At 42.5% G+C, this 60,948-nt stretch overlaps 10 protein-coding genes and 1 non-coding gene across 19 annotated transcripts; 4 read left to right on the top strand and 7 right to left on the bottom strand.

Moving 5' to 3' along the window:
- Window positions 1-2,924: 2,924 nt before the first annotated feature.
- On the bottom strand, window positions 2,925-4,485 carry Or22b (Odorant receptor 22b). Its single transcript, NM_058077.3, has 4 exons — window positions 4,352-4,485; window positions 3,653-4,291; window positions 3,155-3,512; window positions 2,925-3,091 (listed from the first exon to the last, which is right to left on the bottom strand). The coding sequence occupies exons 1-4, from the start codon at window positions 4,477-4,479 to the stop codon at window positions 3,023-3,025; spliced, it is 1,194 nt and encodes a 397-aa protein (NP_477425.1). The 5' UTR covers window positions 4,480-4,485; the 3' UTR covers window positions 2,925-3,022.
- A 540-nt stretch (window positions 4,486-5,025) lies between these two features.
- Or22a (Odorant receptor 22a) lies at window positions 5,026-6,691 on the bottom strand. Its single transcript, NM_078729.3, has 4 exons — window positions 6,442-6,691; window positions 5,743-6,381; window positions 5,266-5,623; window positions 5,026-5,199 (listed from the first exon to the last, which is right to left on the bottom strand). Exons 1-4 carry the CDS (start codon window positions 6,567-6,569, stop codon window positions 5,131-5,133), a joined length of 1,194 nt encoding a protein of 397 aa, NP_523453.1. The 5' UTR covers window positions 6,570-6,691; the 3' UTR covers window positions 5,026-5,130.
- Window positions 6,692-9,033: 2,342 nt separating this feature from the next.
- Window positions 9,034-9,649, top strand: halo. Its single transcript, NM_001144293.2, has one exon. The coding sequence runs from the start codon at window positions 9,121-9,123 to the stop codon at window positions 9,448-9,450; it is 330 nt and encodes a 109-aa protein (NP_001137765.1). The 5' UTR covers window positions 9,034-9,120; the 3' UTR covers window positions 9,451-9,649.
- Window positions 9,650-9,703: 54 nt separating this feature from the next.
- Window positions 9,704-10,387, top strand: CG18132 (uncharacterized protein). Its single transcript, NM_134759.3, has one exon. It carries the CDS (start codon window positions 9,744-9,746, stop codon window positions 10,320-10,322), a length of 579 nt encoding a protein of 192 aa, NP_608603.1. The 5' UTR covers window positions 9,704-9,743; the 3' UTR covers window positions 10,323-10,387.
- Window positions 10,388-22,977: 12,590 nt separating this feature from the next.
- On the bottom strand, window positions 22,978-26,352 carry asRNA:CR44064 (antisense RNA:CR44064). Its single transcript, NR_073687.1, has 3 exons — window positions 26,128-26,352; window positions 25,753-26,058; window positions 22,978-23,612 (listed from the first exon to the last, which is right to left on the bottom strand).
- CG7420 (uncharacterized protein) lies at window positions 24,278-26,398 on the top strand. 2 transcript variants are annotated; one of them, NM_001272942.2, is made up of 4 exons: window positions 24,278-24,571; window positions 24,998-25,249; window positions 25,310-26,083; window positions 26,146-26,398. In NM_001272942.2, exons 1-4 carry the CDS (start codon window positions 24,554-24,556, stop codon window positions 26,266-26,268), a joined length of 1,167 nt encoding a protein of 388 aa, NP_001259871.1. In that variant the 5' UTR covers window positions 24,278-24,553; the 3' UTR covers window positions 26,269-26,398. The 2 variants fall into 2 exon arrangements, with proteins under 2 accessions (NP_001259871.1, NP_608602.1); NM_134758.4 differs by having other exon boundaries at window positions 25,310-26,085; window positions 26,146-26,347.
- A 175-nt stretch (window positions 26,399-26,573) lies between these two features.
- Window positions 26,574-28,727, top strand: CG18131 (uncharacterized protein). Of its 6 annotated transcripts, none has more exons than NM_164421.3 (4): window positions 26,574-26,773; window positions 26,980-27,068; window positions 27,137-27,507; window positions 27,761-28,727. In NM_164421.3, the coding sequence occupies exons 2-4, from the start codon at window positions 26,990-26,992 to the stop codon at window positions 28,514-28,516; spliced, it is 1,206 nt and encodes a 401-aa protein (NP_722708.2). In that variant the 5' UTR covers window positions 26,574-26,773; window positions 26,980-26,989; the 3' UTR covers window positions 28,517-28,727. The 6 variants fall into 6 exon arrangements, with proteins under 6 accessions (NP_722708.2, NP_722709.2, NP_722711.1 ...); NM_164422.3 differs by having other exon boundaries at window positions 27,137-27,624; NM_164424.2 differs by having other exon boundaries at window positions 26,744-26,773; window positions 26,983-27,068.
- CG31661 (uncharacterized protein) lies at window positions 28,599-29,939 on the bottom strand. Its single transcript, NM_164420.2, has one exon. It carries the CDS (start codon window positions 29,926-29,928, stop codon window positions 28,747-28,749), a length of 1,182 nt encoding a protein of 393 aa, NP_722707.1. The 5' UTR covers window positions 29,929-29,939; the 3' UTR covers window positions 28,599-28,746.
- Window positions 29,940-30,110: 171 nt separating this feature from the next.
- On the bottom strand, window positions 30,111-31,722 carry CG31926 (uncharacterized protein). Of its 2 annotated transcripts, none has more exons than NM_001272941.1 (1): window positions 30,111-31,722. In NM_001272941.1, exon 1 carries the CDS (start codon window positions 31,433-31,435, stop codon window positions 30,203-30,205), a length of 1,233 nt encoding a protein of 410 aa, NP_001259870.1. In that variant the 5' UTR covers window positions 31,436-31,722; the 3' UTR covers window positions 30,111-30,202. The 2 variants fall into 2 exon arrangements, with proteins under 2 accessions (NP_001259870.1, NP_722706.1); NM_164419.2 differs by having other exon boundaries at window positions 30,111-31,453.
- Window positions 31,723-31,725: 3 nt separating this feature from the next.
- CG33128 (uncharacterized protein) lies at window positions 31,726-33,112 on the bottom strand. Its single transcript, NM_175947.3, has one exon. The coding sequence runs from the start codon at window positions 33,034-33,036 to the stop codon at window positions 31,819-31,821; it is 1,218 nt and encodes a 405-aa protein (NP_787961.1). The 5' UTR covers window positions 33,037-33,112; the 3' UTR covers window positions 31,726-31,818.
- A 210-nt stretch (window positions 33,113-33,322) lies between these two features.
- CG31928 (uncharacterized protein) lies at window positions 33,323-34,887 on the bottom strand. Of its 2 annotated transcripts, none has more exons than NM_001272940.1 (1): window positions 33,323-34,887. In NM_001272940.1, the coding sequence occupies exon 1, from the start codon at window positions 34,866-34,868 to the stop codon at window positions 33,612-33,614; it is 1,257 nt and encodes a 418-aa protein (NP_001259869.1). In that variant the 5' UTR covers window positions 34,869-34,887; the 3' UTR covers window positions 33,323-33,611. The 2 variants fall into 2 exon arrangements, with proteins under 2 accessions (NP_001259869.1, NP_722705.1); NM_164418.2 differs by having other exon boundaries at window positions 33,537-34,887.
- Window positions 34,888-60,948: the final 26,061 nt, after the last annotated feature.

Genomic DNA, 60,948 nt, shown 5'->3' with positions numbered 1-60,948 from the left:
CGAACGTATTATTTCGAAATCGAAAACTGATTAGCTGAGCACAAACTTTGTTTATCAATCTGGAAGTTTAATGAGAATCTGGTGAAGCAGCTAGAAGGGCAACTGCAACGGCGATGACAACAACAACAGCAGCGACGACAGTTTACACTGATGCTCGTTAGTTCTACGCCAAAAACTTTGCCTTTGGCCTTGGCTAGTGCCACGCCCCTCGAAGTCCTCTTCTCGATACTGGCTAACTGCAATTCACAAATTTCAGAATGGCCATGGGAAATGGAGAGAAGGGAAAGGACCTGCGGAGCCGGGGCAGCAGCTTTGTTGGACTTGTTGTCCTGCCATGTCCATGTCGTACTCGTTCTCGTTCACTTGATTTATGTCCCATGCGTCTGGCAAATGTTTTGGGGCATCCCGATTCCCAGCTCCACTTCCATTCCCATCCCATTCCATCCCCACGATTCCCGAGACTGCAGTCTTTGGACTTGGCTTTAATTAAAAAACTAAAATAGATGAGTGGCCGGGTAATTTGTCTAGATTGAAGCTCTCAAAAGCAATTTGATTACTACTCGTAACAAGCTATAAATTATGGCACAAAAATAAATTAGAGGTCCTTGCGGAAAGAACGAAAAGAAGTGCTTGTCGCTTTTGTCTATTTATGTAATTAATGACGACATTGTAAAGAAGTGTAATGGAGAAAAATTAAGTCACCAAGATTACAAAGCCACTAGATTTTCAGGCTAATCGTACGCAGCCAAAATATTCCTAAATTAGCATACGCTATGCGAACATAGGCTCTGTCACTACTAACCAAAAATACACCTTTAATATTTAGCTTTTTATTGGCTTGTATAACTTAAAAGTAAAAAAAAAACAAGCCCAGTTGATGGCGCACTTTCATGTGACTCGAGTTTTCAACCACCGATAGAGGGAGGGGCATAAAGTAGCTCTATAAAAATAACTCACAGATGCTTTCAATAAGTCCAAAGGGAGACATTGCATGCTGAACATGCCACACATGGCACACATTCATTCAGACATAGCGAACAAAAGAAAAGCGAAAGGTTAAAGGAAGCAACTTAAGAAAATAGCTCATACGCAGCGTGTGCCGCACGCCTCGAATGCCACAAATGCCGCTCGAATAAAGGATCAGGACTTGCTTGCCGGAAAGAGGTGCAAAGTCAGTGTAGAAGAGGCAACCACAGTCACGACTTCCTTTGGCAGCTGCCATGACTTGGCCACTTTCTGGCTGTGCACTTGCTTATTTTCCAATTTGTGCGTTTAGCGTTGTTTATCGGATTAGCAGCAATAATAAAAGAATACTATGGGAAAATATGTCTGCGAGCCATGTGATGGACTTACCATTTAATAATTAAAATTGGCGAATAAAATATGTTGAGCCAGTGCAAGTCACTTGGGAAAAGTCACGGATGTCAACTGAAATTTAACATTCATTTTCAAGGATCTCGAAGCCTGAGTAAGATACTTTCACTTAAATATGTAGAAATTCAATACAAATTAAATAGAAATTGTGCAATATAAATTACCATATAAACATGTTAAATTCCATATTCTTTAAGCTGACTCAAATGTTGTTTCCTGCATAGTGCATAGTAAAAGATACGTTACCTGCGCGATTCATAATGTTATTCCGATGAAAGAATTTATTGAATATTTTATGCGAATTCCTCGAAACACACTTAAGGGCTGCAGATCAAAGGAAACACATGAGCCACGCAGAATCCTTAAGCAGCAGACCGCGTTGCGACCTCCAGGCCACTAAACACTTGATTTGAATATGCGCACCTGATGTCGGCTACCTGGCCTCCCCACTGATTGAGTTTACCTGGTTTTCGCGGGCCGGGAGCAGGGCCCGAACTTCCTTCAATCGAATTGGCCGGGTTAGGGAGAAGATGACGATGATGTCGATGCGGTTTTTCGGCTTCGCACTGCTGGCCAAAATCCATCATCGAGGTCCTCAAATGCAAACGCTGTTCGAAGGGAGTGCGATGTAGTACATTGTACATATATCGGTCTTGTTGCCGCCGCTCCTCTTGCAGCTGACTGAAACCACAAATTGCAATTAGCGTCAGCATTTCACCCCATTGACCTCGGCTGGAGCTGCTAGCCCACCATTGATTGATGATGAGCGCTAATTTGTGAACTTTTTTCACTAGACGACCGACCTTGGAAGGTTTAGTCGAAATATAGCAGCTAAATTTGCATAGTACAAGAGGTCTAATGCTAAATGACATTAGTCAAATGATAGATGAGACTGAAAGAACACGGAACTCAAAAGCAGTGATCTCAATGATTTGTTGAAGTGAAAAAGGGTCTGAATGTCCTTTACTGTGTGTGTGTGTTACTCAGGATGCTAGATTAAGAGTGCAATAAAACAGCTCCCAAAATGTCTCTTGCTGTTGACCCATCTCCAATCTCACCCAGGCCTTCCTTTACTGTCCCTCTTTTGCACCATTGTATTAATTTCCTTAGTTAAATTTTTTATTCGCGCTGCACAATTTTTTCGCGCTTGTCCTTCTCGTTATATGGTGTTTTTGCTGCTTTTATATGTTTTGTGTGTTCTGCTTCGTTACCTTGGTTATAACGCAAATCCTTTGTTGTCTCCTACCCCAGACCACGCCTCTTTTTGGTCCAACCCGCATCCGCATCCTTTTCGAACAATAGCTGTGAAATAATCACTTGCCTGTTTGCACTTTATTAAATGGACAGTGGCGGGCAAGAGAAAGCACGCCCTGGGCGCCTTCTCGTGCGAAAGAGACAACTGCAGTAGATTTACTGACCCAACTTTAAGTCCTTTTATGGTGGAGCTTGTCTGGTTTTCTTTTGCCGACAAATAATTTTCTTTTGCTTTACGAAAATGAGTCCATAATCACTTATAAAATTACCACACTAATATTTCGCAAGAGATACTTCCGGGGGCGCCACAAGCAGTAAGTACTGAAGGTTTATTAATGTGAAGAAATATTTTCTCGAGTGTAGGTTTATAATAGCAGAGCTTGCATATCTTAACTTATTGAAACTTTTCTGCCAAGTTAAATTGTTTCACTATTGTAACCACAGTAAAGGCCAGCTTCACCATCTATAAAAGAATAGTAATTTTAATCTCATACATACATTATAGCTCATATTGATTGATACTCACATTTAAATTTGTTTGCATGGAAATAGGAAAGACTCCACCAGCCGTAAGAATAATGGGCTGCTGAAGATTGTGAAGAAAGTATACCAAAGTGGATTTGTAGCGACGATCGGCAGATGTCCAGTCCGATTGAAAAAGGGAGTCGGCCATCTCTTGGCAGTCATCCATAATCATGTTACACAAATAGCAAAAGGGGAACGTCTGCATAGATACGCAGGACATAAAAAGGACAACGGCGACACCAGTCGAAAGTGTTGAGAAAAACATTATATTTATCATTGACAGACCCAGTACAATACCGATCAAGAGGAACTGCACAAAAATTGTCCCCGAAAAGACGGATCGCAATGCGTCGACATAGCTGAAAAAGTAAGGTAAATAAAAAAATTTGTCAAAACAAATTGTAAATTACAGTAAGTGCAACAAATTTCATTGATAGAAAACAACCCGGTAGTATTTATATTTAAGATTGATGACGGTAAGTCCTTTTAAACAGCTTACTCCAATATCAAGCGGTGATCTCGAACGCAGTCGGCGAGCTCCTTCAAGTACTCATCTTCCGTCCTTCCTGGTTCCGATCGTAGATTTCGCAGGCGCTGTTTCAGAAGGGTGATGTGGCATCGTGCTATTACCATGGAGATCAAAGGACACACATCCGTGCAGAGATCCATGAAGACGGCCCATCCCCTAAGAATGACTTCGGCGATGCTAGAGATGTAAAATTGCTTTTCGGGGTCGACGTAGGGAAAGTACATGCGCCAGGCATGGATTCTCTTCATTATAAATGACAAAAAGTTTGAAATCAAAAAGCTAGTGTACGCAATGTGATAGAAAATATAGCAAAAGTTTCCCAGGGCGACATGTCGATGTACAATGGTCCTCTCCTCATCACAAACGCATCTCTTGTCCAGCTCATCCAGTGACATCTTAGCCTCCTGTCTCTTCTTATATCCCATCATGGTCAAATAACTTTTAAAGCTGCTTCCGTACATGTTAACGCCAATCTGGATTGAGCTAAGAAACTCACCCGCCGAGAAGGTCTTGAACCGCTGAATATACTCAACGCTTACCGATATCGGCAGAAGGATAAATATCAACAATGTCACGAAAGTTGACCACAGTTTGTAATGTAGATCCCACCTTATCGTGAAATTATGGTTGCTTTAATACTTATATATGTGCTTAGATCGATTTCATTACCTTTTGTTTTCAGGCACTGTCCAGCCAAAGGACCACATCACCCGATCTAAGTAAACGAAGGCATCTCGGGACTTAACCCGCTCGCTCAATGGCTTTTCTTTAATGTGGGGAAAGAACTGGCTTAACATTTCGTCCGTGGCTCTTTTTGATTATTTGCTTGAGCTGGAAAACAGTGCTTTTTATAGGCCGCCTCACTGTTGCAAATGGTCTCACATGACTTGGCGATTTCAAGAACTTAAGCTTTGTTTCGTATTTGCTAAAAGTTTTCCGGGAATGTCACCGGGGAAAACGTTAACAAATGTATGGTTCCATTCGACCACAATCACCTACAAACTACACCTTCACACCTAAAAGGAAAATATAAGTAAAAAAAAAAGTTTAAAATCGATCAATTAACCAAGAAACTCTTCTTAAAGAGTTTGTATGAATTATACATTTCCCTTGTATTCTCTCACATATTTTGTTTTTGTAGCTTTTATATGTTTCGGTTTTTTTTTTTGTAAGTAACTACATTAGTTATTTGGCAATAATGCATTTTATTAAGTGGACAGTTGTGGTGTATCCGACCCATGCACCTTCCTTTGCGAAAAACTGCAGTATTCCAGTTTGTCTGGCTTTCAAAACTCTTCCACCCGAGGGCGCCACAAAGTTTGATATATATGAAAAACAGTGATATTACTAAATATTTATTAGGGTACAGCAATATATAATATAAAATAATATATATATAATATAATATAATATATAATATAATAGTAGCAGAGCTCGTCCCTCTCAACTTATTGAAACCTTTCGGCCAAGTTAAATTGCTTAATTACCGTAACCACAGAAAATGCCAGCTTCACCATCTATAATAACAAAGTAATTTAAAATAGGTGTAAAATCAATGATATATCTAAAATATTGACACCCACAGCCAAATTTGTTTGCATGGAAATAGGAAACACTCCACCAGCCGTGAGAGTAATGGGTTGCTGAAGATTGTGAAGAAAGTATACCAACGTGGATTTGTAGCGACGATCGGCAGAGGTCCAGTCCGATTGAAAGAGGCAATTGGACATTTCCTGGCAGTCATCGATAATCATGTTGCACAAATAGCAAAAGGGGAACGTCTCCATGGACACGTCGAACATAAAAAGGCAAGTGGCGACACCAGTCCAAAATGTCGAGAAGAACATTAGATTTATCATTGAGAGACCCAGTACAGTACCGATCAGGAGGAACTGCACAAAAATGGTTCCCGAAAAGACGGGTCGCAATGCGTCAACATAGCTAAGAAATAAAAAAAGGCCATTAATAAAAAGGAAAGGAATAGAAGAAAACTGTTTCAAATATTTCATTTTACTATGTCTTTGCGACACAGTGTTCTTGTAGCATTTGAAACACCTTACTCCAATAGCAATCGATGATCCCGAATGCACTCGGTGAGCTCCTCCAAGTACTCATCTTCGGTCCTTCCTGGCTTCGATCGGAGATTTCTCAGTCGCTGTTTCAGGAGGCTAATGTGGCATCGAGCCATAAGCATGGAGATCAAGGGACACACGTCCGTACAGAGATCCATGTAGATGGCCTCCGTCATCAGAAAACACTCGGCGATGCTGGAGATGTAAAACTGTTCGTCGGAATCGATATATGGAAAGTACATGCGCCAAGCATGGCGTCTCTCAAGCAGAAAATACGGGAAGTTCATTACCACGAAGGTGGAGTAAAAAATGTGATACAAAATATCGAAAAAGTTTCCCATGGCGACATAGCGATGAACAGTGGACCTCTCCTTATCGCTAAGGCATCTCTTGTCCAGCTGATCCAGTAAAACCTTAGCTTCCTGTCTTTTCTTGAATCCAATCAAGGTGAAGGCGCACTTAAAAGAGCTTCCGTACATGTTGACTCCAATCTCGAGGGAACTAAGGAACTCCCCCGCCGAGAAGGTTTTAAATCGGTGGAGGTACTCGATGCTTATCGAGATCGGCAGAAGGATGAGCATTACTATGTTCACGAACGCTAACCACAGTTTATAAGGAAGGATCCACCTTTACGGGAAATTATGGTAGCTTTAATACTTATATATGTGCTTACATTGATTTCATTACCTTTTGTTTTCAGGCTCTGTCCAGCCAAAGGACCACATCACCCGATCCAAGTAAATGAAGGCATCTCGGGACTTAACCCGCTCGCTCAATGGCTTTTCTTTTATGTGGGGAAAAAACTTGCTTAACATCTTGTCCGTGGCTTTGTTTGAATATTTGCTTGAGCTGGGAAACAGTGCTTTTTATAGGCTGCCTCACTGTTGCAAATGGTCTCACATGACTTGGCGGTTTTAAGAGCTTTAGTTCTGTTTCGTATTTGCTGTAAGTTTTTAAAGAATGTCAGTAGAAAATGTCATATGACATTTAATCGACCGCAGGTTACATTTCAGCTGAATGGAATTATGCTCGTTCAACGATCAGGAACTTAACAAGCAATTTACCGAGTAAAACACTACCAAAAATACATTAATTCGCCATACATCTTCATACGACCATACTGAACCGAATTCCCCTTTTCCCGCCCAATATCATTGCCTTTCGTCTGACATTGCGTTGACCATTGGCGGTGTTAATCAATGCCACCGCGATGGCATGCAACCGAAAAATGATTGCCGCCAAACACATTATCTGTATTATTAATGAGCTGCATGCCGCAGACTGCACTCGTGAAAAATATGCGGCTTAAATTTGATTTATAATTTCCGAAATATATTCTAAAAATGTATAAAAATGATGATGTGCTGAAGACCTTGAAAGGCACACAATGAATTAAATAGAAGAGATTAAACGTGTATCAATCATATTATAAATATATTTTATGTATTACAGCAAATCTTTAGACAACTTTACAGATCCCAAATGACTTTAAAACAATTTCAAAGATATAATATAAAGTTTGGACATCATTTAAGCTTTCGCTACGTGCATCGAGTGTCCTGTAAATTGGCATCATTGTTGATTGAGTTGATCGAGGGACCCGCTGCGGGTTTCCCCGACCAAACATCTCTCTTTAGAGCACTTTGCACAGCACATTGCATTCTCATTATAGCCTTGCTTTTCGGGTGTTTAATTAATTGAAAGCATTTTTGCCAGCGTTTGCGGCCGCTTTCCCTTTTGCCAATTTCACGGAGAGTGTGAAGCGTCGACCGTAATAATATTGACTCATTGGCGTTGAGGACGGACATCCAGACATACAAATGCACACAAAAGGACCTTCGTGAACATGCAAATTAAATGCATTCGGCGGAGACAACCCGTCCATGTGCCCGCCCTAGAATCTTTTGTCGGTTCTGGTAATTAATCGGAATATTTTACATTTTTTTTTTCCGGCTCATGGTAGAGAGACGAAATTTAAAATTCAATCAGCGTCTGCAGTGCGCAATCCAATTTAAGTTATAAAGATGGGTGGGTATTGGCAAATTATGATCCTTCCAGATCGTGCATTTTATTCCTAATGGGTATATTTTTGTGTAAACGATCGAAACGGGCTTTTTTGCATTTTTTAATTTTTAAGTTATCGCGAGTTTCACAAGCTATAATTAAATCATTGAAAAGTCAACTTAAGTAGAGGTTACACAGTTTACAAACTCATCTTTAAATCAACGATTCCTGGAAAATATACCATATGTGTGAATTCAGACTGATTCTCATCGTTGGTCATTGAAGTCTAGTCTAAATTGTGACCGAAACACCACAGAATATGGTACAAAAAAAGAAAACAACCGAACTATTACTATTATTTTTGGTTTTAATTGGCTATTCCTCTAACTAATTAAAACTGTGGCGACAGTAGCTATTATATGCTTGACTAATTTACAACATATTCCGGTTACAAACAACGTATACATAACATAAATTTATTGACGGCGATCTGATGACAAATGGATTGGTACGCACGCAAATATTTTGGAATTTAAGTGATTAAGTTTTTTAAGTGGTAATGTTTAAGGGTGAAAAATATATATATGAGAACATCGCTATTAAAGTAATGCATATACACGATAAATGTACTTTAACATATTTATTTTAGCTTGTTTTGGGTAAGTTCAACTAATTATATCAATATATGTGTAATTCCATACTATATTTTCTCGTAAACCTTTGGCCGCTCCACATGGCCATGCAGATTTTGGCAGTAGTCAATCCTTTGAGGGAATGCAATTTTTTTTAATTGCTGCAGGACAATGCTGGAAACATTCACTTTTTCTTTTTCCTTCACGGTCTGTTATTATAACTTCTTTAAAATTCTTTAATTTTATAATTTCTTAAGTTTGCCCTATAACTTACTGATATGAACTGCAACTTATTTCACCACACTTCGTAATATGAATTTGCTAAATAGGTACTCTTAATGATTTTGTATTTCGTATACTTTCTAGAAACATTAGTTTTCCTTGTGACACCTTTAGCGAAGTTAGACTGTACACGGACTTTGTGAAATTTTTGCGGGTTGAAGGAAATCCAGTCTAATCGCGTGCTCGCAAGAAAACATCTCTTGCAGCTGTCCCGGCAGGTAGCTAAACTGTCTAGCGCCAGCTGCCTTTTCCTCCGGGATTTCCCCAGAAGATCTTCCAGTGGCAGAGTGTCGGTGTTTTCTCAGTAAACAGCAGCAGGTAGCCGATGGGTGGGCTTAAATACCAGGACAACCCGACTTCAGGCAGCACTGCACTCTGGACACTCAAAGCGAACAGATCTCTGCGCAGCACTCATATTCCCAGTAAATCAGTTGGCATATATTCGATAATGGCCGAGCTACTTTTTCCACAACTGGAGCGTCCTTTGCCCTCGCTGCCATCGCTGCACTACACCCTGTTTGCCTACAGGGAGGAGTTGCGACGCCGCGATGCCCCGTTCATGAAGATGTCCACCATCAAGCTGCATCTCACGGACAACCTCATCCTGCAGACGATCAAGAACATCCGGCAGTATGACACCATCGAGATTATGAATCTCAACCAGGAGATAAACTTCAAGCGGCGGCTGACCAAACAAATGAGGAAGGTGCGCAAACTGGAGAAGCTCGGCTTGCACATCGATCCCCGGAAACTCAACGAGGACGGCAAATGGCACTGAAGTCCGATTAAATGGAACTCCAGAATCTAATCGCCCATCTAAACGCTATCGTATTCATATACACACCCCCCCAACTATACTTACATACTCTGAGCATGTGAAATTAGATCGTAAGCAATGTCTCCTCAAGTTTCTAAAACTCCATAAGCCATACTAACCATACTAAGTCTATCTGAAATAAAAACAAAAATTAAAAATTATTTGTGTCATTAAATGTAAAACTGGGAGCTAACAATCTACAGTGGAAATCACATTGCGATCAAAAAAAGTTTGTTATGTAAAAATTGCCAAAAATGTCTACCTTTCGGTGTATTTACTTTCTATTTTCACTATTGATCTGGAGTGCTCAATCGGATAAATCTCTATCGAAACAGTCCGGAAATGTAACCACAATTACAAATTTGAGTGTGAAGGCAAGATCCGCAGATCAGTGCACTCCTGGCACGATACTTAAGCTGAGAGTGGACAATTTCTTCGAAACCACCGAAGATGGGACGTTCTTCGTAAAGTTCTATGAGCCGAATTGCATGGGCTGCCACGATTTCGAAACTACCTGGACTGACATGGCCAAATCGTTCAAGTCGAAGGAAAACATTTGTTTTGCTGAGCTCAATTGCAAGTTCGCAAAAACCATATGCAACGACTATGAGCTTCGGTATGAACCAAACCTCATATGGCTGGAAAATGGGGAGGAAGTTCAGCAGTACGACGGGGACTTGACTTCCCCTGGCATTAAAATATTCGTTTGGGAAATGATTAGGCGGAATGAAACCAACAAATCCGCCGCCAAAAGGCCATATTTTCACACCAAGCCAATTATCCTCTTTGGATGGTTCCTCTATGCTGGGGATGTGATTTCGTATTTTGCATAAATATCTCTAAATTATAGTCGTATTAGAAGCAATCAGTGTAGTAGTCTAAAATGCAAAATAATTATAAAAAGCTGGTCTGTTGTTTCCATTAATATACGAATACGGCTCTCCTAATTGTTTTAAAGAACTTTTGTCAACCAAACGCACATTTTATGCGGGCAGCACACATGTGGGTGGTTAAAACAGAAAACCCAAAAACAAGAACGCACTTGCCGGATGCTGTGGCGGCCATAAAGAGTTTCCCCAACTGCAGCTGCGAATCACATGAAAAATGCCTGGGAAAGCGTAAATTGTATTCTCAGCAGTAAGTTGCACTTGTACCCTATAGTCTTTATGTGCAGGATACTGGCATCAGCTAAGCTAAGTCCTTGCTTTTGATCAGTAAGGCATTCAAAACCCAATACTCTTAGTTGTGTTCAGCATACTTGGTGCTCGGCTTAATACATGTACAATCAATCATCCACAATATAGTTTGTATATACAAGCCTTGGGTTGTTTGAATTATTATGTACTGGGTAGCGAATAGGCGGGACCTCTTAGTCGGAAGAAAATGCAAATTTGTGTGTTGTGTGGGCGTGTTTCAGTAATTTAGTGCGCCATTTAAAATGTCGGTCCTTCGGGTGTGGTTTGCTGTCCTTTGGAGGGAGGGGATCTGAAGATGGAGTATGTTAACTTGCAGAAACATTGCATACTTGCAGGGACTTTTGCGCCTTTTGGTTTCAAAAAATATCCAAAGAACTCAAATATAGGTAAACGACTAAAGAAATCTAAACTGGGCATCGTCGGCGTAAAAAAACAAAACTAAATAAAACTGAAGAATGCCGCTGTGTATTTTGATACTCTTGAGAGGAATTTTTCTTAGAAATTGCATTTCAAGTACGAAGGACTAACAGCAAATAAGTAACAAGGCAAAAAGACAGAAAACACCGAGGAATGCACTAAAAATGGAAACGGAAGACAGGCAAAGAAAATATTAATCCGAAGCAGCACCAAACAGAGGAAAAACTTCTCGCCGTCCCCAAAAGTTTTCCTCTTCGGGGGAAAGTTTTTATTTTTTTGGCTCGAAAGTTTCGGTTGCCACTCGAGCAAAATAGCTCAATGGCTGGAATGCAACTCTGTGCGAGTGTCAAAGTGCAGACGATGCTGACAGTCACTCACAGAAGTACACCCACACGTGAGGCCTGCATTCTGAAGCACTGTGGTTGCGCAGTGTTAAGTACCGGGAAAAGTTTTGCATTCGACTTGTTATTTACTTGGGTGAAGGCAGAACAATCAAGAGTGTTTTTCGTTGGCTTGGTGGTTATAAAAATGGTACTTTGCTTCTGCTACAGAGGAATATTTTATAGGCGAGGTTCTTAACCCAAATGTTTAGCATTGTTAAATGACTAGCTACAGGAATTAAGAATTAATGATAGTTTCAAGGACAAAACTTTCAAATATTTAAATTTCGAATCCACCTGACTAAAGTCGTTTCATCCGTTCTCCATCAAACACACATCAAATTCCAGCCACATTCCATCCTTCAACCCCGCTGGCATGGACATTTATTCCCAAGCCACTGTGGCAACCATACACAAAATCGCAAAATATTTTGTCCTGCAGACAAAGGAATCCCGAGGAAAGGAGACGATGAACCGGCAAGAAAAGGCCAAGCCCGAAAAGAGCAAAATTCCGGTCGATCCAGAGCGTACTCCACCACCCAATTCACCCATTTCACCCACTTCACCCACTTGGCCGCTGAAAACCCAGCTAAAATATGCACAAAAGAAATGGAATGAAGTGTAGCGAAACTAGTCGTGACACAATTTCTTATGCAAATTGCACAAGTCATAGGGAAAATATCAAATATCCCGGACAAATGAAAATGGTCAATTCATAAAATTCCTGCGCCAATAACATTATCGGCTCGTAAAAGTGGGCATCCAAAAGTGCTGGAAAATAAAAAGGATACACCCGTCTAACATTTCGGGAAAATGTCGCACACACACTTAAAATAGAGACATGAACCATTTGGCCAACAGATAAATGGGGCACTCGCACCGGGGATGTGGTTCCAACCCAACTCGTAATATGTGTTGGCCAAAACGAGCATAAAACGAAGCCCGATACAATCCCAATTGAATCAATTGAATTGAATCGCCAACCAAAGGTTTGGGTTTATCGATGTGCGGGAAACGGAGTGTGGGGAAAATGTTTTCCTACTTTGTTGTAACACCTAGCAGACGAAAAATGTCGAGTATTTCGCCACACATACTAGGAGATTTTAGCATTTTATTTTTATTAGTATTTTAACTTTGCAATTAATTTCAATTAAGTGAATTCAAAGAAGTTTCTCATGCTCTTACTTTTATTCTTTACAGAATAAATTTGCTAGATATAAATTGTAGAATATAGGGCACACATTCCATCGATTCCTTTTTTTCTGACCAATATATTTATTTTTTTTTCTAGAGCAACCCTTTCGGCGAAACCCCCAAACGTGGGCCACCAACAAGAGGAAAATAAAAGTAAATTGATGTGCTCAACTGTCGGAGAAGAAAGCAGAAACGTGTGTCACATGGAGTAGTTTCCCCAATTTTAGTGGCCGCTGTTGCTTCAGCAATTTGCCCAATGATGCAATGCGGTAGCTCGGAACTTATGATTCGATATTGAATGTCTGTAAAAACTATGGCTCACTTAAAGTTTAACTTACTTCCTGCAGACTTGCGAACTATCTGAATCACATCCTAACTTTTGGCTTTAGTGAGTTGGCTGCACATCCGCGAAACCCTACTGGAATTTTACCATAGAGACAAGCGAACTGAGAATCTGCAAAACTTTTGCAATCGAAGGCAGAGTGAAAGAACTGCGAAAGAAATTCTTGTGCACCCAGCTGAGTTCAGTTAAAGATGCGACTTTTCATCAGTATTTAAACGCCTGTAAGCTCGCCAAATACTTCCCCAGATCCCCCAAAACGGTTGTCATGTTCGCATTACTTATTGATTTGCTGGTATTGTACACTTAATGCGTATGTCAGTCATTTTTCCCCGGGTGTGCACAGTGCTTAACATATCTATAACGCCATCAAAGTTACTTCCGTTTGCGAAGCGAAGCAATACAAGAAAATGATTAGCAAACAAGAAAAATCACTCAGGATGTCGGTGATATGGTATTCCGAGCTCACTCCAAATGTGATATTTTATTTTCGTAGGCAAGTAAATGATATGGTATCTTAAATGTTAAAAGTTGTTAGTAGTATGCAGACATTTTCCACTTCACTTCTCCAGAAATATTTCCCACAAATAGCTTTTCGGACAAGTGTTGCTGCTGAAACTCTGCTAATTAATGAGAAATGTTTCATTTACGAAATGATTCAACTTTAAAATACTTGCATCCCATATCGGTATCAGCATGTGCAACGTCCAGGGTGAAACTAAAAAAGTGCAGGGAGCTTGGGAAATGGGTTCAAATCATGACGTATACGTACAACAAGTTGCCTCAACTTTTCATTACAAAAGCCAGTGCAGCAGCCGCAGTCTGTTCACATTACTGTGCCACGAAAAATGCGAAGGCGCCAGGGAAATGGGAATGGAAATAGAAATGTTGGGGCAAGGAGGAGCAGCAGGAGCAGAAGGAGCAAGTCCTGAAAGGAACAGGACTCCTGGCTGATGGCCCGGAACGATGCTTTGATGGTTCTGGCCACATGCGGCTGCAAAATAGGAATTGCTGCAGCCAAACAGTTGAAAACTAATGAACTACTCGTTCTGGTTTGCTGCTCTAACAAAAATAAACAGCAAAAAACTTGAAACAGTAAAATAAATATGAAAAAAGCATGAAAAACGTTGACAAAATGGCAAAAAGTTGGCCATTCTGCTTCCACGGTGTCCCTGCATCCTGCGGCATAAGCACTCCATGTAAATATGAGAAATATGAATTTAAATGTTCGAGCGACGGAGATAAAGATGTGGCAAAATGGGCTCCCAACTTTCCTGTGCCCTTTTCAATGGCATGAAACATTGGGCATTAAGTGCCACAAGTGAAGGTAAGTCATGTGAAATCATGTTGTTTACAGCCATGAATGTAAACTTTGTTTAATGAAAGTAAAGCTGGTCTTGAATGATGTGCACACATAAAAAAAGAGTTCAATATTAAAATATGAATGGGTGAAGTGAGGCGAGAAACATGTGTATTTCAATTGAGTTGGCTTGGCAAACATTAAAGTATGAAATGAATAGTTTTTTACATCTCCAAATCTTTTTGCTGCTCAATTTGGGATACCATTAGATAACGGCTATAGTACAACATTCTTTTCCACCACAGGATTATACATTTATATGTGTCCTTTAAGTACTTTTTAGCTTGTTGTCGTTTAACGAACTAAACTGCTTGATTATTATATATTTTATTATTATTTTTTTTTCTAAGCAAACGTTCAGTGAGCTCTCCGCAGATTTGGCTTGCTTTAGTTGAGTGCACTTGGGGGAATGTTCTGTGGCCCTCTACTCGCTCCCCCCTTGAGTTTATTCACTATTCACTTCAGAAGGTATTCGGTTCATCCCATTCAAAACAAAACAAAGTTAAAAAAATAAATAAACTAAAAAGGAAAACGTTCTCGTTCATTCATGCTCATTATCCTGTAGATTATTTGGTACTTTACAGCGCTCAATGCGATAATAACGATGTTGTGTTGCGAGCCAAGGGCATCGATGCACTGGGAAAATCTAAAAGAAGAATCGTAGCTTTAAAAGATCATTTTTTAGTTTATCTTTTCAATGTATAATCTAATAAATAATTCAATAATTCCAGCTTTTTTTTGTTCTTAGACTTCTTTAACTTTTTTTATCCGTGATGTTTTTTGGTGTATTTGTCTAGTTTTGAAGCTGCTCGATTTCGAAGCACGGGCCAAGTTAATGCAGTTTTGGCCTCGTCCTTGGCCCGACCACTCCAAGCTGTCCTGTCCTTTAGCTCCTTGATGACGATGACGACCATGATGATGCACTTGATATTTGCCGTATGAATGCGAATGGGGGGCTGGTGGGTGGGGAAAACGCAGAAATCTCTTTGCCATTTAAAGCAGATTAAGGCTTTGGCCCCTTGGTCCGTATATATTTCGGACTCTTTGCGGGATTCGGAGCAGCTGGGACCGGGTCTTGCCGGTGGACATTCAAGAGTCCTGGCTTTTGTTGTCGCTAGCTCCCGACTTTCACTACACATTGTGTTTCGTGGCTGTCGTTTCGGCTTTTGTGGATTACTTGGCATTTACTGGGTGGCAAGTTCCTACACTTCACTCACCTCATACAACACCAAACTTTTCCACCCACATTCAGTCTAAGTTAATTTCTGCCTATTTAAATGTTAAATATCTTGTGGGGATTTGTTTGGAACACTGTCCAAAAGTAAAGGAACTCGAGACTAAACTATATATTTGTGTTATGTCATTAAATTATAACTTCAGTTAAAAGCATGTATCTAAAACGTAAGAGATTTAATACGAGGGCAAATGTATCTTTGATAGTTTATAGGTTAAGCCACATACTTTTTCTCAGTGCAGTGAAACCAGCTAGATTTTTGCTCCGTCGATGTATGAGTGTGCGTACTCTCTGCTCGCTGGACACCTGAGCTCGTCAGGCATCCTCGACTCACCTGAATCCCCTTTACCTTAAACCTATGCTCTGGCGTTGGGTCCGCGACCACGCCCCCTTCGCTGCCTCCCTAATGGACCTGCTGGCTGTCAAGCTGTTGTCATCATCGCCGCTAATCCCGCACTTGAGTGGCAAATGCCGAGCCTTCGTATGCACGGCGGCCCTGGGCGAAAATGATGATGATGTCCGGCTTAGGTAATGGCAATTTAATAAGCCCCTAAATGCTGCTGTCGCCTCGGGCGCTGCGTTTTGCACTCAGCCATCGGCGATTAGGGATATTCCATGTCAGCGGCGATGGTGACGGAGTCGGGGTCACCAGCGTGGATGAAATTTTTGGGCTGAGCCAAGGGATTGGTCTTACTTTTCGTAGGTCACTTCGAAAATCTGACATATCGAGGTTATTGGCTGAAAGGCAGTTGGCCCCAAAGTAGTATTAGCATTTCTGATATTTTTAATAGTCATTAACAGAGGAGTCATTTAATGCCTGCTGTTTTGCAGTAAAAGTCAATTCCAAGCCCTACTACATATCAGTTGCTTTTCCATTCAACTGCCAGTTATCTTTTTTGCCAAGCCATTTGTGGCTACCCGATTTATCGTTAGTCTCACCTGTTTCACAGGTATTTCCGAACATATTTCACCTGGAGCAGCTGTGCCCCGAAAAACTTGACCACCAGTGTCGGCCTTAGGACAATTACAACACGCAGGACGCGTTTTGCATGCAGCAATAATACAAGAGTCTCGCCCCGGACAAAAAAGGCCAATTCACCGAGTCGACAAGCGGAAAATTGACAAACGTTCTGGGCCCAAAATGCATTCAACATATACCAACGTACCAGCTGGCAAACAAAGCCGGGTCCTTTCGGGAGGATTCTGGACGCCACGAGGCCAGGGTGACAACAAGAGCAAAGAAACTGGGACAGCAGCCATGATTGTTGCCCTACGCTGCTTGAGCCTGTTGACGATTGTTAGTGAGACATTGACTAAGTGTCCGGACGGAGGACAAGGTGCTGTGGGGAGGCAGTGGAGTGAGAAGGGGCAGGAAACAGCAGGAGGATCACGGAGGAGCGAAAGGGGTTCTGGCATCCAGATTGGACGGACAGCTTAATGACATTCAAAGTGTCGAGTGGACTACGACTGGCCAACAGAAGCAAGCATCGCACAGATTGCATCACTGAGCGAAATGAATGTCTTCTAATTTCAATACAGAACATAAAAGTAATAATTATGTCCTTCAGTCTCCCGACATCCTTTTTTTGCTGTCATCCTAGTGCAACTATAATTTTGTGATTCCTTGCTACTGAACAGAAACATAATGTTTGGCATTTTTTCTCTCAGTGCTCTCATAGCGTGTCCACAGCCTTCCGATTTCCCTCGTTGAAACTCCTTCAGGCGGTGTCAGAGTGCATTCTTGTTGACTTACTGACACTTTGGACCCTGCCAGAGGAGGGAACAAGCGACTGGCTGTTCGGGAAATTAGTGCCACAAAAGGGTTGTCCAGAGGTCGGAGGTCGGAAAGGCAGGAAGTGCTCATTATTCAGCTCATTTGCATGCATTTCGTTGCAGGACACACATTTGTCCACTCCGGGTGCTCTTTACTCATGTTTTTCCCATTTGCCATTTTCCTTTCGTCATTTTTTGCGTGCTTTTATCTTTCATTGTTGCAGGATGTATCTTCTGGCTGCGACGCATTAAGAGCTAGAGCTGAGGAATACCCTATATTTTTTTTAAATGGAAACTAAAATTAAAATTGGATTACAATCAATTTCCAAATGCTAATTCTATTATTTTTCAATAACGAAACTAAGGAAGCGTTCCGCTACCCCCGAGCCAAGTGTTAATTTCAATTATTTCCAGCTTTATCCTTCTGTCATCATTTCATTCCACACCTTGCAGTCCGAATCTGTGTTTTGTAATCCCCCCAACAAATACCTGATACCCGAGTAATACTGAGTAAAACACACGCAGCAAACAAGCAGAGACTTAGCAGCCTGATCTCTGGTCAGTGCATTCAGCTTCCAGGACAATGCCAAAAACAGGAGGACATCTGGCAAGTTCCTGGCCCTTCTGTCCCGCTCCTCCGCCTTCTGTGTCCTGGCCCCTGGCCCGTGTAATCGCATTTGGTCGGCTTCTCGGATTCAAAAGTCGGAGACGAATGCCATTTGTTAGGAGGAACTGGTTTTAAATAGATTTGGTCTGGCCAAAAAACAATGCAGATTCAGATGGAGATAAGTTCGGAGGACGGTTGCGAAATTAAGTGCCTGTGGCAGGGGCTTCCAGTCGTCTGTCTCCAGGTGTAGGATTTTTCAGAGTACTCACATAATCTTTAACATTCAGTGTCACCCACTGGCTTTGTAATTAAATTGTCAATTGGAAGTCACGCTTTGTTGGTCGCAGATGGAATTCATGTAAATACAAGTTAATCGTATGCAGTGCTAGTAAAATGAAATATAGACAATATAGAAGATTTAAGCTTGTATTTTCAGGAAGAATCCACAACTTATTTCTTTGATCTAATTGATTTTATTTGAAAGACATTAGCAATAATGCGCCACATATCGATTGAAGTAGCCTTAATAAATCCGAAAGGCTCATTAAGTTTCTTGCCAACTTGCCAGTGGAAACGATTTGAATTGCCAATTGAAATCTGCACTCAATCGAAGGACCCAAGTCCTCCTAATGAGCACAATCCGAGGTCCTGGGCGGGAAACCCAGGCCGAACCTAATTGCATTTAAATTGCCACTCGTGTTATGTTAACAAATAATTAGAGTTGCCCACTGGGCACCGAAGGCGAACTGAGCTGGCCCAAAGGGGCGTGGCCGCAACGACTGGTGGCAATTTAGCCCAAGACAAGGACGCACTGCACACACTCACGTCCTGGAGATAGAGGTCCTGTCAGCCGGACAGGCGGCGGTCCAGCCTCATTTACATAAACTGCGATGCGCAACTTGAGGCCAACTGTGGATTGAGGCATAGCCATGGCTAGAGAAACAACAGCGTATTAAAGTGTGCTGAATATACTCAGGATTCCAGTTCGCCAGGGCTAAAGTCAGGGCGAAAATCCCGCGAAAATCCGTTTAAGTAATTAAATAATAATTATAAAGCTGAAAGGATAATCCTTTTTCTAGGTATGTGGAAATGTAGTGTTCGGTAGTGTGCAGTGTTAAGGTATGTACGATTATACAAAAAAAAAATACATTTTCTCCTTGCCAAGCATTCATGCCCAGATGCACCCATAAAAAATTCATTTAAATTCAATAAAATACGTCCAAGTTGCTGTGATGCACACAAATTAATTATTAGCAGCAAACAAAAACAATGGTAATCACATCAAGCTCAACAGGAAGAACCTCGAATAGGAAGCGGAAGTGCCTGATGCATGTAGAGTGGAATGTGTTAAAATCTCCAAAGATTAAATTGGTTTCGCAACGACAGACAAGTTCGGTCATAATGATGACGACAATAATGACGCTGGTGCTGCTGGAGGAAAGGGGTAATCCCCCGAAGGTGCAGGTCATCAATATCCTGTCAAGCGCAACAAGGCAAATTTTCACAGGCTCTTAGCAGTGTACTGTGGGTTCAAAAATGGGTCAATTTATAGTCAATGAAAAACTTAAGCAGCAGTTGTAATCTTATTGTTTCAGCCAGTTTTAAAAGAAAGGATATCAGGAAAATATAAACAAAATACATATAATAACGGTTTTAAAGTTTAAAACACTCAACGTATCCAAAACAACCACTGTGCGGCGGTAGTTCAATGAAGTATTTCCCCGATCCCGTTGCCGTGAAAAACCGAGAGGCATGCAACGAAGCATGCGAAAATTTGGCTAATACGGAATGCAGGCTAAGAAATTCAAAGTGCATAGATTAAAGCGCAATGAAATCGGGCCAGGGCAATGTGAGAGAGCCTCGGCGGAAACTAAAGGGATACCTCACTCTTGGGGCCCCGAAAAACCCCATCCTGCACCTTTTCGAGGGGGAAAGCTAACTTAATGCAATCAAGCTTAATGCAGCGCAACGGCTGCCAGACGACGTCTCGAAGGGGAGGGGCGGGAAAGGTGGCGGAAAGTCGGGGAAACTGAGGCAAAGTGAATCCTTTGGGCATACCTGCGGTGAATTTTTAAGCAATTTACATAATAATTACCGAGCCAGCGCCGCCGAGTTGAGGAAAGCGCAGGAAAACCCGGCCAAATAGGGCTTCCGCCCGCAATTATCGAACAAAACTTTGGGCCCAACTGGAAAATGGGCTTTGTATGTGGGCTCTTGCCTGGCCATAAATTGAAATTAAATATTCAATAACTAGAGAATTGGTATGCTTGGTGGTTGCTTTCATAAATCTAATAATTATAGATCTATTTCAAGCTTAAATCTTAACTACAAATAATGCTTAAATGATTAGTTTTACCTAATTTATTTCCATTTGATTAAAGTTGTGACACTGAAATCAATTTGAAACCATTTGAAATATTGCCAAGAAGCCAGTTCTTAGAATTCGGAAGTAGCGAAAAGCAGCGAAACTCTAAGTCAATCAGGAAAAACAATTTTGGAAAATTGTTCGCAACAAATCCGAGAGCCACGAAGGATTTTGAAAAATATTTGACATTTACATTGTGCGCAACGCGCGAAAAAGGACACTGATGCTGGGGAAAACTCATCGAAGGAAAAGCGGGAGGACGTTGAGCGCTTGTTTAACTTAAATTGCTTTGCTCTGGCGTTGGAGAGATGGCGAAACAAAAGCCAACAACTGCAACTTTGCTCAATGCGCTTCCGTTTCCGCTACCCAGCGCTATCCCCCTTTCCTCGTCCTTCGCCATCGCCCCTCGTTCTGCGCTCTTCCCGGTTATCCCGGCCAGTTTTTCCCCCACTTTTGCGAAAACTCCTTGGCACAGCCAAAGTTTGGCATTGTTGTCTTTGGCTGTTGCTCGTGGCAATCACTTTCATTCGTTTTCCCCCAGAAAAACCGCCAAACACTTCCGCTCCTCCGCGCTCTCCTCCCAATCATCAACCTTTGGGCCATGTCTTTGTGGCGAAGTTTAAGTATAAAATTTAGTTTCTTTTGGCTTGGAAAATGCATTTTCCAGCGTCAGCTTGATTTACCCCATGGAATTGCATACGTTTTTTGATTGAGCAATTAGGGCAGCACAACACCGAAATTCTCGGTTCTGTTGTTGGTTCGTTGGTTGGATGGTTTAATGGCGGGAGTCCTGCGGTCTGATTGCTTTTCAAATTTCATTTAAAGTGTCAGCCACACCAGAAACTATTCCATTTCCATAATTTGACAGCCGTTGCGGGACAGATATGGCTTTGTATTTCGGCGATGGCAGCTATGGAGTTGCAGGTGGTTTTGGGCGACAGCAGGACCACAGCCGTGATTAGTGGTCCTCCTGCTATCCTACTGGTATTCGGAATCCGATTCGGTCGGCAAATATGAAATCGCAACACATTTTTCTACATGGCTATCGAATTTGAGTTGGCTGCCACATTTTGAGAGCCGCTGGAAACATTTTTGGAAAGAGTTTGCAGGTATTTCAGCCACAGAAGTATTCTAAATTTATACAATAATTTTCTGATTTTAAGCTATTAACAGGACTAACCTGATTAATCAGGTCGATGGGATATACAAATTGTATGTAGTGTAGTAGCAATCCAGTGAAAAGTAATTATAAAAAACTCTTCAACCGATGACATTTAAAGCCAAACGTTTAATTGCAACTGCCAATCGCCAGTTTCCCCCGATCGGCAGGACATCTTTCCCTGATTTTTCCCCGCAGCCACAACAATTTTGCCACTTTGGCTTATCACACGTTGGCGTTGTCCTTGTGCTCCTGCCAATGTCCTAGCCGCAGGGGGAAGAAAATAAAGCGTAAGCGAAAAACAAACAAAATGCAACTTGCAATGAAAATGAAGCCGCATAAGGGGCGTGGTCGGGTAAAGAGAAAATGTAAGCCATTTGTGCGTTAACTGTTAATTCAGAGGGCCAAAGAGAGATACAATGAAAGCTGCAAAAGTATTTTATTTTTAACTACCAATTTTATCAAAATAAATTGTTAATAGTTTTCTACATCATAGTAATAAAATTTAAAGTAATTCAAATATAAACAGACTTTTTACATTAATCTTTTTTAAAATAAAAGCACTGTCGTTACAGGATACAAAATATAAAAGTATACCAAACTAAATACAATTTCGGTACTGTTGTGAGTCCACTGTAGCTGCAAAGTTGGTAAGGACAAGTTGGAATAATAGAAGACGGGGAGGCAAAACGTGCCGGAGTGGGGCTAATAACAAAGCGCCAGTGCCAACACAACACATTTGCACATCAAATTAGATTTAATTTCGAAAACAGCAAAAAATGTCTCTTTTTAGCGCCGGCAGCCAAAAAGAGCAACAAAAATGGCTTTAGCAAAAAGAGAACTCAGCACACGAAACCGAGTCAACACGCAGGAGCAACAAAAACCGAGAAAAATGTGACAACCAACAGACAAAAAGTCGTAAAGATGCCAAAAACATACAGGAAATGGAGTCACGTGTCCTTTACGTTTAAATTACTCCGCAGGGAACACTCACAATCACATATGCACGCACACACATGCACGCGCGAATGCAAGCGAGGCCTTATAGGAAGTCCTTCGAAATTTACTTATCCGTGCAAGGATCCTTCGCGTACTTCTAGAATTACTAAAGGATAATGCATATGCTTCAGCTGTATTTGAATTTGGCGGAATTTTTACATTCTAGTACTGCATACTTTCAGGCTGCAAGCGTTTAGCAGCACTGCCACTGTTGTGTAACAGCTCAGCAAAAGCACTGTTATCTTATCTTAACAGCTCTATTTTCCGCCAAAAAGGAATTCATTTAAAAATGATTCAAATGATTCAATGTGAAAATCACATACAAATTGAGAAACAATACTAATATTAATGTTACAAATATTGTGCTTGTTTGGAAATTGTGTTTTAATTTATTCACTTAGCTCGTTTTATATCCGGCCAAATTCATAAACTTCTACGTAATAGTTCATATATCATTTGATTTTATTGCTTATAGCTTTATGGGGATTTCCCGTCATATATTTCCGAGTTGACCACAGTACAGCGGAAGTCCTCGTATAAGCCGTCATATTCGCGCCAAGAAATGGATAACAGTTCATACTGGACTCGCTAAAAATGGATGTTTGCCAAGGCGACTTTTGAATATCCTGCAATTTAAATTTGTAGTCTATTTTTACCCATCTTCCTCTGGATTTTCCGATTCTAATTTGACGGCGAACATGTTAATTCCCTGTGGTTTAATTGACTGCTATTGCAATTCAAACGGATTTCCACTTCCATCACCTTTGGGCACCTTCGATTGCATGTGGAGCAGCAGTCTTTCTTGCATGGCTTTTCTTCGTTTGCGGATATCAAGTGAAAATCATCAGTTTTCATTTCTAGCGTTTAGGGGCGCTCACCCTTTGTGTGTGCCAGGCAATTTTTGAATTGCAAATGCGGACCACAGTGCATTCTTCACGTGAGAGGGGTTGACTTTCCAGGAGGACGAGGAGGTCCTGGCCACATAGCATGCCAGGCGAACGTTGCAGCTTTGTAATGTCCTGCTGTTAGCGCCAGTTGCCCATTTGTGTAGCTCCGATTTTCTAGCGCCGTGATTTCGGTGTAATTAAAACAAGCTCACCTGTGAGTGGGTGATTTCGAATGAGCTTCTTGGCGATTACGAATATTGCTATATAATGCATGATCTTTTGAAGCGTAAGGACACTGTGACTTAACTATTTTTTGTTATAATATTGGATTAATATCATCGTATTTCTTTAATATATTGATATAATACCAGTCCACTAGAATGCAAATAGTCCTAGGCAATTTCCACTTCGTTTCTCTCGTATTTCATTAACTCTCGACTGCATTTTTCTTAGGCCAACTCACATTGTGGCTAACTATTGTGGCTTACATGGCCCAGCACGACAATTAAAACTTAATTAAAATTGCATGCACTTTAACCTTCGCCCTGAACTTCCATTGCTTTTAATTAGAATATATTTATATGCGCTTGACACGATTTTCACGCCCATCCGGCGGGATTATATAATCGTTATGGCCATAACCAAATGAGACATTAAATGGAAGCAAAGTGTTATTAGTTGGGTCCTAGGAGGTCAGCCGTGCTATGATTTAAATATTAATTACATATTGCTGAGAGGCGCTGAGCACAAATATTAAGCAGTTATCCTAATTTAAATGTCATATTGGCGGGAAAGTAAAAAAAGTACACATGTGTCTGTTATCTAGCAGAGTCATGTAAGCCAAACAGCTGTGCGCCAAGATCTGGCAACGCTGCCTCATTTGCATTGTTTACATTTTAGCATGCGACGCTGAAACTAATAGAACGCGAAATATAAAAGTAAATCCAAAGCAGAACCAAGCCTCAGTTTTACATGTGCTGGCAAAGGCAGAGCAGCGCTTTCGGAGCCAACTGGAGGCCATCGAGGAGTCGAAACCATCGGATCAGCAGGCGCATTCCTGGCGTGACTGCGGTGCATTAAATCACCCGGAAAATCGCGGCGACGAACAGCAACCGGAAGTTCGGCGCGAAACGAGCAACTGGTGGTCACCAGAATGGAGGTTTACGCCTGGGTAGGAGCCGCAGTAGAACTCTCGATAAGGAGCCGACCACTGAAATACCCTTGCAGAGAACGAGTTGGTTCGAATTAATCGTATCTCTGTGCCACCTGTAGATCCAAAACCAATATCTTACCTAAAGGCCAACTACTACGTAGTACTTCCTATAACATATCATTCAAGTCCTCGTTAAACCTTCGAAATCATTGTTTTACCACTTTTCTTATACTATATAAAAAGCCTATCTGAGAAGCCTAATATCTTTATATCTCTTAGCCATTCTAACGATAATTGCTTATCAACTTGCGTCTGAAACTACATTACTCTCTGCAAGGGTATGACAAGAAAGAAACAGAGACATCGCCACGGTGCATTTGCATTGCAAATTAATGAGTGATTTCCTTGGCTTGGGTTCTCGCCCCTTTTTTCGCCATGTCTTAGGGTGCCAATTCTCACGGCCAGCTCGGCCTTGGCTTTGAGTCCGAATTGTGCATGACACCGCAACGGGTGGCCAAGTGCTCCTTCGCCCCCGCCCAGGTTCGCTTGATTCGTGGAGGTGGTGGCCATGTTCTCATCCTCGACACAAGCGGACGGATTCATGCCTGCGGATGGAACAATCGTGGTCAACTGGGACTGGATTCCACGGAGGAGTGCCACAGCGAGTTCAAGATGATCCCCACGGAATACTTCGGGGTGAGTAAGCCTATGATCGCTTCTCCTAGAAACCCATAATCTCTAACAATAAAATTACAGGATGTTCCTGTGGAAACCATTAGCTGTGGCTGGGACATTTCGGGAGCCATCACGTTGACCAAACGCCTGTTTGTCTGGGGCTCCAATGCCTTTCAGCAGCTGGGAATTTGTCAGCGCGGCTTTACTGCCGTGAGAAGACCAATGCCAGTAAAGCTTCCACGCGAAGAACCCGCCCAGAGGATCAGCTTCGGCCTGCGCCACTGTGCCGTCCTTACGCAAGACAACAAAATCTACGTTTTCGGACGATTGAGGATTATGGACCCTCCGCCCATCGAGCTGGATATCACGGCCACCTGCCTGCACCGCTGCAATACGGTGAAGATACAGGTCCACAATCCCAACGAACTGCGGATAGTTTCCATTTCGAGTGGTCAGAACCACATGGTGCTCAAGTGCGCGGATCTAAGCGAAACGGGTGGAGGCAGCACCAAAAGAATCCTTACCTTGGGTGACAACAAGTTTGGCCAGTCCAACGCCTTTCAGTTTGAGGAGGATGTGCGTCAGTTGGCCGTGGGTTGGACCCACAATGCAGCTGTGCTCAAAAACAACGAGATCCTCGTATGGGGTCGCAATTGCTACGGTCAGCTGGGAATGGGTTCGTTCAGCGAACAGCAGGCAATACCCACGCCACTTCGCCTGAAGCTTCCTGAGGATCAGGGTCCTGCCAGAATTCACATGGGCGCCGAGCACGGTCTACTGAGGACTACGGCAGGAGAGGTCTACACCTGGGGATGGAACGAGCATGGGAACTGCGGCAACAACAGCACCGAAAATGTGTAGGAACCGACCTTAGTCCACAAAAATAAGTACATATTTACATTAATTTACTTTTCCAGTTGCACCCCAACTCTTTTACAACTGCCACCAGTGAAATTGTGCGGCGCAGGAGCAGGATTTTGTTACGCGATCACAGAGCCCGTAATCTAACTTTAAGTCCATGTGATGTCCTTCTGGTTTAGCTTATGACCCATTGTAAAATGTTCGTGTACGGCTTTGTTAAAACTTTTAAATAAAAATACTACTGTTATTGATGAAATGAAAAAGCACGAGTTGGAACTACAAATAGTGAAATAAACCGAGTTATCCTTGATATATTATACTAATTCTGATGACACTTTTACGTCAAGCACTTATTTAAATTTACTAGAAGCTCTTTGTTGGGCGGCTACACACATATGAACGGTCACATTGCGGTCACACGTATGAACATGATTTGATATTTACATAGTTTCCTAAATATTCCGATTATGAGTTAGATATTTAAATGAACTCTCTTATTATGGTCATATCATATTTAACTGCCATATCTGAAGGCTTTTCTTTAATAACATTAAGACCAACCAATCAGTGTTGCAAAATAGTCCAGTGCTGCCCATCATCCTTATGCCAGAATCTTTTTTACCGGTCACATTTCTTTTCTTCTTGCTTCACTTCGCCAGTAGGTGACGTTCGTTGTGGTGCGGGGTAAGTTAATTAATTGTTTACTGCGTAATCCAAGCCAGTCTTCATAAACAAACTGGGTGCATATTGACTGGGCTTTTGCTCGATTACCAAGGCTTTTCTATTGTTTTTATTCAGTGAGCTGCGGTACACAGCAGGCGACGGTTGATCAACTTTATTGAAGTCAGGCATATTGTTCGTTCCTCCAAATTTATAGTTTATGTTTTTAGAAGCCGCACGATGTCCGAGAATGCCAGCAACAAGAGCCAGCTTATATCTAATGACCTAGACGAAGATGAGACTGCGGCCGCCACTCAAGGTAGAACTTTCGAGTGAACTTCAGGGTCTCATTGATGCTTATAATGCTACCAATTTACCCCTCCTCAGTCAACATATCCAGTCAGCTGGCCAAGAAAATATGGGGCGTAACATCCAACGACATTTCCCTGGGTCTCGTGGAGGCGTCTGAGGAAGCTGTGCCCAATTTTCCAAGTGGATGCGAATCAGGAACGGGGTGTGAAATGGGATCTGCCAGCAAGCCAGCGGCCAGCGAAAGTGTCAGCAAGCCAGCGGCCGTCGACAGTGCCAGCATTTACGTAACCGAGGTGGAGCGCGTTCTCTACGGAGATACCATCGGTTACCCGGAGAACGGCACTCATAACTACTTCAAGGCCGCCGAAAACTACTCCCTGTTCGGGGAGAGCTTCCTTGACTTTCCCAAGGACATGGCCAGCTGCCTTGCGGGCCTGAAACCGATGGTGAGTCAAGCTTGGAGTTCCCACCCGGGATACGAACGATCCGTCAAGTCGGTGCCTCTATATGAAAGAAGACAAGCTACTCCGGAACATGAAGGCGCTGCCTCCAACTTGCCGGGGGTAAGCTATGAGCAACCAGGCGCGAATCTATTAAACGGTTATCGGGTTTTTTTTGAAAATAGTTTAGAATTGCGTATCTATCTCACATACTATAAATATCCTATGCTAACTGCCATACATTTATTTTGTGTTTCAGAGCGGCTTTCAGCAACAACAAAGACAGATCCCTCAGCATCAGCAGCAACATCAGCAGCAGCAACATCATCAGCAGCAACATCATCAGCAGCAACATCATCAGCATCAACAGCAGAAACATCAACAGCAACAGCAGCAACATCAACAGCAGCAGCCACATCGTCAACTTGGCACCGAAAGCCACAATCGCAACTCGGTTAAAAATTTCAATGAGATACCATTTCCCCAGTTTTACCATCAGATGCGACACCAAGCGCCGCCACAGCCGCAGTTGAATGCGCCACGCAGCCACCATCATATCCACATGCCACAAAAGCAGCAGCAGGTGGCACCACAGCCACCACCGCAACAGCAGCAGCAGCAGCAGCAGCAACAGCAGTATCAGCAGCAGCTTCACCGTCCAAGTGTCGGGGATCTAGCTGCATTGTCCAACGCCAATCCCAAGGACTTTGCTCTGCTGTATCAGCAATTGATCGCTCGAAATCTGCGTCAAGCTTCGCAGCACAACCAGCAACACTCGCAACAGGCTGCCCCGCAACAACCTCAGGCTCCTAACAATGCTGCTGCTGCTGCAGCCATGATCTACAAGAATCTGGAGTTTCAGCAACAAGTGCAGCTGCGACAATTGCAACAGCTGCATCAGCAGCAGCAGCAGCAGCAGCAACAGCCTCGCATGCCACGTGGCATTTATGGGGGCAACGGTGGTCAGCAAACCGCACAAAATGGAAAGGAACATCAAGTTGGAACCCACAAGTAACACCAAATAGCTAAGAGGTCAGATTTCCTAATGTCCAATCGATCGGAATTAACGCCCATTAACAATTCACATTTATTTGTCCAACTTTTACAATGTAATTGAATTTTTTTCTGTCATTGCCATTTATACAATTGGTAATATTTGTTTACCAAATTATAGTCCGAATATTTTTTTAAATAAATTCACTTATCACGCAAGGTGTGATAGTCATAATAAAATGAATAATCCCCTCATACAGCCGGTGCTATGCCCATTCTTCTCCTAGCCCAATCGAACTCCACATAGTTCTCCCGCATGAAGGCATCACCGAGTATCCAGTACTGCAGGCCTAGCATGTCCATAAAGGCGGAGAAGCAAAAATTATCGTACCTGATGACGTAGGTATGTGGCTTCACGAAGAACTCCTTGCCAGCAATGCCAAAGACGATGATCGGAAGTTGGGGAATCGATTCACAGGCGACGGTGTACAGGTTATAGGTTTTATTGTGCTCGGCTCCGATGTCCTTGTTGATGTAGAGGACTTCCAGGACAGGACCAACGATCAGGGAGGTTCCCGTGTCCATGATGGCCTTGTTCCCCGTGCGGGAGCTCCTGGAACCCTTGCCATGGACCGCTATGAAGTCCAGCTTGAAGCTCCAGTACTTGGCCTCGGTCACATTTGTATAGGTCAACGGACCGTAGTACAGACTCGAGTTCGATCCACCGAGTATCATGGAGCCCCCATCACTGGACCCACTTTTCAGATGAAACGAGAAAATTGGCTGCTCCACCAACTGTTGGTCAATCATTTGCTGGAAAGAAGGGACCGATTTGGTCATAGAGAGTTGCTGAAAGGCGAAGCCAGCGATTCCATCGAAAACGGAGCAGGAGTCCGATATGTTGACCAATCCAATGCCTTGGTTCTGGATCTTTAGATCGCCGAAGCCAACATTATCCGAGGCCACGATTCCCTTCACGGAGCCCGATCCGTAGGTGATGCTAAATGGAGTTCCACTTGACCGAAAGGATTTGGAATTGGACTTCCGGAAAAACTTGTTCCCGCACGTTTTGATGCAGAATCTGCAATGGGAACTGGGCACCCAAAAGTCCGAGGAACCCGTGTCGAATTGCATGGTGAATGATTGATCTCCGACCGACACAACCCCGAAAAAGTTGGTATCGTAGGAATTTATCAGGGGCTCGGTTATCACGACTCCCTTACCGGACTCGCTGGTCACATTCACAGCATTCACCGTACGGAGTGGAGTAAATCCGTACTTCCTTCGCAGCGCATTCCGAAACTGCAGGTGCAGATGGGCGTGAGGAATCTTGTGGTGACGGTGGGATCGTCTCTCCAGTCGAAATCTGTGTACTTTCTTACCGCCTACAAACACAATCAGACAGAAAAGTAGGATAATCACACGTATATTCATGGTGCCTCACTGGTTGGGTTCCTGGTCACTTCGCCCGATTTATAGTTTTTCCATGTGGGATTTATCTGGTTCATGTTTATTTCGATTCACACGTATTGTGGGTTAAAGCTCGAGACTGGCACTCGAATATGTGATTTATAGGGAAAGCTCAATGATACGCAAATTCAATGGGTGTAGCTTTAGTATTTCCAAGGGGGGTTATTTATTAAAGTGGGTAAATAATGCAAAGAATACAATTGTTAAAGAACTTGTTTGAGTATATAGTTTGAACGACCTAATGAATTGCTGGTGCCAGTCCAATGAGTTTGTAGACAATATCGTAGGTCGTATAGTAGGCGCCCAGGAAGATCTCGCCCAGAATCAACAAGGAGTTGCCGTTCATGCTGGTGAATCCCGAGACACAAGTGTTTCCATATCGGAGCACGTAGTCGCTAGACTTCAAGGGGAACTTCCGGCGCGCAACGGTGAAGACAATGTCCGGAAGATCGCCGATCGAGGAGCAATCCACTAAAAAGACTCCATTCGAAGCCGTCGGGTTGAGAACTCCCAATATTTGGTTGATGGTATCTAGGACTTGCTCAGGCACAACAATTAGGGAAGTGCCTACATCGAGTATGGCCTCGCAGTTCTCACAAAACTGAAATCCATTCAGATTGGCACTAGTCATTGTAAACTGCCAGTATCCTGCGCTGGAAACTGGCACATAGGTCAAACACCCGCTGTACAGACCCGAATCCGATCCTCCCAGGATCAGCTCCCCACCGTTAATGGCATTGGTGCCATTTCTATTCAAGTAGATCGAAAACACAGATCGGTTTACTAGACCTTGGGCCATTAAGTTGTAGAAGGGTGGGGTAATACTATTAATGGCTATGCTGGCGAACCCCAATCCCAAAATTCCATCGAGCTGGGACTTCAGAAATGCGGTCTCTGGTGCATTGGTGATTTCGGCGAAGATCTGATTTTTAATGGAGTATCCGGCGAAGTTTACTGTGTCCTGGGACTGAAAGCCGGAGAGTGCAATAGGTCCTTCCTCTGAATTGGAACCGTATGCAATATTGAATGCGGTATTGATAGCCCTGTAGGTTGTGGAAGCACTTGAGTTGTACTTTATGCGATTGGCACAGGGTGCAACCGAGTCTGGACACTTGGATGACAGCACCCAGAGATTCGCCGAACCAGTGTCGATCAGCACTTTCAAATCCTGCGGCGGATTTCCGAATCCTAATGTGGTGTAGTACTCCGTGTTGTATAGATTTTCTAGCGTTGCGACTTTTGATCCTGGGACCTTGGTATCTGTTTTCGTTTTAGCTTTTGTATCATCAACATTTAAATTGTGTTTAATGGAAAGGGTCTTCAATTCGTTCTTTATGTTCTCCTCAATTGGTTCAGGATTCTTGTGCAATCCAATCCTAACACGCTTCCTGGCCTCGGCTTCAAAGGCCAAGACAGCTAAAACCGTTAGCCAAAACAGCAATAACTTGAAATGGTTCCACCTGACTCTCATGGTCTGCGATTTTGATTTGCCAATTGAGGCCTATTCGGTCACGTATTTATAGCCCAGCAACTTGACCTGGCTTCGTTGTCTGATATGGCCACCAATTGTGCAGCTGAGCTTCATTTTCACACTATTTCGCCAAGAATTTCACACGCGATAACGCAGAGCATGCTTCCATTCGAACATATTTTGGTGTGTTGACAATCATGTATCATGCGTAGAATTAATATACACAGTGGGTCCAAACGCTTTTCGAGCAGGAGAAATAGTTAGCTTGGGTCAATTTCTATCCGCTCATTAGTTATTCAATTGTATATCATTTATTTTTTTTTTTGTATTTTTATAAGCAGAGTTAACCTAGAAAGCATGTCGTTTGTTCGTTCGTTAAAGCTCTAAGCCAGAGTGGCGAAACCCACACGGTTCTGACCAAAATCGAATTCGGAGTAGTATTGACCCAGGAAAACGTCGCCCAGGATCCAGAAGCCCGTTCCGATATCGGTGAAGGTGGACATGCAGGTGGTGTAGTTGCCCTCGGTGTAGGTTTGGATGTAAACCGAGGGGGGCAGGTAGAAGTTGGTGCCACCGATGTTGATGGTCAGAACGGGCAGGGAGGAAACAGTGGAGCAGGGCACGTAGTAATCACCCTGGATGGGAACGCCTCCAATCAGGTTGTTCAGCTGAATGTAGGCTGCCGAAGGAGCGGCGATCAGGGAGGTTCCAGTATCGGCGATTGCCTGGCATCCGCTGGAGATCACGGTTCCATTCCAGGTGATGTTGTTCACAGCGAACTGCCAGTAGCCCTGCTGAGTGACGGGTGTGTAGGTCATTTCACCGGCGATGAGGTTCTGGTCGGTTCCACCCAGGGTCAGTTGGCCACCATCCACGGCAGAGCCATTCCGAGCCAGGTAGAAACCAAAGACTGGCTCGTCGATAAGACCTTCCTCGTAGAGATTGTAGAACGGCGGCACTACGTTGTCCTCGGCAATTTGCTGGTAACCCATGCCCAGGATGCCATCGAACGCCACGTCGGTGAAGCTGGCTCCCGGCTGGGAAACCGCCTCTCCGAAGGTCTGGTTCGCGATGGCCAGGCCGTTGATGGTCACCGTATCTATGGCCAGATAGCCGGAGACACTGCCGGTTCCGTACTGGATGGAGAAGTTTTGGCCGCTGGACACGAAGGTGGAGGAAGCACTGGAGTTATACTGGTTGTGCTGCTGGCAGGCCACATCCGTGGCCAGGCACTGGGCAGATGGCACCCACAGGTTGGCCGAACCCGTGTCAAAGACCACCTTGAAGTACTGCTCCGGGGTGCCAATGCCAATCAGGCCGTAGTAGTACATGTTCATCGAGTTGCCCAGCTCCTCGGATGTGTAGTCAACCGAGGTCTGGCTGGGATAATCGTATCCGTAGTCGGGCTGCATGTAAATCGGTACTCCATCGTCGTAAATGATGACTACGTCCTGTTGGTGGTACTTCAGCTTCAGAGCCTGGATAGCCTGCTTGCGATGCTGCCGGGTGTTCTTGTGATCCTGGTTCTTGTGGATCTTGATGCGGTGGATCTCAGCACTGACCAACGCCAAGATGGTCAACAGGACCAGCCACTTCAGCATTATGATTTAATGAGTACTCTGAGCTTTTCTAACGAAAGATATTCTGCTGCCCTCTTTATCGTCTGGGGCTAGACTGAAGAAAATAAACATCAGACACCGCCTTATATATGGTCGGTGATAAGTCCAAAACTGTCCAAAAGAAAGATATCAAACATGATCGATGGTCCTTATCCATTTCGGCCTTTGTTTACACGGCTTGGTGTCGTGCAGAACATAGAGAAACAAAAAGCAATCAAATTCAGCATTTGGGATTTCTGATAAATTTCGCTATAAATCGTTTAATTTTCTAAGAAAATGTCTGGAAAGTAATTGCATATTTTGCACAAAATTGAAAATAAACTTAGGTTCGTTGTAATCAAATATAGTGCGCGCATATCTTGTTAACACAATTTACAGACAAGCTACGCTTTCCGTTTCCCATCACCATTATATGTATTTATTTTGACAATAGATATAAATGCCTAACCCCAGGTATCAAAAATCACCGAATGTTATCTACTAGAAGGGAAGAACAAAATCTTAATGATATAATTACAAAAAATTGGTCGAATTATACATTGCGGATTCATATTTGCTTAAACTTTGGGGGCCATGCCAACTAATTTGAGACCAAAATCGAACAATGTGAAGATTGCTCCGAAAAACACATCGCCGAACACCCAGATGTTGTTCAAGTCTTCACTATCATCATTGGTTTGCGTTCCATTGCAGTCGGAGAGACTAGAAAACCCTGATACGCAGGTTCCACTGTAGTTGAGAATATAGTCGGACGGGTTGAGGGTGAAGTCCTTCCATCCAATATTAAAGACGATCTTGGGCAAATGAGACACCTTCTTGCAGTCAATGATATAGACACCGTCCTTTCTATCGGTTTCCTTAATGCCCAGTTTCTTGTTTATGATTTTCAGAGCAGGGCACGGCACAATTATCAAGGAGGTTCCCATATCGAAGATGGCCTGGCAGTTGGAGCACAGCTTCTTGGACCCAATCTCAACTTGGCCCACGGTGATCTGCCAAAAACCCACTTTGGAAACTGGCACGTATGTCAGGCATCCGCTGTAAAGAGTGGGATCTGATCCTCCGAGCAGCAATACGCCACCATTACTGGCATCCGAGGCGTTCCGGTTGACGTACAGGGAGAAGATGGGTTCGTCGATGAGTCCCTGTTCCAAAATATTGTCCAGAGGGGTCTCCACTCCATTCAGGGCGATTTCGGAGAATCCCAGACCAATGATGCCATCGAAATTCGATCGTTTACACATATCCGTAGGCGCCGAGTTTATTTCGGCAAAGGTCTGATTCTTAATGACCAGATCTCCTAAGGTGAAAGTGTCCGTGGAGAGGATTCCTGTCAGAATTTCCTGCGATGCGAACTGTATCTGAAAGGGCGATCCATTGGCCTGATACGTTTGCGACTCACTGGAATTGTAGCCATCGTGGTGCAAACAGGACTGTTTCACAAACTCCGAGGAGTAGACCAGCAGATTCGCCGAGGCGGTGTCCACCAGAAGAGTGACTGGCTGCGACTTGGGCGTCCCGAAACCGGCCGTAACATAGTACTCGGTGTTGTGGGAATTGATCAGGTTCTCTTTTGACACGGTTGTTTGATATACAGATACCGAGGATATCGCCAAATCGCTGGTCGGGCTCAGTTTTTCCTTGAGTCTAAGCTTCTGGTTGTGGAAACTGCTCAGTATTTTGGTGTGGTTCGTTTCCCTGTGCAGTTTCAGTTGCACGGACTTTCGCCATCTTCTGGATTCCACATGACTTTGGGCCAGGCACCAAATCAGCACTAAGGTCAGTGCCAGTGCGAGTTTCGGCGAAGACTGCATCGTTCGTGGGCCTCACTTTGGCCCTAAATCGAAAAGAGGTCACGTATATATAGAAAACTTCGGTCAAATTCCATTTTAATCAGGTTAGCTTTAGGTATTTTCGTTTTGTTGCTTGAGGCTCAAGTCAGTCCAATAAAATTGACTTGCCACGTGGCCGGATGTTGGCTATTTTTACGTGATTTAATATTATTATTGTTTTATAATAATTGTTGAGTAAATGCTTCAAATTAGTTTATTTAATATTTTTCATCCGGTTGAAAGCTGATAGAAGCGCCACCTAGGCGGAAGACAACCCAAGCTGTTGGTGTAGACGTCGACGTAGAAAGTCAACGTAAAATATAATTCTACATGACAGTGTATTAGTTCCGAAACTTACCGATGCTTGGCGCTTTAAAATTCGTATAAAGATTTCGCGCTCACCATTCGAATTTCAAAATCAAAATTAATTAAAAGTTGTTAATTAATTCAAAGGTAATAATAATTTTTATACTTTAATTTCTGAAATATTAAATTACTATAAATTACAACAATAAATTAACTTTGCTAATACATTTGTATTAACTTTAAAGTGTATCTTTCGTCTTTCCGCCATTTAATAACATTAATTAAATCACTCTTAAAAATTCCACCGACAAAGTCATTGGTTAAAACAAAAAGTTTTCAACTGAATGGGCAAGGAATTGCCACATCCTTTCGCTGACTTTCGAGTTGACCCAAGCCAATAGAAAACTGGCAGTCAAATCCTTTTCCCTTCACCAATAATGAATGCAAACGAAAGTGATTGCAAAACTTTCTCGAGACGCCCGACCGCCCAACCACGCCTCATTTACCCACCGAAATAAGCCAAGTTTTATTTGCTAATTGCAGGCAAAGTGTAGCCAAAGCAGGCTTTTTGCCCACAGCCCGCAACTCGGAAAAACTTCGATTCCAATTGAGTTCTTCCTTCGACTATTTCTATCACCACTCATTGTAAAAACAGCCTTTGGCGGCTACAAAGATTTCAAAATATTTTAAAAACAAAAAGAGTGGGCTATACCTTTAAATGTTCATACATACAGGACAGTTTGTTAAAAAATAAAATAATTAATAAAATAAATGATAAGCCGAATTATGTATCATCTTTCGTTTCCTTCGCATTTAATTTTAAAATCTTGCAGCTAAAGTAATTTCCAGAAATGTTGAAAAAAAAACCTTTCGTGCGGGGTTTTGGGGGTGAAAGTTGACTGCCAACGTTTTTCTGCAAATTTCTTTGCAAGTTTTTCCGCCGTCCTAACATGAGTAAGTTTCCGGGTGTGAGGAGCCATGTTGTAATTGAATTTGCGTCAAGTTCCATTAAGTGGCGTAAACTTTTGGCCTCTGGAATTGAACTTGGCTCACCGCATGTGCATTTTTCATATGTTTATCGCACAGTTGCGATATATTTTTTGTTTTCCCTCTGTTCGATTCCGTTCGATTCCGTTTGACGACAAGTTTCGGATGGGGAAGGCCAAAAAGTGAAAAGCAGGAAAATAAAGAAAAGAAAAGAACAGAAAAGCCAAGATAAGTCTGGGCTGTCAGTCACAGGGTCGCATATGTGCGGTTATCAATGAAGCATTAAATTGTTTCTGGCATTTTACAATGGCATCTCATCTGCCGAAAAACCCCTACTTTTCATTTAGGACCCTTGTAAATCACATGAAAATCAAGCCCAGTCCTCGCCATCACTACTATAATCAACTATACGCAACTGATTTCGTATGCAGGACCACAAAGTCCACTCTAAGTGGAATCCATTTTGCAGGTTTAATTTAGCATGTCGAATTTATGCATTTTATTTCGCAAAATGCATTAAATTGTTAATGTCTGCCGTTTTGTTAGGATCGAGGGTATTTTGGGGTCACAGCTGCCGCCTCGCTGCGTGATTCGACATCAAATATTAAGAATGTCAGCGTCAGCTGGTGACATCTTTTCTTTCGCCACACTTGCCACTCGTTTTTTTTTTATATTTTATCACTTTGCACCCTCTTGCCGCAAAATCAGATGTGTGCCACAACAACTTTCGAAGTAACATCAAGTAAGAATCGAACAAGTGTTTGCTAGATCCCAGGCATCCATGAAATGCAGTTGTCAATTCAAATATTATATTTTTTATAGTCATAAATCATTCTGAATGGTTTATTTTAAAGCATGGGAAACATGTTTTCGCTTTCAATAGTTACATGTATGTGTAAATCCCCTAAAAATATCTGATTGTTATCTGGTAATCGTTATAATCTCCCAAGCTCACTCCATATCAAAATATATCAAAAAGCCAATTGTCAGCTCGGATTCCATGCCATTTCATTCAATTCTCAGTCCAATTAAGCGATTCACCCAAAGGCGGAATATGTTCATGCAAAACAATTTATTAACTTGTCAACATATTAAATGAAGCTGGGTTAAAGACTTGGCTGGTGATTTGCTCACCGCCAAAGCCCCACCTCCGAAATCCCCCTCAACCCCATGGATCCATCCCATCCATCCCCTTCAATCCGTCAGTTCAATGACGAAACTCCAATAATATGCCAACTGCCAATATTGCGTATACGTAGCGTTGTGCGTCCATTGTTCCCGAACCGAAATGTTTTGCTAGCTGGGATTTGTTTAGCAGTAAGCGGAAATAGTTGTAGGCCAATACGATGCGGGGATGGGGTATGGTCTATGGATTTTGGGGGGCATGTTGTATATGTTGTTGAAGTTTATATGCAGGATAAACTGTTCAGCCAACTGACGTACACAGCATGTCCAGATTTCAGCAGACAGGAAGGGGCGAAGGGCCCAGTCTGCCATAAAAGCAAATAACTGTCGTGTGTGTGCAGTTGGGTGTGTGTTTTAGTTAACTGAACTATGTAGTTGCTGTTGTGTCTGTGCCTCGACACACGCAGTACAGCAGCCAGCATATATAGACATCCATATATATCTGCTAATATGTTTGTCCATCAATTGTCCTGTCCAAACTGCTCCCGAACTGAACTCAAAGCGAGTGCAAACATGCTGGAATCCAAATCCTTGCCTGCTCTGCGGTCGGGGTCAAGTCAACATTTCCGTTCCGAGTCAGTTAATAAATATTTTTATGCCACGTCAACGAGCAGAGTAAATACGGCGTAAAAAAGACGTCGTCACAATTTATATGTATATGTATGTATATATATTCAAAACTATCTTTGTTCGAGCTGAGCAGCTGTTGCATTTCTCCCAAGTTGTTTGAGGTCTTTTCCCAATGTGTTTATTTACTTGTTTGTGGCCTAGACGAGGGCCACGTCTTTAGAGCCAAGTTATATGTGCTGTTTTCATTATTGGAGGCCTATGCAATGGCCAATGTTGTGGATAAACAAGGCCACCACTGAATGGAAATTTCAATTAATTGGACGCCGCTTTGAATGCGAGATCTAGGTTTGGACAAAGGAAACGGGCTCTGCTATTCGATTCAAAATGTCACCTGACTGCCACAAGAACTTAAAAAGTATTCGTTATTTAAGACCAATTTTCTTAAGGACTTTGCCGCTCTCAACTATTTAGGTCAATTTAACGTCTGACGGAAAAAGTTTTTAAATTGGTTACATTTGCAGGGCCCATAACACAAAACACGCCCTCACAATAAACTGGGGAGCCTCAGTCTAACCAGCCGAATCGGAAACTCTCTGGAGTGAAATAACTCAGGCCACGATGACCCCCAACTTCTGGGTTATCCCCAAAATGGAAATGCCACCGGAAAATCTCTGAACACATGTTTGGCTAAGGTGGGAGTGCCACGCCTCCGTACAAGGATTTTCCGAGGCTAAAAGTGGGAGGGAGTCGTCTATTAAGGTTTGACATTAGCATGAAAAACGCATTTTTCTTCTAGCGCAAACAATGAAGAAAAGTCCGGGATGGAAAATGGGAGGGAAAAAGGAAAATGCTTTAAATAACTTTTCGGCAAAGTTGCCATTGCCATTCTTATAAAGGTGACAAAGGCATTTCGATTTTCAGACTTCGATATCGTTACGCCTCTGATTGAATCAAATTGTTAGAATTTATTCCTTGCCCCACCGCTCAATAAAGTTTATTGTGTTTCTCTTTTGGCATATTTATGCAATTGAATTGTTTACATTGAAATAACGATTCCGAAGGGTTCAAAAGTTTGGGAGTTCTTGCATGTGCTATTGGCAGCTTAAAAGCTTTTTCAGGCCATCAATTTTGCAGAGTTTGCTGACATCCAAAAGTCAGGCGACATTGATGAATTCGAGTTCAATGGAGGCGATATTTTGGTTGGCAAATTGTGACATATAAGAGTAAAAATACTTAAGGTTAAAGATAAAGAATATGTGCCGTGCAATATCTTGTATTAAAAAAGCAGCTAAATAAATGGATTCCCCTTGTCAATTCCCAAATATTAATTTTTAATTTTTCCCTGGATTAAAGGAACGCGTCTGCCGCCCTCTGATAAGCGACAATCAAAGCTTAACCCACAGACTTGGCCAAACTCATGCGAAATCCTTATCAAATCCCAGCCAAGAACAAAGGCCACAGTGATGCAAAAAGTTTGTCTCGTCTCGGCCTGATAGAAACTTTTAGCCAGCAACTCGCTTTTGGCCCATTGACAAAAGTTGACATATGCAAAAATAGGGAAACGAGAGCCAAAATATATATATAGAAATTATCAGCACATCTATCTCAGGGGAGGAAGACTGGGAAGTGGCAAAATGAAGCTGGAATGAAAAGTTTTGATTTATTTTTAAGCGCAAACTTTTGCCTGTCACAAAGATTTTGACAAGGGTGTGTGCCACGGAGACTCTCGAAAGAAACTGACTGAAATCGATGCAGAAAATGCTAAATCAAATCGCAAAAACGGACGAGACTCCTAGGACTTTTCCCAGGAGAAACAATGATCCAAACGAAGCCAATTGGAGAGGGAGTGACAGGGTGACTTTCCCGTCCAACTTTTACTTTTCCTTCTGCCCAGATTAAACCAGCTTAAGGCCTATTAACGACCTCAAGTGACAAAGTCGGCTTCTGTTTTTAATTGCGGACAGCTGCAGTGTTAGTTGCAATCAAGCTGAAAATGAGCTGGGATATTCCAGGGCTTTGTCTTTAAGTCCCAGCCAAGTTAGCAGCTTAAAGGCTCGCGACTTCAAAGATTGTTGCTTAAACATTTTTTACGGCGAATTTAATAGGTTATTCATTTCTTTCTTACCAGACTGCTAACTAAAATAAAGTCTTCATATATTTAAACTTCAATCTTTGGCTGCAGCCTTTCTATTTTAAGCCAACAACTTTACCTTTTTCTCGCCCTGCCATTTTGACAGGCAAATTTAAGCGCAATTTAATTTGCCATTTGTTAATGACAAAGCTGGCTAAAAACCAACAAAAACGGCAGTCAGTGCTGGGGTAAAAAGGGAAAAGTCCAAACTAAAAACATTTCGCACACTTGCTAACTAAAAGTGATGAAAAGAGGGGAAAGTCGAGGGTGTCAGAGTGTCTGCAGTGTCACTTGAAGTGTTGCAGTCGCCGCGCTGACAACGAAAATAAAAATTTGCCATTTTTTCGCAGGAGGCCAAAAGACTCGGGGAGCCCGCAAAGACCGTCGGACAATAAACACATGTTTCAGTTTGTAAAACGCGGGGCCGTAAAGTTGGCGAGATCCTCCCAGAATCTTCGCCCTTCTCGCCGAGTTACCTTCAGCAAAAGATACATTTGCAAGACCATCTTTCAGATACCCTTACCATAAGTAGAGGTACTAGATGGATATCTTATTCGAATAACCAAATCTTTGATCAGAGAATTCAATTTATTTTTTTTATTAATTAAAGTACCTTATTGACTTTGATTGATAGTTAGGAACTCCTTCTTTCAGGGTATACGACGAGAAGCGAAATTTGCGAGGGTAGCCGAAAAGTATCTTAGCAGTTCAGCTGGTTGTCTGTTTGTTATTGTTGTGTATTTTTTCTGATTGTGTGCGAGCACATGCCCTTTTTATTTTATGGTTCGAGAGTGTGTGCGAAGTTTAGCACGCATTTCCCTCGCAGATCCTTTATTTTCGCAGAGGAGATTACATTTGACAATCGGGAACATGTGGTACTCATAGGGCATTTGTGGAGAAAGATAATGGCTAGGTAAGCCGTGTGAAATTGAACTGTGTCAGTGTCACAACAGAAATCGATTTGATTTCACAATGGCGTTTTGTGGAAATGTTTTTGGGATTTAGGTGCTAAGGTGGGGATTATTGCGGAGCGCATGCAGCGATCGACCTGGCCGAACGAAGGGAAATCCACATGGCGGGTATTTTTAGTGCGCACTGTAAGTAGTTTCGTCTGCGCCTCGATGTGTCTGCATTTCGCGCAGTGTCTGTGGGCCATAAACTGCGCTGGCTAATTATGGCCACTAATGAGCTTGAAATGGCACTTACCAGAAACAGTGTGTATTTAGATATTTGAATGCGCCATAAAGGCAAAACAAACAAAGGGGGAAAAACTGTCTTACAAATACCTCTTGCCATTCCCAACATGCAATATTTATGGGCGGCAGCAAGTGTGAAAATGTAAAAGAATAATTCAAGTTAAAGTGGCCAAATCCAAAGCCCAACAATTGCCGTTCCACGAAATTAGCGGGAAGTTAATGAAGGCAGGAAGAAATTAAAGGAAGTGGGGAGAGCTGAGCGAAGTACTTATCATATATGTGTATTTTTATGTTCATCTATCAGTGTGAATTTCTTAGTTAGTGATCACTGTACCCAACGACTCAACAATACACCCAATATCATTGAGTTGTTCGCCTGCCTGCGTTCTTGGCTCCTCTGTTTTTCCTGGTTATTAAAATATAGCAAACAGGAGATCGGGTCCGAGGTCCTGCACTCTCCGAGTCCGCCCCTGTCTGCATTGTAAATTTTAATTATTTCCTACAAATGATGATTAAATTGGCCGCAGGCAACCAGCAGCCCGATATTAAATCAATAAATACAAAAATGCCGGCATGTGGGAATTCCCGCAGCCCGCCGACCCTTGATGGCTATCCTCCTCTCTTGGCCACGTTTAAATGGCAATATGTAAGGACGGCAGAGACAGTGATGACAGTTTACCGGTTTACAGTTCATTATATTGCATAAATTGACTTTATATCGTGCCGCACTAGGCACAATATTAACAAACAGCTACAGTAACAACAACGAGGACGAAAATGAAATGCCAGCAATTTACTGCCAACTGAAAATGAAATGTGCAAAAAAGGCAAACACGGGCCCAAAGCTCGAAATGGACAAAAAGTCAACAGGTAAGGCAGATTAAAAAATAACTATTGGAAAAAGACAACACTAGTAGATGCTGAGGAAGCCGTTAAAAAAATGTAAAGCATTTAATGCGGATTTGCTTACTTATGCAACTGATTGAACTGATGGCGGTTTGGCTATTGAGTAAATAATAAAATATATTAATTGGTTGGCTTGCAAAAATGCATTTAACAAAGCACTTAGAAAAAACGTATCAACTTTTTCTAGCTATAAAAAAAGAAATCACAAAGAGGTATATGAATATCCCTCTATGCATCTCCCAGTTTTCTAAGCCAATAAAAAGTAACCCCAAAAAATCTCCCACTTCGAAGTATGAACAATTGGATGTACTTAGCATAGAATAACAATTTAACAAGCATTACTCGACCAGCACGTAAATGGCTACTTGAAGGACTTTCCTTCCCCTCGCCGGTAAAATCTGAGCTGCAGTCATTGAGGCTTTTGTTCAGGTGACGAAATGCGACTGAAAACTACGTGAGTTGCCTGCCAAAAGCCACAAAATGAAGGCGAAAATCCGAGACGGAAAAGTTAAAAAAAAATCATGGGGAAAATCGGAAAACGAATACCCGAAAATCCAAAGTAACCCGGGGGTGGCACATTAAGGGAAAATCCCCAAGCGGGGATCTTGGGCCCGAAAGCCAGACAACAATGCCCAGGCTGAAGGTAAATGCAATCAATACGCGCAGACGGCACATAGCAGGTATTATGTGTTATGTATTATGTATAATGCATGATGTGCCATCCCACAGCCCAAAAAAAAACCGAGTGAGTGCCATGAAAAATCAACGCCGGGCGTAATCTATTAAATTATCCTAATTTCATCACGCACCAAATCCCTTTAGCCATGAGCCTTCGTCCTGCGTCCTTTGGCTTTTCCGCCGCGTCTGGTTCGTCTGGAAAACAATAAAAATTTGCATAATATTGGTATAATATTTTAGCATTATGTGTGCCCCACGAAAGGTGCAGAGGTGTCGAGTACTATGACAAGAATATTCCTTTTTCAGTTTTTATTTTTTTATTTTTTTTTGTGCGGGGCAACACATGTTGGCTACATTTTTTCTAGACACTTTTGGTTAAGTAACTCTGCACTAAGCGAATTTATCTTTGCCATTCCGGCGGTCTATTTTCTCGGCCCTGTTCTTTGCAGCTCGTTTGAAAAATCCACACTAATTACTTGTCTAATTACTGGGATTTTTTCCCGCCAGCCCAAGTAGATGCAATTTGTTTCGCCAAAATCTCATTTTAAAAATAGCCAAGTCAGGGAAAAAGGGCTAAAAAAAACGAAATGCTTAAATGCCAAGCTGAAATGTTAATGTTGATGAATACATGGGAAAATCCGGAATGAAAAAAGTTGAGTTAGTTTAATGAAATGTGAATGAAAAGGATGTTTTAAGTATGAACATACGTTATAAAATATTTGTTCTTATACAGTAGGAACTCTAAAGTAATTCATACAAGTCCATATAAGATTCCATCTGCCACAAATTATTCTTTATCTGATTTAAGCATCATCTCAGCCAACTAAAACCAATTTCTAATCAATAGTCCCCCCGACATCCTCCCAACCAAATTAAGATTAGGCAATCTTGCAGATTTCTGATTGTTTGCTTGCATAAATCTACAAAAATAAATGACGAAAATATTTGGCTTGGCAAAGGACTTGGCTCACACTCAAATAGCTGGCAATAATTTATCATAACTAACTCCGGAGGCGATGCTCATTTGTCAAGTCCAGCCAAGTACAATGAACTCCGGATTGCGAAATGGCCGCCAAAAAAATGTATATTTTAGATCACAAAATGTTCTTAGGCAAATCGAAGGAGGAAGTGGGGACTCGGGCATATGTGAGCCTGTTTGCGGTTGAGCTTTGATGGAGCAATTTTCCTGGATGCGGCAGATTCAAGCGTAAAATGAAAGGAAATTGAAATGCGGACAAATTGAATCGAGCACTGCCCGAGGGCCAAGAAATAAACCCAGGCAATGGGTATGGGAATGGAAATGGGAATCTATCTTGCAGCTCTATTTGTGGCTAAGTTCTGGTGTCTTCTGCTTCGTTTAACTTGCCCCCAAGTATGCAACAACTTTCGCAGCAAGTGGCACTCAATGAGTGCAATCAAATATTCAGGGCGGTGGTTGGTGGCCAACTTTGCGACTTGCCACGCCTTGATGCATAATTAAAATCCATTAAATGAATTTCTTACTCGCTTTTTCTGCTGCTATTGCTGTTGCTGTTGCGAACTTTTCATTAATGAATCAAAATGAAAAAAGTTTCGAGGGCCAAGTTATTCCCATTTCGACCCAATCCGACCACTTCCTTGGCCCATTAATTTCCCATTTTGACATTTACACAATCGCAGCTCTACCGCTTCACCGGTTGGCCAGCAAATGCAAATTTTATTTTGGCCATCATGAATGCCAAAGTGCAAAATTCAATCAATTTGAGCCATTTACCAAACCGTCATTGAGCGCTTGTCCAAAGTCCGAGTCCGAATCTGATTCGGAATTTGAGTCTGAATCTGAATCCCCGAGTGTGTGGGTGGAATTGTGTTTGTGACACACAGCTCACTAAACCATTCAAAAATATTTGCAGTGGTTGTTTGTGTGCGCCAGGTAAATCATGATTGGCAAAGAGTTTTTCCCAATTAATAAACACCGAACCATTGACTTTTGATTTGGCCAAAAATTTGTGCTTTGTGCTGCATTTTCCATCAGGCGAATTTCGCTTGTGCCAAAACCGATTTTATTAAAATACATAACTAGTTTTGCTGTCAGTTGGCTTCCTTGAACTGCTGGAGGACAAAATATAAATATTTGCACTAACCGGATTGGCAGTAAATGAGTTTGAAACTATTTGATTGACGTTAAATGGAGATAAATAAATAGTAAATCGTTTTATATAAATATATCTTTGCTTGGAAAACTCATTCCAATGCAGAATATCATTTGCGAATTTTAATTGCCATCTCAATGGCCGTTTAACTTGCACCCATTGCGCGATATTTCCTTTGCGTGAATCGCATAAACAAATACAATTCGAAATGCAAATTAAGCCTAATAATCCCCCGATTCCGCCTAGGCGAAGCTATTCTAATTTACTGGAATTTAATTGCTAAAGGATTTGAAGCAAAATATTAGCGGTTGCCATTATGGTCCGGCGAGCGTGAAATTGTATGCAATCCACACCCAATTCCACTTTCAGCTGCAACTCCAACTCCAATCCCGAGATCCCGATCCCTGTCGCCAGACCTCTGGCATGGCATTATAATGGCCCCTCGACCAATGCGATTATATTAATTAATTTGCCATCGATTGCCGTATTAGCGTTTCATTGTCTTGGCCTTCACTTGAGCGTGCCTAAGAGGATGGAACAATTGGCACAATGGACTCGCCATTTTCGGGGACGGGCAGGAACTCCTTAAATATGAATGAACAGAGCACGGAGCGGTTTATGAACATTTTAAATCAGTTCAGAAGCAACTTGGAATCGGTTGCTACTGGATCACATCACAAGTAAGTAGAATGAACTTTAATATTTTTGTTCATTAATTTTTATTAATGCAGTGAACGACTGAAAAGCCAGAATGGCCATAAATTGTGCATTAACCCGCTCTTTGGTGCGTTAAAAGAATTCAGTATCTGCATAATCTTTCAATTGCCTGAGGTTTCCTCGTCGCAGTTCTGTGTGGGATTATTCCTGCGTTTTGAAGTTGATGCGGCAGATGTTTTGTAAAATGCTAATAATTGCCTTAATTGCGCTGATATCCAAATATTTGCATTTGCGGCAGCAGCGCATTTGAACTTTCGAGTGGCTGTCTTCGGAATCTGCATCTCTGAATCTGAATCCGAATCTGATTATGTTTGCCTCCGCATTTGCATTGCATTCGCTCGGCTCTTCCGCTTTGGGATTGATGCACTGCGTCAAGTGGACCGACGATGATGTTGATGACGACTTCTTGAAATGTTTGCTTTAATAAATGCGGAGCAAATTGTGCATTTTATGCTGCAAATGAGGCCCCGAACTGGCCGACGTTTGATGTTTGCCCCGGGCAAACTTTAATGACTCTGTGGATCTTATCAACTGGATGCACTGAGTGCTCTGCATGATGCACCAGGTTGTGTCGCCACTTTAAAGAGCTGTGTTTGCTCAGCTGTGACGTAATTTCATTCTGCATTTCCCCGCCCCAAAGACCCCATTATATTGCTCCCTCAAGGATTAGGCGGCATGCTGACGTCTGAGATCCGAAATGATGTCTGTCAAGGACTCTCGGGCGATGATAATGTGCTCTGGCACAAACTTTGGAAACTCCCCCGCAGCCACCAGCACGGGTTTGCCCCCCAAACTTTTATGACTAGACAGTTTTTTGGGGAGTTGCCCGACTTCTGGCCCCTGGAGCTCCTGCTCGGTGATTTACTCTCCTTGTGGCCCGTCAATATGCTAATAATGTAAACTCATGTGGCCGGAAATTGTTTAGCTATAAACTTTGTTTACGGCCTGCCGACATTAAATTGGCCTGACAGACGGCAGGCAAATCAGGTCTTAAATGCTAAATATTTAACTAGGCATATGTCGGGGGAAAAGTGAATGTCAAGCGGGCTTATCACTTAAGAGTGTGTTTTCCGAAAGCATCTTATCGACTTTGGCAGCAAGTTTTTGGGCCAAGTGAAGGGGAGCCAAATAATGGACTTGTGTTCGTTGTTACCAGCATTTGAAATTCGGAAACCATTTTGGGCTAGAGATGCAAAAGGGTTCTTGGTTGTTTGCAGCAGGAATGTGGAACTGCTCTCTTTCTAGTTTAAAATGTTTTGATTATTTTCCCACATATTTTATGATCCTGTTGCCCTGTGGACAAATCTTGTTGTTTTCACCTGCCGACTTCGCGAATTCTTTTAGAGCTCAAAAACAAAATCAATTAATTTAATTTTTGTGTACGGCAAAACAAATTAATGATATCTGCAGGGAAAAGTTGTTCTCAAGGATTATAGCAGAAAGTTGGGATCAACGTTGTAAAGATTGCCATGCAATTCCGGTTTACATTTTCACATCTATCAAAGTGTTTTTTTTTGTTAGCTTTTTGCAGCAATTTATTAACGTCACCTGGCACTTTGCATACTTACGGGTATATATATGTATGTTTGTGTATCCATTAGTTCCCTCAAGATTTTGTTGTGTTCATTAGCCAGTCTGGTTTTTGCCATTTTTCTTCTTGTTTTGATGTTTATTTGGGCCAGGCCATTTGACACTTTTAAGGATTTGCCGAGTTTGACATGCGTAACGCCATTAAATTTATCAATTGCCCAACTCGCTCAGGAGCCCCTGCTCTGTCTCTTTCCCCCGCAGACCAGCTGTCTCTTTCGCACCGCTGGCTGACACCTTTTGTGGCTGCTGCTCTTATTATTTTTTTATTTGCCATTACAGAATTTACAACTTTTTTCAATCAGCAGCGCAATTCGCGAAGCGACGCGTGGCATGGGAGCACTTGATTTTGATTATTTGCGGTGTCGGGGAAACTTCGGATTTTATTTTCCTGTTGCCAATATAGTGGCACTTTATCATTCATTAGAGGGTTCAAGCGAAACTCGAAAAAATAATGAAGGAAACTGTTGATAGATTGAAAAATCAAGGGGTTTATTCGAGATTAATTACTTTAGTAGCATCTGAGCTTATCTTAAGTATAGGCCTTAGTTGGACTTACACTCTCAATCTTATGGAAATATATTAGTGGACTAAGAAGGAACCAAAAGAGCATTTTATAACCGATTTTTACGATTTTGTTTATTATAATTTTATGTAGCAGGAACACACGTTTTGCCCCAATAAATCGAAGCTTCCTTTTATGGTTATGACTTTGTCGCAGGTGCGCTTGACGCAAACCAATATTGCGGCAATAACGTCGAAATGAATAAACATAAATAAGCATAAGTAAACACAAATTCATGACAAACACTTTAAGACTGCACCGATACCGATTTCGGCCAACAAACGGCGACCGCAAGCTGACAGGAATTTTCACTTTTATGGCCAACATTTAACAGGCCATGACATGGCGGCAAGTTTTTCATCATCAATTTGGTTTATGGCCCGGAATGGCTGCCACATGGAACGCAGCCACTTGTCATAACACGGCGGTGAGTTACCGTTACCGTTTTGCTAAAACATTTACCCATGCCATCAGCCGGAAAACAGAGACAACGGCAAAAAGGAAAACCGAATGCAGCAGGCCATCTAGAGATGGCAGGAAATGCGTGGTGGGAAAATCGGAGCAAAACTAAATCATGAAGGAATCGTACAGAAATAACTATCACACTTATAGTTTCAATTCGAATGTTTAGAAACCTCCTTGCAGAAGATAAGCTTTATTGCAGCATACTTTTGAACACCTAAATTTAATGTTCTACGAACTAGTACCATCTCTAGATCTATTGCCACATCTCACTTCCTCAGAGCGAGAGAGGAACACAGAGGCTGGGCATTGTTGTTGGCACTTTGCTAACATTTTCACACCCAAGACAGTGGAAAACGGCGGACCAGGCCAAAAGGCAGCTCAGCTGGACAATTTGTCTGCGAATTCGCGAGGTGCCACAGAAAAGGGTGAGGAGTGGGTTTTCCTGGGGCTGCGGAGGGGTTTTCGGTTGCATGTCCACGATGGCGTGTAACTGGTTTGTATCTTTTTGCAGCTATTTCTCTTCGTTTCCCGCTTCGCTTCTGAAAAGTGTCATGCCCCCCCCCGAAAGAGTTTCCTCCTCTTCCGCTGTCCGATTTTGTCAACATTATTCAAGCATAAACATGGCCCAAACCAAAGCGATGACGAACCCAAAAGGGGGCTAAATTGTTGCAAGAAAGGGAAAAGGCGCACGGTGGAAACGTGATGCCAGCCAAAGAGTTGCAAATGGTGCAAAATGCTTGAAACAAGCATTTAAACGTCGTTAGGTTTGTTCAAATCAAGATAAATGGCGATAGGACATGTGACCAGCCGAAGGACTGGATCCACAGGCCGCTTTTTTGGGGTGGTTCGAAAAGGACGAAAATTGGGCAGGTTCAGGTGAGAATCCGGTGTCCTCCTTCATTTGTTTGCTCGTTTCGCAACGGACAATCAGCGCCCCAATTATAATTTTGCCATGTTCCTTTGCAGGGATCCGTTTTTCCAGGTGACATTGTTAGAAGTATAAATTTAATTTATAATAGGGAAATGGCAAATGGTAAAAATTCAATATAGATATAATAAATGTGTTGATTTTTGCATTAAAATACAAGTGCCATGATTCTGCCAGCAGTTTTAAGTTAAATTTCATTAAAAGTCACTTTAGCCTGTCAGCTAACCCAATTTATTTGCAATTTAACCAGACCACTTGGTCATCAATCTCCTTCCTCGAGTTGGTCCTGCAGTCTTTAAGCCCCGAAGATTGCTATTCAAACGGAATGCTTAACATTTGCCCATCCAATTAGGCCAAGAATGGCGTATCGGGTGCCCAAATCCTGTGCTGTCCTTCCTTTCGCCCAGTGGCTTCCATTTCCCCACCCGATCTCTCCGCTGCAGTAAAATCCACACAGCGAGTGGCCTCGACTGCGCTAAATGCATCACGTATTGGGTTTTGACATAAACGCTTGTCCTCGTTAGCGCCGCGTCGTGTTCCGCCCTCCCGTAACCCGGATGCCCATGGCCCCCACTCCTCCACCTCTCCAGTTCCACCCACTGGGATCCTCGAACCGCCTGCGGTGGCAAGGCAAAAGTTTTACAGCCGGGCGGGAACAAAGGTGCAAACTGAGGTACCAAAACTTTCAGACAAGTAGTAGGCAGCATGTTGATAAATTGCCTCGGCCTTAGCCCGCGCCCTCACGCTGTCGGATTTTATGCAAAAATCATTTCAAAAAGTTGGAGCTCAGCTCAGGAACAGCTCGTAGCGACTAGCTGGATACCTAGTAGTAACTGCAAATAATCTATGAATGTATAATCTTCTTATGTAGTAACTCAGTCGTTAGATGAAGGTTAATCAGAGTGGCCATCTAAAGTATATAAATGCAGATTAGGGTACTCGTATGTCTCTAGTGTCGCATTCCAGGAGTAAAGCCCCATGGACCCTCGGAGGCACACCAAGCCGAGGTGGATGTGAAAAGTTAGCCAATTCGAGAAGACACTCCCAAGGAAAAAAGTAGAGATGGAGTCTCGCTTCGATTGAGATCCCCTGAGTGTTGACTGACGGCGCTGAAATAATGCGGCCAATAAATGTCAATGCAATGAGTGGAGGTGATGGCCAAGGTGATGGAAGGGAAGGTGCCTTTCATGTATTCAACTGCGTTTTGTGTGTATTAAATGGCAGTTAAAGTGGCAACACGCTTCGTTTTCGTTTGAAGTCGTCGATGGGTTCGCCGTTGAGGGGTTGATGCATTTGATGATGATCTTGCAGCTGGCTGCTTCGCAGTGCATCCTTCAAACGTCACCTCATCTCACCTCACTTCACATGCCATGCATTATGCGTTTATAAATATTTCATACCTCGGAATGAAGGAGTGAAGTCAAACTTCTTGTGAGTCATATTTTTGGGAGCCGTGCAAAGACAGCTCTCGTATAAACAATGTATGCATATCTGGCTGTTTACCGATTTACTCATTTGCATTCAATGAATGGCCAGAAGATGAGCACGAATCCATTGTGAGTGTCGCTGTCAGTTTGGAGCACACTCGCAGATGCCACCGACATTTGCATACAGCCACTTGACGAAATACTTATCTGGCCAAGGAATGGCAAGTCGAATTGTTGGCAATTTGCATACATCATATGTTAACAGGGCTCACATATCGCAGATAAATCAATTCCAACGCAGTCCCAGCCTGACAGCCTCGATTGGTGGTTAAAACGAAATGGAGCCATCATCATTATCGCCGATGTGGGTTCGATTAGACCCGGTTGTACTTGAGTTTCGACGGCTTTCATTCAATGTCAGGGGACCCTTGCCTTTTTATTTTTAGCTGAATTACCATATTGGCGTACAATAATCAAAATAAGCCACATATTTGGAAATGCTAAATGAAATGTTGTGTATTTGCTCGATGACTCAATAATGTATTTACCTTGAACACATTTTCTTCTTGGAGCGCTAATAAAATATTTGTGTGTAATATATTGTTACGTTATTAAGCACATAAATCCCCAGGGGGATTGCCCTAATTTATGTCTTTCCCTGCATTGTTTTTCCCTTGAACTAATATCGCTTATCACATTTATCATGAGCACTTGGCGGCGGCCTCTTTTCTTCAAGGCAAGAAAAACGAAGCGAAGAATTTGCGATAACGCCAATTTGCATAATGTGCAAATCATAATACGAATTTCCCGCCCATCCGGCCCTCCCTCCTTTATGTGTGTGGGCATAAATATGGCAACATTTGCTACAGACAACGCGGCTGCCTCCAGATAAGTTATCACGGAATCGGAAGGGAGTCGGAAACCCAATGCTAAAATGCACACACGGCTCCATCCATTTTTGCCCCGCCTCACTTTCCATCCTGGAGTGGAAAAGTTGGCAGGAAAAGCTCAACACTCTGGTTGCTCACATAGAGAAAAACATTAATAATAACATAATATTGCAAAAGGCGAATTTTCCATCAGGTTATTGCAGTTTGATAATACGAAACAATTCAGAGCACTACATGTGCACAAAATTCTCTACTAAATTCATGGTCTATATTATTAATTTTTCATAGTGCACTCCCTTTTGTCTTTTGTGAATCAGCCGACAAATGACAACCCACTTTTAAGTAGTTTTAGCCCAACCATTTTTACTTTCTTGCTTTTTTTGCTCGGCAAAATGTTGCCACAGCGATTGTTAAATTTCAATTCAGAACTTTCTGACCATGTTGCAAGAGCGGCAAGTTGTTGCATTGTTAAAAGTCCTTCTACATATGTCGGCCCAACTGTCTCTATCAGATTTTGTGCCTTTGTGAAGTCCAGACAAATTTGGTAGAAATTTAGGAATAGAAGTACATATATGTATATATAAGCCCTGTTTTCGGGCTTGAACTGCAGTAGAGGTGCTAGAGGAGATCCCTTTAAATAAGTACTTTTTAATAAAAAGCATATATGTTGGCATACAAAAATCATTATTTATTAACCACTTAATTCATAAAGGTGCTTTGATTGACATTGTTAGCCCGACCAAAGGTGTTTGGTTTTTCAGTTCGCTCGAAAACTGCCCTGTAGTAACCCCAAAGACAATTCCAATTTATCCCTTTTCATTCCCAGACACATCATCAATTCAAAAGCAATAGCTCAAAAACAAAAATCCAGCAATCATATGGACTGCATTTTCATAGTTTCGCTTTTCCTTTTCTTGGCAATTTCATTTTCCAAGAAATTCCATTTACACTCGAGAGCTTTGTTCTGGTTACGGGGGAAATGCGAATCCGAGTGGGAATGGCATTGGCAATGGCAATGTCATGACGAATTTGGCAGTGATAAATGTAGAACCCCCTCCGAAAGCCGAAAACCTGGTGCCATGTGGAAAATCCCAAAAAGTGTTTTGGCTATTTATGCGCAGGTAGCCGAAAACACAAAAACAATGAAGAAAAACTCCGAGTTAAACACTGAGAGAAATGCCAAGTACATGCACAAGGAAGTATATAAAGGCTTGTAGCAAAAAGGACATCAAATGTAAACACGCAAATTCTTAAGCATCATTTTCCGGGGACTATTTGGTCAATTGATCAATTAGCAAATCTCTGTGCTACAAGCAATTGCAGATTAGATTTATAGAGCCAACTGTGATACCAAATAGTTTTTCCTCTGCATGGCCTGACAAACTACTCGGCTGAGATGTGGATTCTGGTCTGGATCGGTTGGGTCTCGGTGTTTTATGCATGAAATGCCAAAACGAATGCCACACCAGCGGACTGGGGGACGGGCTGACTGCTGACTGCTGACGCCTTGATGCATGGTTCAAGGCAATGTCAGCGACAGGAAAGGATTGGAGTTGAGGAGCTGGGAGCTGGAACTCGAGCTGCGACTCAGACTGAACCCCAGAGTCAGGCACACTCCCAAAAAATGTGCACACCGAACTGCCGGCGGGCATTTTCGAGATTCAAGTGATGCTATTGAAATTCAGCTACAGCGTTGCTAATTTGTATTTTAAAATATGCGCAATTATAACATCCCAACAATGCATTCAGTGGTGTGTAAGTCTTCATGTTAAATAAGCCGAAAAGGGGTGCAGCAGAAAGCGATGTCACAACAGCAGGCGAAGGAGGCGGCAGTGGCGTAGAGGGCAAAGGGGGCTTAGGGGTTCTACCCTTAAGTGTTTTCCGATACCCTCGAAGGTGTGGCCTTCAAGGGTATATTGAAGAATCGAGCATTTCATTCAATTTAAATCAAGTCATTGTAACTGGCAATAAGGAGTATCGTTGGTGGACCTTATATAAAAACCTGATAATAAATTTGACTAATTTCGAGGGTACCATGTGCTCGTTTCTCCACCCTTAAGCACAGCTCCTTCTCCTGCTGAGCCCGCTGTTCCGTTGTTGTGGCGTGTGTGCCCCGCTCTCCCGGTTTTGAACTTATGAAAAATCATTAAAATTATTACATTTGGCTTGCCGACACCTTTTTGCCCGCGTGCCGGGCAGAAAGACAAACGATACAGCGTTCCGAGGGCCGATTCGTGACATTTGTGCGGGGATTAGACCCACAACTGTCACACATTTCCCGACTCGAATTACTATGATTAGCATAGCGTACCCGCTCTTCGTCCTTGAGGGTGGGGTTTTACATTCCCACCCCGCTGAAAAGTCGGGAATCTAGTGCTGTTTATGGTCAGCTCAGCAGCTGCGATTATCTGCCTCAATGGACGGCAGTTTGTCAGGCTTCTGGTTCGTAAGCCTCGAAAGATATTTCTTTCTTACCGAATCTCCGGCGGCTGGTCCTAATGGCAAATATTGCCTGGACATTATGCAAATATTTGCACCGACTAATGATGAAACGTGCCTGGAACAATCTGCTCGTTATGTTGGCGACATAAAAGCGCAATGAAAGCGAAAGGTGTTGTGTCCTGGCTTGATTAAAAAATATCTTACAAGATTCTCGGGCCTAGGCCAAGGACAAGCCCAAGGAAAGCATCTGGAGACTCTGCAAATTGGGTTCATACATATTTAATTGGTTCCATGGCAGCCTTGCCATTGAAGTCTTCGTATGAAAGGAATTCATTTCGTGCTCAAGGGTAGTACTCCTCTCGAATATTGCAAGATGGTGTAGGAATGTATAGAGGAAAGAGCTAAGCTAACCCTAAAAATATATATCTATGTTTTAGTCATTTAAGGAAAATAAAAAATATATAACATAGTTGTTTCCCACGATTTTGAAATTATTTATACCATCCTTCGAATACTTGAATTTGCTCGCTGCTTCCGCTGCTCTCAACACTTTGTGCAAATGATTGTTTGCTTTCATTATGCATATATATGCATAAACCTTCGGGCGATTTCGGTGGTCGTTGTCATTTATCTTTTCTGGAAAATCATCAGCGCAGGGCGATCATTAAACTTCTCGCACTCAGCGAAACCGAAACGATCTTGATGGCGATGGCTGTTGTTGGATGGTGTGTTTCTGTTCTCGGATCGCCAAAGTCGCTGGAAATCGACCAATTTGCAATTCATTTCGTTTTGGCTTAATGTGCGCCAGACACGAAACATGGAATGGCAGCGATTTGGCTTGGAACAAGCATATATATTTCGGAGTGCGCAATAAATTTGTAAAATTAAACAATGCAAAGCGCGGCGAGTTATTGCCGCTTGAATGGCTGCTCTGCGAACACGCCCCATGCTAATCGGGGAAAAAATGATATATAAATATATGCGAGGGCCCGGATGAAAGGGTTCACAATGAAGCCAATAAACTGCCTGCAAATGCTTCCGCGCAATTTCATTTTGAAGTACATCTCGGAGTTGGGGGAGCGTCGTTACTCGCTATTCCCATAACAATGCCACATCAGAAGGCGCCTTCGGTTCCTCAAACCCTGCCCCCGATTGTGGCATTGTCTTCCCGCGGATAGATTTCAGATTCAGATGTCTGCCGAGAGGCCTACGCAAATAATTGGCCACTCTATGGATGCCAAACGAAACGAAATCAACGTACTTTTTTTTTTCGAGGGCTCCAGGGAGTTGATCTATTAAGGAGCTGGCACAAGGGTCATCCAGGCGTAACCGGAAGTTTGCTTTGTGAAGTTCTCATTTAGCTTAAAATAATCCAAATCGCAGAGATTTTCATTGTTCAGCGAAGCGACGTCGAATTTTCTGATTGTTGGTTCTTTAATTGGATCGAAATTGGAAATTGTTTTGTGCCAAATTGTGGTTTACTCAGATATTTTGGCCATAATTAATAAATCATCTTTTACTTATGTTTATGTTTTCTTTGTTTATTTAACACACACATATGTGGAGCATTCAATTACCGAAAATAGATTCCATTTTCCTTGTGCGCCTCACATATTCCGCAGTCGTTAATGTCATTTATCTGTATGCTCATGAACTTGATTAATTACTTGGGGACTCGGCTACTGTTCCAAGCTGTCCGTCCATCAGTCGATCAATCAATCAATCCGTGGCCCGAAGAGATCAAAGAGCTCCACTTCAATGGCAAATGGTAAACGGGAACGTCTCCTAATTAAAGTAAAGTAAATCTCAAGTCCTGCTCCAGTTTCTCGCACAAAGGATCACAAAGGACGGACTTCGGAAGCAGGCCCACAACTGAGCAGCCTCGAAAAGGAGCAGAACCGGAGTTCTTCAAGTTGACAGTGAGCCGGAGGAACAGGCGACCAAGTGACAGCGTGAATAAATTTGTCATTAGTAAATGTCAAAGATAAAAGTGCTCCTCGGTCTGCAGCTGCCGGGGCAAGTAAAATTGTTGGGTAAAACTGTTGAGTAAGTGAAACAACTGGCGGCTCTTGTCTGCGGAATGGAATGGAGTCGTATGGCGTGGAATGCACTTGCCACTCGCCTACACTGCCGCCAAGTTTATGTGCCCCAAAAAAGAACCTTTATACGTATGACGCATTCAGAAGGAATGGGTAAGAAGTAAATTCATTTGTTCCATTGCTTTAGCTCCACATAACTCCAAATCTAAGTCGTCAGTCATTGACTTTCTATTTCCCTAACATAGGGTCTTTTTCTCGCTGTGTACGAGCGATGCACCTCCAATACGATCCCATCCATATGTTGCTTATTTGCAGCAGAGACCGTTTTTTTTTTATTTTTGCCATACGAATCTTTTCATTTTCGCCACTCGCAAAGTTTCCAATCATTTGGGTGTGCTAATTATGAAACTTAATGTGCCATCGAGGCAGCTCAGACGACGTTGAATGCCGAGATGTTGAACTCGAACCAAATGCCGCGTGCAAAACAATTAACCATGAAATTGAAAATGCCGCCAAGGATGGCGATGGTGATGGTGGGAACAGTGAGCAGGGGGCAGGGATCGGGAATCGAGGAGCAGGGCCATTTAAAGTGGCAAAGTTATGCAAAGCAGGCAGCTGTGCGGGGCATTTTCTCGTCCTGCGACCATTTGTTCCACTTCTGTGGCCAAAAAGGCGCAAGGAAGTGCCAGAGCGTGCGCGTGCCCCCCAGGAAAAAGTGAAAAACCCGAGGGGGGAAGCAACAAAGCGGCAAGGCAGCCAAGTGACTCGGTTCGATGGCGGTCGGTTCCTCGGAAAACCAAACAGAACCCCGGCCAATCCATGGCAGCGCAGCCAGAGATGCCACAGCCTTTTTATAGCCAAATCAGGATGTTCATCAATTTTGAATATTTTTTGGGCACATGATTTTCAGTGCAAAAAAGTCGTTAAAACGTTAGAATTAAAAAACAATGTGGTAATATAATTTTATATAATACGAATAATGAAGTAAGTTTCTGATTTAGCTACTTTTTAAGGTTAAACTGCGCATCCTCAGCCAGACTAAAGAACATTGCTCTATTATGTGGCGGATTCTATCGGGGGTAAGTTCAAACGTCACGCTCTTGCACCCGATCAAAAATGTTATAAATAAATAACCCAAGCCCATGAATGGCATTAGCCATGCCATTTGTCGGCTCTTTTTTACCAAGTGGTGACCACAAATCCATATACACATGCTCTTCGGGGTGGCCTTTATTTGCCCCGTAAAGAGCTTCTAATTGGACATTTCAGATTAACGTTTATAACTTTAGGAAGCACTTCATGAGTGGTTTTTATGCATTTAACGAAGGCCTGAAATGCATTATGTCGGTTGACTAAAGATAACTATGTATAAAAAAATGAACACAAATTATTTAAAAACATTTGAGCCATTTGTTTCTGGCAAAGTTGAAATAAGCATGCCCCTTTGGCAAGTTGGTAAGGTGAGGCAATTATTTCTTTCAGTCTATGACTTTATTAAATCTACTGACATGTAAACTTTCAAGCGTCTGTTTGTTTCCATTACGCTTTACCTTTAGGGCATGCCAAATTAAATGATAAAATGAAATGGTTTTTGTTTCTCTCTGGAGTTGTTAATATTCGTTTCCCCGATTTCAGTCCTTCGAGAGGAGCGATTAAGTTGCGGCTTTGAGTTTGGGCTTTGTGCTACGGGTTGCGGGAGGTTGGGGTGGTGGGCTCAAGGCCGCAGACAGCTGCCAGACAACTGATATGTGCACATGACTACAGCCGAATGGAGAGGAGTTCCTGGTGGCCAAACGAGGAGGATGAAGAAGCGGAGGACACAGGCCAGAACGAATCGGATCTCTGTCCACAAAAGGATGGAGTGCTGAAAGGAGAACGGAGCGGCGAGTAGATGATGAAACTGATGAAATGTACTCGCTTATGAATCGTTTATGCAGTGAGCTTACACTGGCATACACAGAGAAAATAAATCTACCATATTTCATGAACACTAAAAGGCGCAGAACATATACATTTTTGTATTTAAAAGCATCACCGATTTTTCTCTGTCCACATCGTCGAGTCGACTGAAACACTTTCTTGTGTCGTTTGAAATTTTTGCATTCAATTCAATTAGAAAGGGCCGAAGTGGGGGACTGGGCCATGTTCTTTGTGCACGGAATTTGAATTTGCTGAAAATTTGTTAGTCTTGTGCCTGGCTAGATAAACTTATGAGGCCTCCATCCACCTGTTTTGCGACCCCAGGGATATACATTGCATGCAAAATGATCTGGCTGTGCACTTTGTAAAAGTGATTTTGTGGCGGAATGGGAAGCTCGGGGAATACGACGGTCTATCGCATTAACTCTTCACCTTTTTAAGCATACATACTCGCCGAGCGCATTAAAAGTTTGCCTCCTCGGGGCACAGAAACTTGTGTCCTTCGGGTGTAAATGGATCCACCGAAAAAGGAAGGCATTCCACGAATTTCGAGTGTTGGACGCGTACGTGTTCCGCTTAGGAATTCATGTTTGACATATTGCCCATGGCCACGGCGGGCATATTAATCCAACGAGGTGGGACTTTCGTATTTCGTATTATTCCTGCCGGTTCTGTTTTCTGTTTTTTCTGGCCCTCTCTCGGCGAAACATGTTAAGAAAATGTTAATCAAGCGGTCAGTGCGGAATAGAGGACACTCGAGTTGTAGTTGCCTGCGGCGTGGGAGATTTTTCCCTGCTCACTTTTATTTCTCCATTTGTGTTGCTGCCGGGAAGTTGCACGTCTTTGGACTGTTAATAACCTTTGTTGTCCTACCAAAAAAACAAAAAATCCAGAAAATAAAGTAAAAACAAGGAGTGTAAAGACAACAGACGACATGAAACGGAAGCTTTGGCAGTTGTGGTGTCACGTCTTCGTCCGCCGACGGATATAAATTCCCCCAAAGTGTTAAACGCCAAATGGTGATCCGAGGCCAAGCGTTTCGTTACCAACTCAATTTAAATTTGCTTGTGAGTTCTTAAATTTAAATGAATTGAATTCCATATTCAACATCCGCCAAGTTATGAAATCATTTCCGTCCCATAAAATTGAGTTAAGCAGCTGACTGGCAGAGAGTGAAAGTGAAGTGGGTTTGAGTCGAGTGCTTGCTTGCTGGCTGATTGTTGAACCCTTTTAACGTCAATTAATCACAAATTAAACTGTCGCCCTCACACACACACACACACGCACACACACTCACACAGTGACATACACTCGGAATGAGCGGCCTTACATCAACATTTATCCAGGATGAAAGTATTTCCTGGACCATTACAGGCTAAATAGGTAATAAATTTGTTGCTGACTGGCGGCCAAGGACAGCTTTCGCTTTTTCCGAGCCACAGAGTTTGGGGCTTCAGTCTGCCGTCTAGACACATGAGCGAGATTAAGGGGTTAATGTGTGGGGTTAATGTAGAGGGGCAGTGGTGGAAAGGGGAAAATTGTGACCCGCATCGAACTCAAATCAAGTGAGAAAAGTGAGGTTCGGGATAAGTGTGCTGGGTTCTTCAATCGGACGATCCCTACAATTAAACCGCAATTCATTCCACTAGCATTATCTAGCTACCCATCATAATTTCATTTATATTTATGATCTTTAGATGTAATGACAAATGAAGAATCTAAAAAAACTTTTAAATATCTTTAAAAAACGAATGCATTTTCAAGTTCCTTTTCGACTAACCCCTATGAAGTCAACTGTAATCCTGACCCAGTTTGAAGCATGTTGTCGAAGAGTAAACCGGAACAGAACCGATTGCCTCAACTTTTTCAAGACGCACTCATCGAACCCAATCCAATCCCATTTACGTCCAATATACCCCCATCCGGATAATGCAATAAGTCCTTCAGGGTGGGAAGAGGGCGATTTTCGGAGCGGAAATGCTGATTGAAATCGCTTTGGCGTGAAATCAATCATCGCACAAACGATGTGTCTGCCATCGCAAGGATGCGGCAACTTTCATTAAGAGTCCTTAATGCGATTTGGCGACGTTGCTGCTGCTGCTTCTGCTGCAAATGTTGCTGCTACAAATGTTGCTGCTGCGCGGATGACTCAGTAGTAAGACAAATGCTTTCGAGAGTCTGACAAATGAGCTGCTCCCCGATTCGAGCTCATTTTGCATTTGCTAGCTGCATGTTCGTTACTCCCATTCTTCTTGGTTATCCAAACATTTTCAAAATTGAATCGAATTAACGGGCCGGCCTTTTCGCTGTAGTCGTAAAGCAACATTCGCATAAAAGCAGCAACGTCAATAGAAAAATTGTAAACACAGTTCAATTCGCTGAGTGTGTAAATGCTGAGCCGCACACACACAGACGAACAATTGCATGACTTTTTGAACATTAACCCCTATGTGGGACTATGGGCTAAAATAAATACTTGGTAGTTTGATTATACAAATAAAACGAATAAAAGTTATTCTTAAAATTTTGTATTTCAAGAGATAGTTTCTGCTTTCAAAATATATCAAAAATTTGTATTTAGAAGTTGGGTTTTAAAGATATATTTGAAGAGTGTAATTATTTATCTTTTTATTTTGAAAACTTATTTTTTTTCCTGTCCTTAGGGTTAAGCATTGCAATTGCACACCCCCAATGCGTTTGTTCACTGGAGTGAGTGTAATCAACGGTAAACAGTAAGCCGAGGGCCAGGAATTTTGAGTCGACCGAGCAGCGGGCGGTCCTCCGACCACGCCCACTGCCAGCCCCCTTTTCGAGGCCGCCTCCCCAGATTTTTCTGTGTGTCAGTGGGGTAGATCCCTTCCTGGTACTTGGAAACTTGCGAGGAAGCCGAATGTACATTGTTTTCCATAAAGTACTCTTTACTTCCTCTTCTCGTTAAGGCCATGAGGCAAGGGGCTTAGTTTCAATCGCGATTCGAATTTTCAGCTTGAG

Source organism: Drosophila melanogaster, chromosome 2L (assembly GCF_000001215.4).
Source record: "Drosophila melanogaster chromosome 2L".
Classification (NCBI taxonomy): Eukaryota; Metazoa; Arthropoda; class Insecta; order Diptera; family Drosophilidae; genus Drosophila; species Drosophila melanogaster.
Note: the sequence above shows the minus strand (reverse complement) of the source record. Positions and strands in the feature narration are given on the sequence as shown.

What these genes read in the sequence shown, in the direction of transcription:
- Or22b (NM_058077.3), bottom strand. Translation starts at nt 4,479, where the DNA reads ATGTTAAGCCAGTTCTTTCCCCACATTAAAGAAAAGCCATTGAGCGAG. An exon ending in ACAGTGCCTGAAAACAAAAG is followed by an intron (nt 4,292 to 4,351) that starts GTAATGAAATCG and finishes TTTCACGATAAG; the next exon opens with GTGGGATCTACATTACAAAC. An exon ending in GATCACCGCTTGATATTGGA is followed by an intron (nt 3,513 to 3,652) that starts GTAAGCTGTTTA and finishes TTACTTTTTCAG; the next exon opens with CTATGTCGACGCATTGCGAT.
- Or22a (NM_078729.3), bottom strand. Translation starts at nt 6,569, where the DNA reads ATGTTAAGCAAGTTTTTTCCCCACATAAAAGAAAAGCCATTGAGCGAG. An exon ending in ACAGAGCCTGAAAACAAAAG is followed by an intron (nt 6,382 to 6,441) that starts GTAATGAAATCA and finishes TTTCCCGTAAAG; the next exon opens with GTGGATCCTTCCTTATAAAC. An exon ending in GATCATCGATTGCTATTGGA is followed by an intron (nt 5,624 to 5,742) that starts GTAAGGTGTTTC and finishes TTTATTTCTTAG; the next exon opens with CTATGTTGACGCATTGCGAC.
- halo (NM_001144293.2), top strand. Translation starts at nt 9,121, where the DNA reads ATGGCCGAGCTACTTTTTCCACAACTGGAGCGTCCTTTGCCCTCGCTG.
- CG18132 (NM_134759.3), top strand. Translation starts at nt 9,744, where the DNA reads ATGTCTACCTTTCGGTGTATTTACTTTCTATTTTCACTATTGATCTGG.
- CG7420 (NM_001272942.2), top strand. An exon ending in TCCCCACGGAATACTTCGGG is followed by an intron (nt 25,250 to 25,309) that starts GTGAGTAAGCCT and finishes ATAAAATTACAG; the next exon opens with GATGTTCCTGTGGAAACCAT. An exon ending in GCAACAACAGCACCGAAAAT is followed by an intron (nt 26,084 to 26,145) that starts GTGTAGGAACCG and finishes TTACTTTTCCAG; the next exon opens with TTGCACCCCAACTCTTTTAC.
- CG18131 (NM_164422.3), top strand. Translation starts at nt 26,990, where the DNA reads ATGTCCGAGAATGCCAGCAACAAGAGCCAGCTTATATCTAATGACCTA. An exon ending in GACTGCGGCCGCCACTCAAG is followed by an intron (nt 27,069 to 27,136) that starts GTAGAACTTTCG and finishes ACCCCTCCTCAG; the next exon opens with TCAACATATCCAGTCAGCTG. An exon ending in CTGCCTCCAACTTGCCGGGG is followed by an intron (nt 27,625 to 27,760) that starts GTAAGCTATGAG and finishes TTTGTGTTTCAG; the next exon opens with AGCGGCTTTCAGCAACAACA.
- CG31661 (NM_164420.2), bottom strand. Translation starts at nt 29,928, where the DNA reads ATGAATATACGTGTGATTATCCTACTTTTCTGTCTGATTGTGTTTGTA.
- CG31926 (NM_001272941.1), bottom strand. Translation starts at nt 31,435, where the DNA reads ATGAGAGTCAGGTGGAACCATTTCAAGTTATTGCTGTTTTGGCTAACG.
- CG33128 (NM_175947.3), bottom strand. Translation starts at nt 33,036, where the DNA reads ATGCTGAAGTGGCTGGTCCTGTTGACCATCTTGGCGTTGGTCAGTGCT.
- CG31928 (NM_001272940.1), bottom strand. Translation starts at nt 34,868, where the DNA reads ATGCAGTCTTCGCCGAAACTCGCACTGGCACTGACCTTAGTGCTGATT.